This window comes from Alosa sapidissima, chromosome 11, assembly GCF_018492685.1.
Source record: "Alosa sapidissima isolate fAloSap1 chromosome 11, fAloSap1.pri, whole genome shotgun sequence".
NCBI lineage: Eukaryota > Metazoa > Chordata > Actinopteri > Clupeiformes > Clupeidae > Alosa > Alosa sapidissima.
Window position 1 is genome coordinate 17,702,013 of NC_055967.1, and position 60,948 is coordinate 17,762,960.

Here is a 60,948-nt window from a genome sequence, read left to right on the forward strand (position 1 = left end):
TGGTCCAGAACAGCACGCAAAATACCATTCTCCATCAGAACTGTACCGTTAGCCTAAAACCAAACAGAGATTGAGCCTGTGTGTGTGTGTGTGTGCATATGTGTGTGTGTGTGTGACTGACAGTTTTTGTTTTATTTTGTTTTTGTTAACCGTTTTCAGGATGCTTACCTGTGCTGTAACCGTTACTGGACAACTAGGCTTGGCAAACTCCTGAACTGCAGCCAAGCCCACACTGGGCACTTTAACTAGAGCTGTAGAGAGAAGAATAAGCCAAAGATGTGAAGAGGCAGAATTCATTCATGTTGAGCAAATTTGAGCGAAATGCATTTCCTTATAAAGCAATATATACTTAATTTACATAATAAAATATGTTCAATAATATTTATGAAGAGGCCTGATAGCACTCATGAATCATGAAATCTATATTTTACACAGCACCTAGCTTTGATGGCGTGGTGTTTTCTGTCAGGGGCACAACCTCAGTGCGCTCCCAAGCCAACGTGTTCAACACTGCGGTACGGGCACCTGCCCGGTCACCCGAAATCAGGGCCCCACAGGCCTCCTGCAGCAGCCTGGAACCAGTAGAGTGGACCTCTGAAGAAAACACAATTCCCCAAAGCACATAAAATCACATTATGAACACACACACACAAATAAGACAAAAACAAATGTCTGCTGACCACTATTGTTCAATATGCTTCAAATATCACAGCATTAATGTCATATTGATGTTTTAAACAGTTAATTAATAATGCTTGTGTGTTGCTCTACACATGTTCTACATAATTTATGGGAAGGAAAAGCTCTCCCACAGAAATTAAAGGGAATACTTCTCTGAATAGTAGTTTGTTAAAACTAAATACTGGTAATACACACAGGAAGACTCTGCCGGGTCAACAAAGATGCAATCTTACCCTTGTAATATTCAAGAGCATCATCTACCACCATCTCTGTGCAACTGCCAGGAAGCACGTCATGGAACTGGTTGAGAAGGAGCAACCTATGTGGTCATCAAAAGAGAAATCGTTGCTTAAGGGACCTAAATGTATCTATGGTTATGGTTAAGGTTCTTAGTTATGGTTATGGTTAGAGTTATGGTTATAGTATTTGGCAGACACTTTTGTCCAAATAACAAAAATACTAGTCATAATAATTTTAACAGAATAATAAAAGTCATTTGTGCCATTTAGTAGATTCAGTAGAGTATGTATTCTCTAAGGCAGTGTTTCTCAAAGTGTGGTCCGGGGACCACTGGTGGTCCGCAAGCTATCCCAAGTGGTCCGCGAGCAGACGTGGTAAAAAACAATATAGATGAGTTGTTTGCAATATTGAACCAACTTCCAAACAGTTCTGCAACACTGCCTATGTAAGCTATGCCAATTTAAATCATATGAATCCTCTAAAACAATAAGCAAGGTGCAAAGACAATTAGCAAGGTGGTTCAGTGAGTAGGCCTATTGTGTCTATTATTAGCTAGGTGTCCATGAGTTATTTTTTACTGGTTAAGTGGTCCTTGGTCTGAAAAAGTTTGAGAAACACTGCTCTAAGGGCACATTCACACTAGACAGTTTGCCAGGACCCAAGTTCGTTTGGACTGATGGTTTGGTGATTTTTGCTAATGTGAACGCAGTCTACCGAAGTCTACTCCGCTGGAGAACAGTGGTCTGGGGGACGGTTTGTTAGAACTCTGTTGCAGTTCGAATGCTATCTGTTCCAAAATCAGGAAATATAGGAAATATAGAAAATTATGATGTTGCCAAGCGATAATGGCAAATAGACGGTAGTGTTTATGACATAAACAGGCTCAGGACCGCAAACAAAAATGTAATGTGAACAGAGACCAGCTGGGTCAGGGCTAGGGGGGAATAATCACACTCAGGTACGGTCCAGTTAAACCCCAGGACCCCAGTGTGAAGGCAACTTAAGTGTATATGTAAATGTAAATCAGGTTTATAGGCCAAGTATACTTGCGTATACAAGGAATTTGGTCTCTACATTTATCCCATCCGTGAATTAGTGAACACACAGAGCACACAGTGAATACACAATGAGGTGAAGCACACACTAACCCGGGGCAGTGAGCTGCCTTGCTACAGTGGCGCTCAGGGAGCAGTAAGGTAAGTTAGGTGCCTTGCTCAAGGCCGTGGATGTGGACATGGGAGAGCAGTGATCAATCACTTCCCCCGCCCACATTTTTCCTACTGGTCATGGATCGAACCGGCAATCCTTCGGTTACAAGCCTGAAGCCCTATACAGTGCTACAGTGGCTCAGGAGGTAGAGGAGTCGTCCAACAACTGAAAGGTTGCCGGTTTGAGCCCTATCGAAGTGTCCTTGAGTAAGACACTTAACCCCAGTGCTCCCGATAAGCAGGTGGCTCCATCACGCCATCGGTGTGTGTGTGTGTGAATGGGTGAATGTGAGGCATGACACTGTAAAGCGCTTTGGGTGCTCGAAGGAGTCGATAAGAGCGCTATATAAATGTAGTCCATTTACCATTGACCATATGCTGGACAAACCTCTACACCAGGGCTCTCCAACCTTTTTGGGAATGAGGGCTACCTGAAGGACCCAATTCATATGGAGGGCTACTCATTTGAAACAAACAGACTCACCCCTTTTTGTGAGGTTAATCCTCCAAAATAATATGTGATTTTTATATTTAAATGATCAATATTACCGGTATGTACAGTATAGGACGAACACGGAATGGCCACAGAACTTTGCTTCCATTGGATACACCAGAAGAGCGAGCTTTTTTTTCTTTTACTGTCTATGAATGAATGGGAAAAGGATTTGGAGCCAAAGGCTAAAATTTAATCCAGCTACAATTTTTAAGGTATCACCAATATCAAGGTAATGTTATAGATGTTTGGCTACATACATTCTTAAAATGGTTCTGGTCTACAATAAAATATCTATCAAAAACTTGGAGGAGGTTTTTGAAAGTGCGTTGCGTTGTAGGCGCCTCAAAGGACATGCTCTACACAATGGACAAGGTCACGGAAATAGAAAGGCAATAACACTGGGCACTGTACAATTGAAGAGGTCCCATAACAGACAAACTGAGGTCCTATAACTGCCACAGGAAACTGCCTTTATAAATAGACACAGAGTTTGTCCCAGTGCGAGGTTACCTCCAGATCTCCTGTAGTTTGGCTGTGGGGTAGGAGAAGGCCTTATTGTGACACATGGCCAGAGAGCTGGCCACCTCAACATCATGGAGCAGAGCCTCACTCTGGCGGTTACCCTGCTTGATCTGCCAACACAAATCACAACACACAATCACATCTGTAATCCACAAGTGCAGGCAGAACACACTATCACACATATAATAATAAAAGCATGTATAATACAGACACAAAATCACAGATACACATAAAATGGCAAACTCAGACATAACACAACGTTGCAATAAAAATCTACAATTGCAGATGAAGACAGTGTACAGGAGCTTTCTTTGGTGACCCTGTGGTCCTTCTCCGACGCACCCGTCCCAAGGAGGTGTGCAAAAGCACTCAACTTTCTCAGTTTACTGGAAGTTAACTGAGAACATTTGCATGCACAAACGGTCTGGGGTGGTAGTTCTCTGTAAACAATCAAAAGTAAACAAAAGAAAACACAAGGAAGTAAAAGGACTCTGGTGATGCAGTGGGACTACCTCACTCTACTTAAAACTAAAAAAGGCGCTTGGGTCGATACTGTTACTTTGGATAAACGCTTCCGCTAAATTAATAATTATCAATAATGTTGGGATAATGCTAAATTAATAATTATCAATAGTGTTGGGATAATGGCCAGTGGATAGTGAGGATATTACCTCACTCTCAAAGTTACTTCCATGAAAGGCTATTCTGTTGTTTAACTGGAACAGAGAAAAACTTTGATGACAATAGAAATGCTTAGATTACGCATGTCAAACAATCACTTCCGATTCTGAGTCAAAGCTCACATCACTTCCACAGCTTGATTCAGAGTGAGCCATACTGGGAACTGCGGGAAGTGGGCCCCACCTTTGCCTGGGTGGTGTAGGTGCCGTTGTGCAGTTCCAGGAAGAGCTCTCCGGTCCATGTACATAGGAGTCCTGAGTCAGACCGTAGTGCTGAGAAGAGGCCGTCTGGGCTAGACATCTGAACCCTGGTAAAGGAGAGCCCGAGAGGGACAGCTGGGGATGACAGGTTCATGTGGGCTCACTAAAGCCCACCCACTATATACACCTACTTTACATCAAAGCATCATCTTTTTTTAGAGAGAGTGAGACGAAGCGTGAGGCGAGCGGGGGAGATGGCGCGGTACCAGGAAATGACCTTGGTCAGACTCATAGGCACGCAGACCCAAAATATGGTACGGATGCTGTAACCAGTTGCGCCACAGCGCAAGTTGAAGAACGCATACTGTTGCTCCATACTCTTCCTAGCTTTTATAAGTACATCTGTAAGACATACAGTATGTTGTTCAAATTAATTTCATAAAAACAAAGCGGCAACAGTTACTTGAGAGTTCATACTACTGTACACTTTTGAGCATGCAACCTTCTCTATGCTGCCATCCTCACGTCATTGTCCTTAGCTTCCACATTAAAACAGATAAATCAGAAGGTGACCTAGCATTTGGATTTCCTGAGCCTTCCACTGCCCCCTCTTCACATACACACTCACACATGCATGCACACACACACTCTCTCACACACACATTCTATCAAAAAATTGCCAAAACAAAACAACTGAGCAATTAAACTCATGATAACATTTATGATAACAGTAATCTGTACAACTCTGGCAATGTACATGCTGTCAGGGCAGGACACATAAAACGCTCTGAATGAGGCCCAAACCCAGCAGCATGTGGTCAGTGTGTGTGTCAGTGTGGTCAACTCAGCTGTGTAAACCATGGGCAGTGTGTACGAAATAAAGGGGATTTTGCTCAGATCCTGTCCCCTGCTGCCATTCTCCCAGCCTAGCTTATACAGTCCTGTCCGGTTCCAGCAAACACCTCTGGAGGAGTCTTTCGTCACGTCCCGTCAAGCCGCAGTAGTGACTGGACTGAGCAAACAATACAGTGTGGTTCTGGCCAAACAATGTTCCCTCTCTTTTACAGCCTCCTGTCTAGACTGGGTTGAGAAAGCTGTGGGTACTAAATGAGCTTTAGGAGGGGTGTGTGTGACTGTGTGGATCTGTCCATAGCAGTGTCTATATGTGTGATAGAGGACATTCTAAAACGCTTAACATGAAAAAGTTTAAACGTGGCTTAATGTCCCCAAACACTGACTGACCAATCATTACCAAATTTATCTCAGAGATGACTTGTCATAAACACTTTAACCTGTCAAAAAGTCAGAAAATATGTCGGGAATGAAGAAGAAGGTAGGCTACACTTTTGGGGCGAGGAAGAAAGAACAGTGATCAATGATCCCCAAATTTCTCTCACACCTGTCAAAAAATCAAAACCAAACTCCTATGAGTATGAATTTAACATTTAACTTATTTAACATTTACTGTTTCCTATGGGTGCCTATAATTAGTACATTTTTAACAGCAACTTGGTCTTTATGGTTTTGATTTTTTCACAGTGGTGAATGTCTATGACAAGAGATGTCTGATAGAAATGTGGGGATATTTGATTGTTGTTTTGGGATATTAAATCACAACATTAGATAACGTTATAATGGAGCGGTGGTAGTGTACTGGTTAAGCAGATGGGCTATCATGCAGTGGCCTGAAAAGCTGTGGGTTGGAGAGGTCCGAGAGAAATTTGATGATGAGTGGTCACTGCTTGGGATCATTAAGCCATTCCGTGTGTGTTTTTATATGCATTTGTCTGAGTGTGTGCCTGAGTGCATGCATTATGTGTGTGGCTGGCAGAGAACTGACTTGGGCAGTCCATCTGTGTCTCGTACACGTTCCAATCTGTCCAGCATAAGTTGGGTTGGACCGCCCCCTCCGTCTCCAAAACCAAACAGCGCTGCACTGTGATTGGCTCTCCCTTTGTCCTTGTTGTTCTTCAACGTGTTCACCAGCTAGGAAACAGAGGAGGGACACAGAATGAGTGCAGTGGGTGCAATGACCACAGTGCCCAATAGATGGCGATGTAAGACAGCATAAGTGAATTGGTAGCAGACTCACATCCTCCACCTTGCCCTTCATCTCATAGGAGTTCCCAGGTGGGAAGTGAGTGAGAACCTGTGAGCCATCTATACCCTCCCAGAAGAAGGTGTTGTGCTGGAGGCAAAAATGAGAAAAGAAGAGCAAAAAAGAAAAGAAAGAAAGAAAGAAAGAAAGATGAGTACAGGCATAAAGAAGAAACAGGGGTAAATATGCACAGGAAAAGAAACAAGAGTAAATATGCACAGGAAGAGAGAGATAATTGCAGAATATTAATACCTCAATGATGGGCCAAATTTATTACGATTAGAACAAATGAAATATCATCCCTGATCTCTGCCACCACTTCAGTATGTTTGCTCCCCTGCTCTTGTAAAATGTCTGACATCACTCCTACATTTCATTACAATATACACATAGTTTCCAAATGTAATGGTAGCTAGCCAGTACTGTGCATTGAGTACATCTCACAAACCGACGTGCAAGCAACAGTATCTATGGGTTTAAGTCTCACAATAGTATAATACACAACGCAGGTAACCAGGGTAGGAATTTCACGGCGGCCACGTCGTAGCCCCTTGCGTTGGCCGTGAGGCCCCTTTGAAAATCAGGTTTACAGGCCACGGTGGCCTTGGTGCCCCCTTCTTTCAATATTCTGCTTTGCGTCCTACTAATAGCGATTTTTATTTAGCCTGTGGCCTGTCAAAATAATCTTAGCATTCACAGCGCAAATTAATTTAGTCATTTACGCAGTGGAGAAAGTGGCAGCGCAAGAAAGTGCGTCCAAATTCACCCATTCTCAGTTGAACTACTCGCGAAGTAGCCTATTCATCACACAGACATCACACGTATCACATGAAAGAGCTTTTTCTCAGCTTTTAAACGATGTTTAGTTCCCAGCCGATAATTGCTGTGTTGAACGGTTCGCGAGAAAAGTAAATAATATAATTCAATTTAATCATACATTCTACTGAAGGTTTTGCGTCCCATGATCTCCATACCCATTCATCTAGGTGTAATAGGCTACTTTACGAACCCTTCTTTTAACACATGACAACCCATATATCAGAATAAACAGGAGACCTTACCTAACACAAAGGTGTAAAGCAGTCCCCTGTACAGTTAGCCGTTCCAGAGTAATCCAGTTTTGAATTTGCAGTAAAGTTCGACATACATGGATGTCTCCAAATTTGGGCTTTTAGTTTTACAATGTGTTTAAATTGTTCCACATGATTTCATAACGGGCCAAAAACAAAATAAATGTTACAAATATCGCCTATATATTGATAAATCAGAGGACAGCTGACTAAGAGTTTGTAAAAGTAGCCTTAATGATCACAAAATGCTAAGCATGCATCTAGGCTATTTGAGTTTCTTAAAGCTGAGCTGTGCTTAAATTGTTCAATACATGATTTCATAACAGGCCAAATATAAAATAAATGTTATATATAGCCTAGATATCTGTAAATATTAGATAGTCAGATGATTTACAGTTTAGCAGTTACATATGTAATATGTCATGTTTTCATTTCATGTTTTTGTAATGTTTCATACAGTGATGCAGGTCTACTGCAGTGAATAGGCTAAATACAACTTTGATAATTTTTATAGCCTACTACTAATAGTTAACTTTGGCCTTGGTGCCCTGACATGTGGCCTTTGTGCCCCCCACCAAATATGCCCAACTGAAGGCCAAGTGACCTTGCCCCCAGAATGGTGAAATTCCAAGCCTGCAGGTAACATTTGCAACAGAATGACTGTAAAACAGTGAGAAGCATCAAGGGCAATGCACCAGGCTGTCCACCCACCAGCCAACTCTCTATCTCAGCAAGTGGAGGTGAATCTTACAGGAAAGGTGTTGACCAGGTTCCAGCTGAGCTTCTGCGTCAGGAAACGGGTGATCCCAGAGCCCTGCATCATCTGGGGCAGCTGGGCGGAGTAGCCAAACGTGTCCGGTAACCAGAACTGCAGTTATAAACACATGCAGCCACACACACAGACCAGAGATCAGTCACTATTCAAGACATGACACACCAGCCTTTAAACAACAATAACCAGAAAGCGTCGGCAGGAGCTCTTTTTATCCCCATCTATAAATGTTTCTTGGTTGCGTTAACAAGAGCTTGCGGGTGGAAATCCCCATACCTCTTTGCAGTAGTTTCCAAATTCTGCCTTAAAGAAGTTCTGGCCTTCCAGAAACTGTCTGACCATGGATTCACCAGATGGCAAGTTCCCATCCTGACACACAATAAAAGGGAAAACAATCACACTACTCTTTATACATTGTGACTATTCAAAACCACACACACAATTACACATTTGAGATACTCCAGAGTAGAGGGTGCATTATATATATGTATGAAAAAGGAAGCTAAAGCGCCTCGTAAAACTCCACTCTCTCTGTGTATATCTGTATGTGTTCTCCAGGATCTCATAAAGCAGCTCTTACCATCTCGACCCACGTTCCGCCCACTGGGATAAACTGGCCCTTTTGAACAAAGCTCTTGATCTGGGAGTACAGGCCTGGATACCACTCCTTCACCCAATGAAACTGCTGAGCCTGGAAACAGACATAAACACACACACAAATGAATTTGCATTAATTGGCATTAATACAAATGTAATTTAATTTAAACTGTTTACCCTCTTCCGCCATACACACACACACACACATAATTTGCATTAATTGACTAATTGACAATGATGCACTTGAACTCCCTCTTCAACAATCCACACACACACACACACACACGTCACACAGACAATAGTTTAGGTTTGTTTAAGGTATTGTGGTCTCATTAGATTTCAGCCATGTCTGTGGATCACATGCATTGTAGGAGAACTAGTGTTCTCTCTACCTGGGAACAGGTGAAGGTAAAGTCAGGGTTCTTCTCCATCAGGCGAATCACAGTGACCCAGCTGCGACCACACTTCCTGATGGTCTCCTCATAGGGCCATAGCCAAGCTGAAGGAACAAGCAGAGGTCTCTAATGCAACTGCCATGCAGCTTTTACATACAACAGAACAACAGCACTACTGCACTGTCACCCATTATTTTAAATGGCTTGCACCGTACAGTAACATTAGGTAAAGCGCAGCGCAAGCACATAGCTTAGCCACGAGCAGGCTAGGGCTTTTGCACACTCCGTTGAACTTTGACCACATTGCATGGTGGCTACTACTATTTCGGACTAAACCCAGTGGTCATCAGAGGCCAATACTGCTTTGCATCTGGAAGGGCCTTCAGAATAATCATTTATCAACAGTGCACCAGAGGGGGCAAGCAGTGAGATCTGCTGTAAACGGATCACAGTGATCATGTATCTACCAACAGCATCTACCGGCATCAACCTTCCCAAATACCAGGAGACACCTTAAGCGCATGTCACTCTGAAGTATGACTACGTTTCACTCTGAAGTATGACTACGTTTGCTGCCTCTTACTCCTCAGGGCCTCTGGAATGATGTTGCGATGATGAATAGTGATAGAAAACCTAAGCAAATTACTTGAATGTATCATGCCGCAGTTTCCTCTGGGCCTGCATATGTGTGCATGGTGTGTACATGTGTGTGTGTGTGTGTGTGTGTGTGTGTGTGTGTGTGTGTTTGTTTGTGTGTGTGTGTGTGCCCTGGGCTTTGTCACCTGAATCGATGTGGCAGTGGCCCATGGCATGGACGATGTGCTGACTCTCCCCGTTTCTCTGCTTAAAGAATTTCTGGGCCAGGTTCCGGGATGCAGAAAAAGTGCTGGGATTGGCTGGATCGCAGAGATTGACCATCTCATTGGCTGTGAACAAAGCCTGGAACCCTCGCTGATCCCCCTCACCAAGCAACTAAGTGAGACAAATTAGGACCAATGAGAACCTTCCCATAAGACCTCTGAAATCGAACACGCTTCCTGTGGCCTCATTTGCTCCTCACAGCCCTACCTTAACAATGTCCACCAGCATCTCAAAGTCTGTCAGGAGCTCCCTGACATCGCGGTTGAACACAACTAGCTCTGCCTTCTGCAAAGAGAACTTCCTGTTGGGGTCTGGAGCAGCGATCATGGACCCCTGACCAGCCCCAAAGAGACCATTGCAGGCCAGCTCCACGTAGAGAGTGATGCTGTAGAAACAGACAAAGGTGTAAGACTACAGTATAAAAACCACAAAACTCTTCTGTTACAGCTTGCCATTGAGCAATGCATCTGTACAGGATGTTTGCTGTAGTCTACTACATTTGAACACTCAGAATCAACTCAGAATCCATTTATGTTTAATGGCCTCTTATTAGTATTGCTTGTAACAGTAACATGTGTATGGTATAGCTTGTGAATACAGACACATTATTGATGATGCAGCAAACCTGTGGGACTCATTGTCCTGGAGACACTCGGACAGTATGTAGGATGTCTTCTCCCCCTCTTTTGTCAGTCCCTGCAAGAACAAAACCAGAACGCTTCTGCGATTTGAAAGTGCATCAGTCAAACTACAACAGGTCGCCCAGTGGTGTAGTCTACATGATACGCAGGACTACGCAGTTCAGCCACTTCAAAAGCATCACCATCTCAGTATACCAACTTAAAATAGGCAAGGATAGGTATTAAGTAACATTTGGGATTGATCACAGTAGCCTATACCCACTACAGCTAACTAGACTACCAGTACATCACAGTAGGCCCTATACCCACTACAGCTAACTAGACTACACCACTGGGATAGCCTACTTTACAAACAAATTCTCTGATTTCTACTATGGACAGAACTATGCTATGCGACTGCAGAAAAGGACAGAGAAAGTTATCAGCTGTGCATTAGTTGTGTATCCATCCTTTCCTGTCTGATCTCACCTGAACTGGCTCTCCATCCCTCCAGACCATCGCCTCTCCATCGCTCTCCCACCTGAGGTGCACTTCCTTCCCTCTCCATGAGTCGGGGATCTTCAGAGACACCTTGAACCAGCATGTCCACCACCTGTCAAAAAGGGATGTCTTATCTAAAGGAACGTAGGCCTACAATCTATAGGAAATAGGAATACATTCCAAGAACGCTAGTTAAGCTACTATCGCTACAGTCTACTTACGTGGGTCCAAAGCTGTCTCCAACAGTATGTGCTTGGAAGGTTTGTTTGATAGCCTCTGAGAAGGGAATGCGCTTTGAAGACAGGAAGGCAGAGAGAGACTCTAGCGGATAGGTGTCTCCGTAAAGCCTATCAAAAACAAAAGAGCAGCCAATGCAACGAAAATCCTGATATCAGAGTGCAGTAGTAGACTACTACAAATCAGTTATAACCTAGGCTAAAGAACTCTCCACCATTAGTGAAATCATATAGGCTAAGTAAGTTAGAATATCACACACAACACACCGAATTTAAATCACAATTTGTATCATGTAGGCCTACTTGCACAAGGCTGTGGCTTAACCACTTCATAACGTTGAAGTTACTATGATTGACATGATACCTTCCTCTAAGATTGCAGTCCGTGAAATAAATGTCAGATATGAACTTTTCTGCGCGCTCAAGGAGCGTCCTCCGATTCTTTAGCACGGGTTGATGATACATGGTAAGTGAATTCCTGCAAAGCTAAATATTCGATCAGTTCATGAAGCAAAACAACATGAATGGACCCAATTAAAGTCCAAAAGACACTCCATTCACGTGCACCCGGAAGTACAATACACAATGATTTTCTGCTTGTCAGGTCTACAGATGTCGCTGTTGTACAGTACAAGTCAGAGCCGTATATCTCGGCTCTGGTACAAGTTGTAAACTACTTGTTTTATTAGGTGACTGTTTTCTATTATGTTTCATGTTATTGGAAACTTGTTGTATTTTCCCAGTTACGTTGTTCTAGAAATCAAAATGTGTATTTTTACAGACACACGATGGACAAATAATTGTGACTTAGCCTATAGGCTACCTCCTGGAATGACTGTCCAGACCAGAACTCATCAAAATTTACAGAGATAGCAAACTGTGCATCTGACTGTGCAAAGTATAGCTTTCCCTGCAGTCAACAGGGCTCAACCCTATTTTCATTCATCGTTCAAATTACATCCTATAGGATTCCTGTGTGTTATAGGACCTATGACAACCAGTGTTATATTTTAGGTCCTTATAGCCATTAACATGTAGGCCTAAACGATGTTAGACAACACAAACAGACTACATGCCATTCTGTGGCTTAGTCAGTTTTAGATCTCACACAGGCTCCATCTGTGACTGATATGCATTAGTGTTTGGCAGTACAGAAAATATCGCTTCTCTCCAGCTCAAAGTTCATGTCACCAATTATCTTTGAAAATGTCATAAAAACGTTTTATTGTATTATGAAATTGATGTGTCAATGTGTTTCGTGTGACACAAAAACTTTCCCAAGTACCCACCCACCTATCAAGACATTAGACGTGTGCAAAGCACATTGGTGTAATATAATCTTTTGTCATTAGTACCTCTACACAAAATATTCTTTGTCCTTTCCACGCCAAAATGAGAACTGTTTGTAGGCCCAACTGTTTGTAGTCCCATTCACTCTAATTATTATTGTGCACAGGTGCTATATGCTCAGGGTCAGCCAATCAGAGAGGTTCTGGAACATGTTGGGTCAGTGTAGATTTTGAGATATAGGCAACTAGAGATTGAAATTTTTGTGTCTGTACTAGTTGATCACATTTTAATGAATGCCACAAAGGTCGTCAAGGGAGCTGAGTTTAATCAAGCAGAAGAAAATTGGCTTGAGGTGTATGTGTGTGTGGGTGGGTGTAACCCTATGTGTATATGTCTGTGTATGAGTGTGGTATGTTTGTTGTTTTAAGCCCCCTCGTCTTCCAGGCATGCGCTGCATGGAAGGCATTAGGGTTAGGGTTAAGGTTAGGGTTAGGTGCCTTGAAGTCGACGGTCGCAGCGCTGCCTTGAAGTCAAAACCTTAAAACCAGTGGCGGAGCTAGACTTTTACCCTTGGGGTGGCCAGAGGGTGGCCAAAGCTATTTCAGGGGGTCCACAGACTACAACAATGAATGTTCAAGAAACACAATCAATTGCAATCAAAATCTGTAAATGTTGAAATGTTTTCATGAAGTACATCTTAAGCACACAGGAGATTTGTGTATAAAATCTACAGTTTATTAACAATGTTAATACAAAACGTACAATATGTAAATAAATAATAATAAAAAACAAATTCAAAACAATTTGACCTCATTTTGACATGAACTGATATGACATGATTTTTTAACCATGACCAGAGGAACAGTCTGATTACCAAACTAAACTTGTAGAACAGTGTAGGCCCTAGTCATGACAGTAATTAAGTCCCAGATGTGATTCTTTTCAGGATTCTGTCACATAGTGTTTGCTTCTTAAATTGTGCACTTCAACTTAGAAAGACAGACACACACACACACACACACACACACAAAGCTGGGCATACTAGGAAGAATCACTAAATGAACCATACTCTCACACCTAGGAGAAAGCCATGGGCCCCAACTCAAGATGCAGTGTGAAAAAAAGACACCCACATAGCACCCCAAAACTAACACAGAAACACACACAGACAGACAGACAGACACTCACACAGCACCCCAAAACTAACAAAGACACAAGTGATTACTTTCTCCTCACTGAGTCAGAAGTGTAGACCACTTGTCAGTCCAACGGCAATCTAAGCAGAGAAAGAGACAAAGAAATCAGAGCATTGTTCAAGGTACTTTCCAAATTCCAGCAAAGCCAAAATAGCTTAAGTACAAGTGTGAGAACTTCACAATTTCCAAATATTAGGTCCAATGAAAGCTGATATGGTTGCCTGTCAGATCTGGTTGGAATTTAGAACTTGGTTTGGGAGGAAAACACCCCTGTTCTCTGCTGTACTATTTTATGCACGGATATAAGTTTAATGACATATTAAATGCTTTCATTTTTGAGATACTTCATCAGTTACAGTTTTGTAAATGTATGTATGTAAATAAATAATAATAATAATAAAAAAAACATAATTTCTAAACAATCTGACCCCATTTTGACATGAACTGACATGACATGAAGTAGTGCAGTTTGTTTTAACCATGACCAGAGGAACAATCTGATTACCAAACTAAACTTGTAGAACAGTGTGTAGGGCCTAGTCATGGCAGTAATTAAGTGACAAACTATCACAAGTTCAGAAGAGGTTGGCTGCAAAGATTATGCAGACTGTTATGATTAAATGACACAAGCGCACGCATTATCAGAATCATATGCCAGACGCTTTAGGCCAGCGATCCTCACTATTTTTTTCACAACAGCCACATTGGCAGTGCAAGATCAAAAGGAGAGCCACTTTTATGACAACATACTAAGTCACCTTTGCAAATGTGCATTTCTACATATAAATTGGACATCCCACAAAAAAGAAATAACACAGCCATACATTTTCATTTAAGACCAGATTTACTTTAACACTGGGATGAGAGGAAGCTGACATGCATGTCCTTGACTTTCTTCATGTTGTATTTGTAGTATTAGTAGTAGCAGGTTTAACAATACCCCCTTTAGGAAACACCATTAAGGCTTAATAACTTCCTTTCACCTTCATTATTCAGGTGAAGGGAGAAGTATAATTCAGATCTTTGCGTTTTTGTAGTGCAGTATTGTATGTTTATGAAGCACATTTGAAAAAATGCATTGGCTGTGTTGCCACATAGCCTACAGTGGGTCCCATTTAGAAGTGGCCACTTCATCCGCACTTTCAGTGATTAACGCAGCTGCGTTAAATGTATTAGGCTACTACTTATCGCCACGAAGTGGCAGTTTAAGTCCGCTGTAGCATTGCCAGTAAACGGCAGCGGATTGCATTCAAAGGCGTTGCAAGTGGCAGTAAGATACTGTAAGCAGAACGAAACTAAAGATCACCTCGTTGAAGTCATACAGTAGACTAGTCTGTCTGTTCTTTGGTCTTGGATTTTGAGAAAGAAGTTTCTAAATAGATGCGACTCATACTCCTTATAGTCCGGAAAACACGGTATGTATATGACTATGCTACATAACAATCTGATGTGAAATGCATGTTGGCTGATACTAACAGTTAGCTGCTACAGGCGACATGAGATGTAGCTAGGCTACTAACGTAATGTTAACGTTACCTTGATAGGCTACTCGTGGCTTGTAGGGGAACATATCACAGAAAAATTAAACTACAGAAAACGTTCTCCTAACTTAACATAAAAGTGACTTGAAACAATGATTATTTACAAAAGAAAACTTACCTTAGAACGTGTATTTCACTGTCCGTCAAGTAGGCTGCTGCTGTCCTGTGCAAAACATCCTCCCTGTCGCAATATTCTCTGTAAGCGTTTGACTCTCTTCTTCTCCTTCTCTGTATAATGCTTGCTGGTGGACAGTGTGAATGACAACTCTTTGTAATACATAGCGCCAGCTACTGCACAGGAGGGATATAGCAGTCAACCGATTACAAAATGCAACAGGCTCTTTTCAACAAGACGTGCGGTGCCGGTGCCGTGATATGTCAATCATCTGGGGTGGCACCTGGGGGGTCCAATCAGATTTCAGAGGGGTCCAGTGCCCCCCCGGCCACCCCTTTGGCTCCGCCCCTGCTTAAAACACCATCGAGTGTGTTTGTATTGTGCTGATATTGTGTGTGTGTGTGTGTGTGTGCGTATAGCAGCTGAGAACTATGTGGAAATCAGTTGGAAATAACACATTTGTTGTGCTTGGATGTCCGCAGTGTTGCCTGGAGGTCTGATATCACACCACAGAGAGAGCCGCGCTGGCAAATCCCCACAGACAGGATGGCCCGGGATTTGTGTCATCTTTGCTAACTCCCATGAAAGCAGCACAGGATGGATGTGACACATTCCTCTCCACATCGTTTGAGGGGGAAAAGCGAGTAGGCTCTTAGTTTAGGAATCGCAAAGTTTGTAGAAGCATACACAGGCCACTGACTGTTTTTTATGTAAAAATTCTATGTAATCTGGATGTACATGATTCCTTCTGGGTTTTGAAAGGCCACGGTAGACTTCATGGAAACTAAGTTTGTGAGATACATAGCCTACTGCTTTCTTAAGGGTGATGGAAATAAGTCATGACAACTTTGCTCCCAGTCACCACAAAATCAACGATGTGTGTGAAATTGCATACCCATTCAATGTAGATATGATGTGTTTTTTAAAGGAGAGTCTGCACGACAACTGGTGTTCATGAAATATCTTTACTATCTGATAGTCAATTGTAACACAGTGAATCACTACTTAAGAAATAAACAAACACATAAACAAATAAACAAACAAAAAACACAAAACATCAGTTCACATTCACATTGTACTGTATTCATAGTCTTCATCTCACAAACATCACTCTTTCATATCGATAACTAGCCACTGAAAACAATGATGCCGTGACACAATGTACAACATTTAACACCGAGTATCACTAATTTATTGAGCTGTTCTGCTATGTTAATAGGTGAAGTTTTATTAAATGAAGTGGAATGTCTCCTTGCTTGATATGATAGCCAAATAAATGTCTTTTATGTTGATGAACACAATATCATGAATGCAGTCAGAATTCCTCTTCAATGCACACTAAATGCATAGAATGTCAGGCCACAGAGACACATGTGACCACAGAGGGGGGGGGGGGTGTCAGAGGGGAGAGAAGGGAGGGGAGGTGCGGCGACATGAAAAGCATGCCAGCATAGCCCATAGCATGCGTGAGGCTTGTCTGAATAACATGCTAGAGAAGCAGCGGCAGGGGAGACCTAACCAACGACATACCAGAAGAGTCGTCTCCTTTGAGTCGGCTTCAGGGCTAGCTTCAGTGGTCCTTGTGTTATGGCCTAGACAGAATATTAAATGTATACCACTAAAAGAAGTTCATCTTATTCCAAGCATTCCAGCTTTTCATTAAACTCTGGGGGAATGGATGTACATGTGTACACTGGTCAATTCATCATCCTCATCAAAATATATTTTTCATAACTAAAATAAATAATAGCTATGGATAAAAAATAGTGCTCATCAGAAGTGTGTTTAGAGGCCCCTGATCTAGCATCAGAATCGTATCACATATATTTACCCGTAGGTGCACACTCAGGTCAGAGATCAATGGAAGCACTTGGGCGTAGTGTCTCGTGATTGGTCAGGCTCGGAAGGGGTAAGGGGTCAACCCACGCCTAGCTCGTGGGAAACAAAGCACTCCTTCTGTGAATGTGAAACGCTCTGCGCGGTTTCACACGGTTCCGTCGTCTGTATGAAAGCACCGCTCTCTTTCATTACAGAGATCGCAGCACACCGCATGCAGCACAATGGTAAAGTACAGGGTTGACTTCAATACTCCCCAAAACCTCTGACCGTCCCATGCCAGAGCCGGACACTGTAGCAGCAGCAGCAGCAGGGGCCATGGCCACGGGTCCTTGAGCTCATCCCCGGTCTCCCTCAGTGCTTCGGCGCTCGGCCGCCCTGGTGTTTGGACAGTGGTTGCGTTTTCCCCACCACGTCTGGCTGGCTGGCCCGGGTGTGGGCAGACGCAGACCGGGGCAGACTGGGGATGCAGCTTCACTGGGCAGATGTCATGGGCTGGGCAGACGCAGGCCACAGAGAGCCAGAGTATCCCAGTGCAGGGCCCAGACAGGCCTCCGTGGTCAGCTGGACGACTGGCCCCTGTCTGCTTCTGCACGCTGCCACCCCTTCGGCTCCTGTCAGTTGCGTGCTTGAAAGGCTCTGGCTCCTCCGACACGCAACAGCCAGGGGTAGAGCACGACAGTGCTCACCATGCAGGAGGGGGTGCAGGGAGCGGAAGGGAGCTGGGTAACATGAGGTTGGTGGTGGGGGACTGGGCTTGTTGGGAGAGGAGACGAGAGGGGGGTTGTCTTGTGTGGTTGGCACTGTGGTGAGGATGATGGCATCTCTCTCAATCCCCACCCCCAGGGACTTGAACGCAGTGTGAAAACAACCCACCCCCTTCCCAGCTCTGAACCACACACACAACCCGACCCCCCCCCCACACACACACACATACTATGCCCCCAACCCACCCCCCACACACACATACTGTACTATGCCCCCAACCCACCCCCTACATACACTAACTATGCCCCCAACCCGCCCTTCACACACACATACTATACCCCCAACCCACTGAGCAGTGATGGGTCTCATATCTCCTCCTCCTGTTAACAACAAATCAAAAAAGGAAGTCCGAGTGGTTTGAACACAGAGCGTTATCCCCATGACGTCCAAACCTCAGGAAGATTGGTGCACATTTTGTCCTCTCAAGACTAAATATATACATGCACATACACACATCTTCTAACACACACACACAAACACACACACGGGTCCCACAAGTCATGAAACACAAAGATGACTGATTTAAAGTGTGCCTCTGAGCTTGAGCTTCACTGTGTGACGATTGGAGGTTTATTTTTGAAGCCCGTTTTTATCGCTCAGGTTTCTGCAGCCCAGAGAAACTGAAGGACTAAAGATGAGCTATACTTTCGAGATCTTCTCCTCCCCTGACTTCTTAGAGTCACTTGTGTTTTTCTCAGACTCCATCTCTGACCTGTGGGGATCAAGCAAAAGAGGAAACTCACAAAACTGTAGTAGAGCATCAGATTATTATATTGGTTTAAACCCTTTCAAATGTCACTTGTTTATCCTTTTGCGTTATTCACCCACACTTAAGTATCATTAATTCAGCTCAATATACTTCTTATCATTGAAAATGTAGTGACATAGTCATTCGTTAGTGTCAAGTTTAAAGTTAGGCGTTATAGAATGTAATACTATACATACTTATGAAGAACTGAATATATGTTATAAATATAATAATACAGGTTGTGACCAGGACAAGTAGAACAGTATCAAGTGTGACCAGTGATTACGCTGCGTCTGCAGAGGTCTTGAGGAGCATATAAGAGCCTCTTGTCCCCGGGGGCGGTCATAACTGATTACTGAGTAAAGTGCTCAACACTGGTGGTCAGAAGTTGCAGAGGCTCATTTGAGTGCTTGAGGCTTGGGTTGTTTGTACACTCATTAGTTTGACATGTTCTTGACAAACCGCATGAGAGCCAACGTCAGTCACAATTATGCTGAGGTATGCAATGCAGTACTGCAGAGCACAGCAGCGGAGTCCGATACAGCCAGTTAGTTAATCATTCGTCAGGGCCCACCTCTGTCCTCCACACACATGCTCACGTCACGCCCATGATGGACGGACGGCTTTTACTGAAGCCTCTGTGTTTCTCTTCCTCCATCACTCCTGATCCGTCACATCTGATTTGGTATGATTTTTTAATCATCTATTCTTTAGTCACTTGCTATTGAGTATAACAGGATATCCAGTGGTTAAAGTGGGATTTGGCAGGTGGGGGGGAACCCTGAAATCCAGTGTTGGTGCAATGAGGAAAAATGACTCGACGTTGGACAACATATTGAGTATCGTGGTGTAGCAATACTTTTTTTAGACAGGAATGGCTAGCTTGTTGGTCACCGCTGTCATTAAAAATAGCCCCCATATTGATTTGTGCTTAGGGGTGTCACCCCTAAGCAGACCTAGGACTGCACTGGGGCACCCTAGGGGGGTCCGGGGGCATGCTCCCCCGTAAGAAAAGTGTGTATATTTTAAAATTGAAATGCATCAATCTGGTGCACTGTGAAAAGAAATTTAGAGATTAGATTTGCTTATTTTTTTATCTATGGATGGAAATATTTGTGCTGTAGCCAAAACTGTTTTGCACACACAGGTGGAATAGCTATGATGAGCCTACAACAATAAGTTCACAACTACAAAGCATATTTGCTAAGTTTCACAGTTCAGAGACAGTTCATGAAATTATGCAGAAGTGGTCACCTGTTGTATAGCTAGTTAATCTAAAATAAGATAGTTATCTTGGTCATTGTAATGGCCATCTATAGGTTACATGCTATAGCTTCCTTTTTCATTCTGAGCTACCCATCTGGGAAAGTATGATTTGTTTTCCCTTCATAATTTTTTGCATCAATGTCACTAGGAAGCATGCCAGTAGAATATATATATATTCATATCTGTTTAGGTGGGATTATCTGTAATCTGGCAATATAAGAACTATGATGGGGGGTGATATTTTGATATTTTGAAGCTGAGGCAGGCTGCAATTTGATGATGCACGCAAAAAAATAGCTCACCATTTAATTTAAACAATATCATCGCGCTATGTCAATGGCATGAAAGAATATATTTATTTATTAATTTATTTGAGGCGTTCCCCCCCCCACTTTAACCCCTGAGGATATCACATGTAAATTGTGTACTGCTATGAATATGAATGCAAATGTAAGGCTGTGTAAGGGACACTGCAGGTAAGTCTCGCCAGTCAAACTTAGAACAAACTAAAACCAAAGAAACACTTGTTTAATAAGAACAACAAATTAGGGCTGAATGGGATTTCAAAATGTGCAATCTGTTATGACACTGCTTTCTCTACCCCCTTCTCTTCCATGGCAAACTGGACAAATCACCTCTGATAAAGCAACTCGAACAGAATGGAGCTCTGAGAAAGGATGCTCTCAAAAACAGACCATTAGATTAGGTCAATGCCTCCTCTCTTGATTGAGTCAGAGAACACAAACCCTCATAAACAATGGCTGACTGAGAGCAAGACACTGGATTTATATAACACACCAGGATGAATCAGAGATTGTCGCTCTAGCCCTGTCAGAACGATTTTTAGAAGTTGTCTCTTTTTATAAAATGCAAAATGGATACTTTCAGGGCAAAAGTCAGACAGCACTTGCACTAAGTTATTCTGGGGGTGGATAAAAAGTAAACTGGTTTAAATCACAGGACCAAATGAGAGCTGGCAGCGATGAATATTCGGTGAATGCATATAAACCATAATCTCTTCAACCACGCGGATGCAACCATATCTTATTTTACAAGACAGCCACCACAAATGGAGCCTGACAGGATGGTACTAGTTCCATATTCCCTTTCTGTCTGAGACTATACACTCCTAGCACCCACTGTTATTTGTGTGTGTTTTTGAAGAGAAAGGGTGTGTGTGTGTGTGTAGAGTGTAGACGTACCCTTTTCTTCTCAGAAAGCAACAGAAGAGTGTTATGATAATTATGATGCCGAGCACTGATGCCACTATTATGGAAATCAACACACCTGCAGAGAAAAAAAAAAACACACTGCACAGTGAACCTGCAAATCTGTAGTGCTGTAGCGTGTGTGTGTGTGTGTGTGTGTGTGTCTGTGTGAGAGTGTGTGTGTGTGTGTATGTGTGTAAGAGTGGGGATGTATGTTTATGGGTGACACAGGGGGACAAATATTTAAATTTGTTACGCATGACTATGGGAGTTTGTATGTGTGTCTTTACTTTATAATACAGAATATTCATTAAGCACTTGCTGTAATTTCAATGGAATTCAAACACATTGAACTGGTATGAACTGTTGCAGTGATGTTAATTGTGGTTGGCATGCTGTCTACAACTGTCACTTCGGAGATGACATTCATAAATCCTCCTTTTGGTGACTTCACCTGTTATTTTCAATGAAAACAGATTGGAACTAGCTAGAACCTACTTATTTTCAACAGAAGGTCTTAAAGCCTACAGTTTATTAGCAACATAATGCAATATTAAAACAGTCCCATACAACAGTGTATATACAGTACTTATAAGATAAAATTGAGAGGGGAATGATGACATTATTAGCCATACTCTGAAACTGCTTAAAGTGTGACGGCAAAAATCAGCCCACCTGTTCTAGAAAAAGCCTATGCCTGCCAAACCCTGGACGGTACACACACACACAAACAAACAAACACAACCCACAAGCAGCCCTGAAACAAATAGGCCCGTGGTTAGTCATCTCTTCATCAGAGGGTTGAACATGTTTGATGCATAGGCATGCATTAGAGAGAGAGCAGTGGTTAAGCAGTGTGGTGTGGTGAGGGGCAGACAGACCACAGTGACGTAGCGGAGAGTGTGTACGTCACGCGTTAGCCTCTGACTCAGGCCTGCCTATATACTGTATGAATGAGGCTATGATGATGGGGGTGTGAGTTTGTTGAGTTAGATGGAGAGAGAAGCTGACTGACAATGACATGCAAGAATACAGACACAATGCATGTGTATGCGTGCACACGCACACACACACACACAAAAAGAGATGCATATCAACTAATCTTTCAAATGCACACACACTCAAATAGGCATACAAACACAAACATGCACATGCACACACACACACACACACACACACACAGTCTAATGTTGCTGAGTGAAACATACCCAAGCTCATTGAAGGAAAGATACCTTAGTGAGAAAAGAGAGGAGAGAGCAGTATCAGCATCCCACTAGGAGAGAAGAGTCAGCACACACACAGAGATACACAGAGGAGGTAGTGTGTGTGTGTGTGTGTGTGTGTGTGTGTAAAAAGAGTCAGCATACAGATAGAGATACACAGAGGAGGTAGAGAGAGTGTGTGTGTTTGCATGTGTTTCTGTATGTGAGGGCACATTGTTAGTTTCCAGATCTCTTCAATATAACACTCACTCACTCAGTCATATAACTCAAACAGTCTCCTCACATCGTACATACAAACAGTTAAGTGCTGCTACGGTTAAACAAATCACATAATCACGATTTAATGGGTTTATTATGTAATAGCTTTATTTTTACCAATTAAAACAAGCACATTGAAACAAAATATATGTCAATCCCAATTTGGTTTGTCTTAAATAAGGAAATCAAACCCAAACCGGCAGAAAACAATGCTTTAAATACAGGAATGTAGAAGCACTTATGGACTGTCTTTTTTAGGGTTAGCTGCCAGCTGCCATCGTCCACTTTGCACCACCCTTCAACCACTTCAATATATAATTACCACGACACAGAGCTCAACTTTTCCCATTAAACTTAGACAGAATTTCCTTGCCAGTAAATGTGTTCATCACGACATATTTAAACGCATGCTACCCACGCAAGGTCCAGTGATGTTTTGAACAGACCTCTGCTCTACTGGAATGCCTTGGTCAAGAAAAGCTCCCATATGCTGAAAAGTGACCGTTATGTAATGTTGCCCTCAATTAGCTGTTGAAAAAAGAGAATTGTCCAACACATTCTGCACCACCCCAATGCAAGCTAGAGGAAATACGTTTAGAAATATAGGCATTAAGCATTAACTAGATCTTTAGCTATTGGGCTGTGTGACATAACCTCTTTGCTGCTCATGCATGTCTTTCTGTGCTTTAAATGTGACAGGAGCGTCCTCCATGCCAAAGAGCATTTCTGAACGCTCACAGTAGCTTTTCAGTTCCTGTGGCATCTTAGTGCTCTAATCTTCCCATTCCAAGGGCTGGATTCGGTTGTGTCTATGGGCATTGATGTAGGCATTGCTATAGGCGTTGTTGTTGGCGTTGTTCTTGCCAAATGTTGACTGGGAGTTCCGCATTGGTTTCTTGGTCGTTGCTCTGGACGATGCACGATACGACATGGCCGGCTTCTTCTTGCGACCCATGGTTGCCACGGTAAGTGAGTGGTCGAGCTCGTTGGCCTCGTCGCTGGGCCGCCCGCGGAGCAGGAGCCGGACGGTCTCCAGGTCCAACTCAGACCTGCAGGCCAGGTAGCTGCGGAGGTTGAGCTCGGGGAAGACGGACTTGTGGAGCGCCTGCGTCAGCTGGGCCTGGCCATGGACGCCCCTCAGCTGCCGCTCCGTCCTCTCTGCCAGCGAGCCGTAGCACAGTGCTGCCTCGTTTACGCTGTACTTACCCACGGACTGCCAACCGTGCGTGCCCTTCTGCCATGCTGTGGTGGGCGTGTAGGCGTTATTACCGCCCCGGCTGCCAGTGGTGTCACTGGGCAGGTTGTTTTGCTGCCAGCGCTGTTTGTTTATGCCCGGAGCATGGGTGCGCTGGCTCTTCCTGGTGTTTTTCCACTTGCCGGTGGTCCGGGGCTTGGGGCTGGCGGCAGGCAGCAGCTGGTACAGGCCCTCGTCTGCCAGGTCTGCCAGGTCACCCACCAGCAGCTTCTGGATGACCTGTCTTCGCTGCAGGGCAGTGGCCGCTTTCAGGATGCCATGCAGCGCCCGTCCTACATTACACCACATGGAGGGGTCAGACACTCACCAGGCAAACAAAGGGACAAAACATCCCCGCGCTGAGAAGGGACAGAATGTCCCCACGCTGAGAAGCTTAAGCAAAGGAGCCACAGAGTGGAGCTTGAAACCCGGGCAAGAGGCATGGCTTAGTCTGCCAGTTTGGAAATGTTTTGAAAAGCCATTCAGCTCAAGTCAAGTGCAAATGTAATACCATGCAGAAGAAAAAGTTGAGAGAGAGAGAGAGAGAGACAGAGAGATTTTCCCCAGCACAAGTGCAAGAGCAGACAGGTTGGTGAAAGAGTGAGTGATGAGTGGGATGCAAATCTCAGTCATCCTGAAGGAGACCAAGTTCCTGTGGTGAACCACTGTGGGCATAACCCAGGAGTCTGGAGACAGATTTATCAAGTGCCGAGCTTCTAATTTCGACCCAAAGTCTGCCCTGTATTGTTTTCAGTGGGAGAATCACATTTGTTGTGATGTCTCGGAGGGAGGATTCCTCCCTCAGACCCCAGAAAAGGAACTGTCCACTGGAGGAACGTGTCACAGATGAGGAAAAGGACAGAAAAGGGAGAAAGTACCCATTCAGCCAGAAACCGCTAGCACCGCTAGCAGGCGGCAATGCAGAAGCGCCTTGCCAACTGTCCTCGTCCTGAGAAAGCCCCGATCCTCATCACAATACTGCACACCAGAGCCCTCTTTTAATAACAACACGCTTCCTGCCCCCAACCAGCTAGGTCAATACTATACTATATAAGTGCTTTGCAGTTGCTTTGTAGTGCGAAAGTTTGCCTGTAAGCCAGCTTGTATACATCATGCTTGCTAAGTCCAATGTTCCCATGATGCATGCCAAACCCCAACTCACCATCCTGGAAGGACACCAGGACAACTCTGTTGTCCGTGAGCTGCGGCTTCCGGTAGTTCCCATTCAGAGGCACTGGGGCAGACTCCTGTATGCTGGAGGAGTACATGGCGGACGCCAGGGCCTGGAACTGGTGATGCAGAACAATAACAGATGCTTAAAAAACAATGGCGGTCGCCATTGGCAATGCATATTAAACTTCTGTGGTTCTAATTACATCTAAGAATATATGATGCTTGTTTGATTATTATACTGGCTGTCTGACATGGTTTAGAATGCCCCACATTGAAATGACTGTATTATGGGAACAGCTTGAGATCCTTTTTAAACAATAGGATGTAACAATATCACAATAGATTGCTAGACTCAACAATAAAGCAACTGAAGTTTATGTGTATCAAATTATTACAATTCAATTTCATTCATTGTTATTTATACACTGAATTACACTGAAGTTATTTAGCACACTCACATTTAGATGATAGGAGAAGGTTTACATTTATTGGAAGTTGTATTACACACATCCCTTGGGGAAACAGCCTTTGTATTCATTCATTAATTTGTATTCCTTTGTGCCATTCTGTACCAGTAGAGCAGTAGGACACTATACTAGGTGACACACCTGTTGGATTGAGAAGGTGACAGGGTTCCGGAACACAGTCCAAAGTACGCTGGGATAGCACGGGGGTGTGGTCAGAGAGCCGTCATAGCGATAGTACTGATCCAGACGAGATGGGAGAAGGTCTCTGATGTTGAAGGCTGGGACCTGAATCTTTTGATCTATAACAATCAATACACACAATTCACAGGCATGAAAAGGGCACATTCCAGGGCTTCCGTAGACAATGAAACCAAATGTGTGCAATGGGTCACTAAGCAAAATTCCAACCTTTGTATTTAATGCCATTGATGTATTTCAGAAAGTGTTCAAAGGCTGGGTTGAATTCACCAACCTGGGAAAAAAGACCAATAAGTCAGGGAAAGAGAGAGAGAGAGCGGTGCCAATACTATAAAAGATCCCAAACTTCTTTCCGCCTGCTGAACAAATACAGAAAACAGCACCGACCTCAATCAGAACCCCCAGGACAGCCAGGCCATCTGACTTATCCACAGCCATGGACACGTTGGGGTACTTGTCGGAATTGAAGTGCACAATGTGCAGCTAGACAAAAGGCAAGGCAAGGCAAGTTTATTTATATAGCACATTTCATACACAGGGGACATTCAAACGGTCCATTAACTGTGAGAGGACAGAAGGGGTACACAGGGGTACACAAGGGTCATTCAAACGCTTCATTAAGTGTGAGAGGACAGCAACGCCCTCTTTACTCCAATAGTGCTCCATTTTTTCGTATTCCCTCAAGGCTTTAAGGACACCGTTTCTGTTTATTTATTTATTTTTTATTTTTTAAAGGGATATTGCAAGAAATAAACATAGACTATATCAGATATTTTTTTACAGAGTCTGAGGACAGTCCTCTTAAACTAAAATTATAATTAGTCATGCCTATTTCACAGTATAATATGCTCTTCCATGACATGAGCTGAATACACATGAGCAATGTAATAATAGAGGGATCAAATTAAACATCTCTAGCCATGCAATAATTTGTTCCTATTGTGAAGTTGCTCTCTGATTTATATGTGTATTGTTCAAGTAGCCTACAGTCCTGTCTAGACTGTATGATGTAGGCCAACATCCCTGATCTTTCATTTTAAGTCTGATCTGGAGACAGCACTTACTGTCTGCATACAGCATTATGGGTAACAGATCTAGAAGAAGTCTCTCACAGAAGCAGACTGTGAAACACAGTTGGCGCTGAGCTGGTGCATGTCTGCCAGATGTGGTCCACATTAATCCTGGACTTATTCCACACCATTAGCAGGCTCACATCAAACAAAGACTGGGTCCACATCCGATCAGGACAAAATCCACGCCAGTGGTGTGTTCAAAAATAGCAAAGGCAAGCCTTCACTAACAGTTTCTCATTTGCTTTGAGTCCACTGTGAATGTTTGTGAACAAATGGTTTAAGAGGGTACTTCACAGTATAATAATAAAAAGCTTTATTTGTATAGCACCTTTTATACAGAGAATGCAGCTCAAAGTGACCATGACAAACGCAGCCTTTCCACAGAAATAAGAAAGGGAAAAGATTGTAAATCAGACAAAGTTACTATGCAAAATGTGTTTGCCTTGAACGCTTGCCTCTATTTGGCAAATTTGACTGCACCTCCAACAAACGACCAGATCGTTGTCTTCAGAGAGAGGGTAGACTGGTCAGTGATTAGTCACTTTCATCCCGCTAGTACTAATGCCCTCCATCAAACACCTCATTTTCACACACTGCTGCAGGCCTTACCCTGAATCCAACCCCTGTGCAGGATGGCATGCTGCTATGTGACTGCCAAAACAGTGACCCACTGGAGACAGAGTGTGTGTGTGTGTGTGTGTGTGTGTGTGTGTGAGCATCAGGGCAGGCATGATGCAGACACGAACTGCAGCAGTATTTATAGGCAGGGCGCGGCTTCGCCATGGGAAAAAGAGGGGGGCAATTCCTGTATTTCAGGGAGGTGCTCATTTGAACAGGACTCCATCCCTCATTTGGTAGTCCTTAAGGAACAAAAGGAAGACTAGGAAGTGAGCCGGGAGTCAAACAGAGGAAGACAGCCCTCTGCTCAAAGTGTCCACTGAAGGACTTGGGTCAAGCCACAGACGCCCAGCCAGACTCTGGTCAGGACGATTGATGGCATCATACGCGTAGATTACGGGGGGGATGGGGGGGGATATGTCCCTACCACTATTTATAATTTGAATTTTGTCTCCACCACTTCTAAAAATGTGCAAACCAATTGCGACCGAAAAAATCCCCACATACTGAAATCATCGCGTCTAAACCATGCGATAGGCGCACACAATGACATCCTCACAGCATGCACACCTGCCTGGATATGTGTGGATCGAGTGTTGCGCAGTTAAGGTTTTTTAACATCCGCACCCACCCGACCCTCCAGTCATTTAATGCCTGAGTTGACTGTAGCTCGGAATGCAATCGGTTGCCATAGTAGGCTATCCTAAAATCCAGCGATAAAACAAAGCATGAATTTATGAGCGTCGGTCTGCCCTATATGTATATCCTCTGATTGTAATGTTTGCAGATAGGCTATCTAGGCGATATTTGTAACATTTATTTTGTATTTGGCCTGTTATAAAATCATGTAGGGCTATTGAACAATTTAAACACATTGTGAACCCCAAAGTTGGAGACATGCATATAGACATTGCTGCAAATTTAAAACCGGATTACTCTGGAATGGCTAACTGTACAGGGGAGTGCTTCAAACTTTAATTAAAACTTTAAACTATAATTACACCTTTGTGTTTGGTAAGGTCTGCTGTTTATTCTGATATATGGTTTGTCATGTGTTGAGGGAAAGTTTGCGAAGCCAAGATGAATGGGTAGGGAGACGGGCGCAGAAAATATGATTAAATTATAAAGTTAGGCTACTTTTCTCGCGAACCGTTTACCACAACAACCACCAACATCGTTTAAAAGCTGAGAAAAAGCTCTTTCGTGTGATACATGTGATGTCTGTGATGAATAGGCTACTTCGCAAGTAGTTCAGCAAATTTGGGTGGGACAGAAATACCTTTACAGAGCAGCAGATCAGGGCTGGCCATATCGGCTCTGATGAACATTGATTTAAATGCATCGCTTCACTACCCAACACGCGAACAAGAAAGAAAAGAAAAAAGAAACCAATGAGCTTATGTCACGATTTCTGATAGGCCTAGGCCTAGAGAAAAGACAGCTATTGGTAACCTAACAAGTAGGATTTGCTTTGCCTACTCTGCTGTTTGGTTGTCCCAAACTTTGAGACGACCCATACTCGCATTAACTGAATCTTATCAACCCGAACTGCGATGTTCCAAACAGAGTGACAGGATACAATGCCTAATAATCTCACTGCTAATGTATCCTTATGTTGAGATGTCCATTCTCTTTGCCATAGGCTATCATTTGTGTGTGAAGCATGTTTCAATTAAGACAGTACACAAGCTATTTTTATTGTTGTATTGAATGATTTCATGAATGGATTGTACACACATAGGCTACAGGATTACGGCGCCTGTGAACCTCTGATTTTCAAAGGGGAATCACGGCCAACGCAGGGGGCAACTCTTCTCTTCAATTTCCCTTCCGAATTACTTTTTATTGTCTGAAGACATCTATCGCAAGAATCTAACATTCTAAGCAACAGCAAAGCAAATGCAAGCTAACCAAAGTGCAGTCGGTTCTCCCGCCATGGTTTTGGAAATCACACACCTGCTGCATCTGAAGGCCCACGCATAATAAGGCCTACGCCCATCACTCTACACGCCCCCTGTTGCACGTCACATTAATAGCTGATGCTGCCTCCTGGCTCCCCAAAATGCCGCATCATGTGAACAGATCAGCGGGCCTGCAAATTTTCACCTCGTTTTCAGACACACATTGCGGCAAAAAGACGTCTCATTGGTTCACAGGTTCGAGTAGTTAATCAGTGCATATTGAGGGTCGAGTGGGTGCAGATTGACTCTCCTGACGGGTTGGGTGGGTGCGGATGTACGGTTAAAAAACCTTAACCGGCGCAACACTACTGTTGAGCATATTGTAATGCAGTGTTGAATGGATGAATAGCTTACATAAGGGTACCCCGCACTTTTCAAACCACACTCAAGCTTATGGTTATTGTCCCCACCACTTCTAAAAACAAACTGACGCCCTTGGATGGCATTGTAATAAAAGGTGGTGAGCCCAAGTAGCAGGTTTCATCATTTTTCGTTCCTTATTCCAGGAACCCTCTGAGCTACCAACAACCGTCATCACGTTTACAGAAGCTGGCGGTGTTCTGAAACATAATAGCTACTAGTGCACTTCAGTTTTTTTTTTAATCAGAATGCCTCTTACAACTGAAACATATGACTGGGCCAGAGAGTGAGCTATATTAAGCCACTCCGGTCTTTTCAAAGGAGGATTCCTCGCCCACGCTTCTCTGCATGCTCAGAAAAGGACAGCAAGGGCTTTTTCGCAAAATTAGGGCAACACAGAAACTCTCATAATGTCAAGGACCAGTGACAAAACAAACATTCTGACCACAAACTGAATGGCAGCCACCCAGTTATGTGAAAACGTTTACTGGGGACAGAGGTATTTAAATGAGCTCGGACTGGCACCGCACTCAAACAGGTCGCCACATAAGGGGTGATAATGGCTGGCATTTCACTAGAACAATGTTTAGGAGCTTCAGCGTAATTGCGCCGACTGTCCTTCATACTTTGCAACATGCAAATGCTGACACTTTTGATGTGGGACTATAAAGTGCATGTCTGCACAGAACAAAGATAGAGCACAGACACAAACGTTAGAGAAAAAGTTAGAGCACGGAGCACGTATAAGCCTGAGTAGCGAGAGAGAAACTAGGGCGACATCAGGACTCTGCATTCCGATATATCATTAACTATACCACCATAAAGTTACATAACTACAGTATATGATAAAGCTGCTTTCTGCTCATAAGGGCAATAGTATGATTCTTTTAGGGGAAAGTTCTGTGACAGAAGGGTATCAAACACTTACAGGTTAGCATTTATTGACTCTGTACCATAGTCTTAAAAGGCAATCAAGTGCCTGTTTCGTTAAACTGCAAATGTTTTTGGAATCTAAAATGGGACTGTTCCATTTTCTCAGCGGAATATAGGGATGGGTAGCAAAGTGGGCCAAACCGCAAGACCAGACACCAAACGAGAGTTCAATTACCAAGTCAAATTGCACAATAAGACGTTTCGTTATGGGTGTATACTAGAACATGCTCGCCAACTTCCTAGTGCTCAGAAAGAGAGACAGACAGAGAGAGGGGAGAGAGATTCAAATTCTTTCAAATTGTTAAGGTTTAAAAATGAGCACATTCTGCACTTAATCTAAAACAAGCAACAAATGCAGAGAGACATGCATTGAGGCATGCATTGTATGTGAGTGTGTGTTCAATGTCAAGCACTTTAGTCACATTATAATGAATAAATCTTATGGCTCCTGCCCTCAGTGGTGATGCTTAACTATGTACTGCATGCTGTCCTTCAGTGTAACGTGGCATGTCAGAAGATCAGTCATAATTTGTGTCATACATTTCTGTCCCTCGCCCTGGGGGAAGATCGGCAAAATTTCCACTTTGTTTGAGGGCTGGTGGAATATTCTTGTCACAAAAATGTCTCACCACCACACCCATTAAAGTCTAGCTGATAGCTCATAATGGCAGACAGCAGAGAAATGTTAAAACAGAAGACTAGTTAGATGGCATTTTAAATTCTGACGTCATCATCCATCTTTTCCTTCACGTTTCAAGTGAAACTGACATAAAATAGACAACATAGAAAATGCCTAAAGAATATACCGGTACAGTTTATGTCTCATATGTAATTTGCAAGATGGCCTCTTTAATTCTGCATGTAATGAATGATTTGGTTTGCATGAAAACAAAGAGCTTGGTTCACTGTCTGCAGACATCTGGCTGCATCTAAACCTGAGCAGGATAATAAAATGGCTCTCTCGTAAAACAGCAATGAGAATACACCCTAATAGAATTATGTATATGCATTTCATCATGTAAATATCTATGAAGGATGAAACACCTGTTTGATATACTCAGCTTCCACGATTTATAGTCTGTGGATTGTATGGACCCTTTCAAGAGAGTTCCATTATCAGCATCATAGTTGGCCCCACAAGACTTCCGTTTTAACATTCCATATGTTATCTTAATGCAGAGGAAGTAGATTGGGGCCCAAATAGAACGTTCAAGCATTGTTTTTGTTTACCTTTTACCGAGTAAAATAAGTGTTTCCCATGTGGGGTCATCTTTTGTGTGGGTACTCCTGAGAGTAATATGGCCTGCGACCCTGCAGAGTGCCTCACCTCTGCAGCGAACTGCTTGCCATTGATGGTGTGCTCAGAGCCGGGCAGCAGGCTGGGGGCGCCCCAGTGGAGGTGCATCTGGGCGGCCGAATAGCGGTTGGGCAGGCTGGTGACGTACATCCTGGAGGGCAGGGACAGCTGCACTGTGGTAAAAAAATGACACGCCATGCTTGATACACACTCTGCAGATGGATCAGGACATGCCACAGAGATAAGGACACAACCATCTAAAACGATCTCAATTCAAAGAGAAACCGTCAGATCAATAGATCGCTTAAGTTCAATTCAGTCAATACAACTGAATAGTGTTAATCCTTAAAGGCTATAATTAAAGCATCGTTCATTTGGCAGGAAATGCCCCGGAATGATATTTCCACACATTGTCAGCACTTTACATCAACATAATTAAATGTTTCTCAGCAGGGAATCTTAATTGGTGTTCCAATCAGAAAGACGAAATAGAGTAAAAATACTGCATGCATCTCCTGTGTGTAAATAGTTTCAGCATATGAGAAGCATCCACAAATACTTCATCCAGTGTTCTCACTCTCAGTCAGGGCAAGCTGAAAGCTCATCGCCCTGTCGGGAATTATGACAAGATTTTCGCACAGCTTTTAAAACCTGTCAGATTACAGGACAGGAATACCTGGGGAAAAAATATAAGCTTCAGGATGCAGGCATACGGTTCTGAAAATAATGTGCAAGAAGAGGTTTATATGTAGTCTGCTGCTGCTGGTACAGGCATGCTGTTCGGCCAACCATGAACCACTGAAGACGGTGTGAAAGGTCTCTATGTAGTCCTGTCCACTACTGTCTGAACAGGTATGTGCTTCTGTCAGACTGCGTACCAACTGACAAATTAGTACAAGAAGAGGTGTGCATGTAGTCTGATGCTGTTGGTATGTAGCCTGGAAAATCCAGACCCTGGTAATCTAGAAAGATTAAGGGTCTGGCCACGAACAATGTAATGGCCCAACTCGAGGGGCGGCACCAAGCATGCATTTGAAAATCTCACTACACGCAATTGGATAGACCAATGTTTACTCTGAATGATTCCGGACTTCGACGCAATTGGATAACACTACGATCAATGTTCCCAACATTGCAGCACTGTCGTCATCAGTTTAGCTCGCCTCTGGCCCGCCTATATCAGATACGATTTGATTGGTTCCACGGGATGCAAGGGGTAAAAGTAACGTGCATCATTGCTCATTGCCAGAGTGTCTCACAGAAACAATTCCATTGTGCTCTTGCGAGAACTCTGGATTTCCAGGGTAGTTGGTATGTGCTTCTGTCAGACTTGGTGAGGATACTGTGAGAGGATGGTCTGCAGTCCACTGTGGGCACTGGTACTGTATGTGGTTCTGTGTACCTGCTGAAGAGAGGGACAGGTGAGAGGTCTGTCTGTAGTCCACTGGACAGAGGTACAATATGCAGCTCTGTTAGACTGTGGACTCAATGAGACAGACTCTTCACGTGCATCCATTCAACAGTTAGAGTTAGCGCTAGTGCCAGCCCCAGCACCACAACAAGCCCAGTGGCAGCCACTGACCTGCCTCTGACAACCCACCAGTAGCATGCAACCCTGAGGAGATTTACTGCATTTACTGAAGTTGAGGTATCCAAGGCACAATTACATAACGCTAATCAGCTCAGATTAAAATCTAGCGCTCTAGAGTAGGCTACACACACACAACCAAGAATAGCCATCAAACGCTTCGTTCCCCACAATGTGCCTGAGAACATGTTAATAGCCTCTAACAAAATCAGCAGATGAAAAGACGTCAGTCACTGTAAAAAAGATAAAGTGTAATTAAATAATTACCACAGGAATGTTCCTGAGTGGGAAGGAATCAATCGTTCAAAGACCACACGCAACTACACTATGCACCTCAACATGGTCTATGGTTACACATGCTGCATGCTTGAGGTCTAGATGCCTCAAGGCTGAAGGGATCAGGTGCTGGCTGGCTGCCCCCTCTCAGCCTTCGTCACTCCTAACAAGGGACCCATCCAACAGGACACGCACGGCCCATCCTATCATTATGATACGCAGCACTACACCAAGGCCAGGGCACAGACTGGATGTTGGCCCTGTAATGAGATACACATAAATCAGGCAACGGCAACATTTTCTCAGAGATCCTCCACATACGTGTGCACTGACACACACCATGTTTATGTCTGTGTTAGGGTAATAGGCCCTAATTATACACTTCTCACCAAACACCAGCGCTAAGAATACAGCGAGGAGTGACCACAGTCTCATGATGAGGAGCTTGGTTGTCAAGTGCGCTACGTGACGCTACCTGGGGAACAGCTGATGACTGCAGCAGCCTGGATGCTTCCAAGACCAAACATGCACAGCGCTTGCGTTGTTTGCGTACATGGGCAGCTATCATAATAAGAGGGTGAGTGCAGAAAATTGCTGTGGTTAAGGAGAGCAGGGGGATGAAAAAGAGCCTCCTGTCATTTTCTTCGTGTTGACCCAGAAATTAAAAGATCACCCTAATTCTAGATTGTCTTCGATTTTCATCAAATATGAAATATTTGTTCTTCAGGAGGATTATTTTCAATGCACGGGGTTGTGATTACAATAAACTATATCCAGACTTCAAAAAGGATTACAAAGGGATTGTGCCCATACTTTGGATCATAAACTCCAGAATTACAGGGTGAAACTGAAATAGTCAGTCGTTTGGTAATGTCTTCCTTTAGACTTTAACAGGTGCCAGTGTTCCATTGTCTGTAGGTGGGATGAAATGAGTCTCAAAAGAGCACCTTGCATAAATCTTAATAAATCTTTCTCTTGAGCAGCCATAGATGGTTCTCTTTCATGTCTGTCCTGAGACAGACAACATACGTAAGCTACAAGCGTGATATCCTATGCTCTCTTCATTTTACGCTGGGATTACTGCTCCAAACGGGACACATGGTGGATATGCCACTGGGAGAACAGCTGTGAAAGTAAAGTGACACGAACATCAAAACCTTCAAAGAGTCGCAGAAAAAGTGAGTCACTTGATTAGTGAGGCATCTTACACTTGCACTTGTGCACATATACACACACACACACACACACACACTAGTGTACTGACAGTCGGTCAGCCCCAGTTAAATTTCCAAACCAGCCATTTCCAGTTGCTTTAGATAAAGCATCTGCAACATATCAGTCACCCTTTAATTTCACTGTTACATAATACGTAGTATGCCATGTGCCGTGCAGCTTACCTGAGTGTCCGTTGTTGCTGAGGGTAAGCTGTTCATTCCGGGAGAGGTTGTAATTCCGTAGCTCAATTGGTGCCAGGTTAGGTTCGTACCTCAGGAGAGGAGTCTGGAAATCGATGGGGGACTGGAACGCCCCTCCACAGAAGGGGTAGTGTTTGGCCCAGTGATGCTCCCCATCCGGACCTGCACAAGATGGAGAAAGTATGTACACTTTACGTACACGGTCTGCCTACAGACTTTATAGATGGTTTGCTGAAATTCATCAACAAACCCAGCCTTCAACCCCAAAAATGAATTGTTGTTAAGACAGTTTGTACATAATCTGAGCACCCCCCCCACCCCCACCCCCACCCCCCCTACTCTCTACAGAGCCTCCAGAGCAGCCGAAGTTACTGATAGCCCTTCCTGTAGGGTCCGTATTGTGGCCCTGCCAACGGCTTTACTTCTGGACAACCAACCTGAACCTTTGTCTTTCTGAAACACTCTGAACTCTCCCTGAACTTGAGTGATGCTGTGGCCCTGTCTGCTACAGATGTACCCTTTAGTAAAGAAAGGCTTCGAGATGTTTAATTACTCTATTATACGGCTGGTTACGAGAAAGGGCGCACCCACCAATCATGAGCTGTAGTTTTCTAGAGCAGCACACTCTGGGGAGAGAGAGAGAGGCAGCGCCTACGGAGACGTTCACCTTAGGAGCAGCACATGAGCATACAATGCTGTCTGCACACACACAGCGTCACAGCTGAGAGTGTGTGTGTGTGTGTGTGTGTGTGTGTGTGTGTGTGCGGCTAGAGAAGCGCCAAGTGAGCTGCAAGGGGGCTACCACACGTTGCCTGTTCAGCGGTCGCGTCACTAGGCCTCAAGCGTTTGAAGAAGAACAGCCTGCTATTTGCAGAGCAAGTCCAAGGCAGACCGGGACCGTGCCGGGCCCCTTTCTAAATTAGAGGTTTGCACAACAACGTGTGGAACCTAAAAAAAGAGTGCTGGTATGTGCAGGGTGACCTATTTCTCTGTCGCACTCCAAGAGGTGGTCTTCCGCTGAGAGCAGGCAAGGATCCGCTCACTACACCAGATGCTTGTCAACGCCCACCATCATTGCCTTGGCAACACGTGATTGACAGGCCGCTCTGGTGCTGAAAGGCACTGGAACACACACACATCCAGAGGCACACACATCCAGAGCAAAATGTCTGGACTTCCTGCAGTCCTCTGTAGCGGAGCTGGGCACTGCAGTTGGGGGAGGCAGAGAAGGATGTAAATAGGCTTTTCAGAGATTTCACTAATCCTATGAATTTCATGACTGTTCTTAGAGTGCAGACCGCTGAGAAACCTCACAAGGCAAACACAGCCAAATCCAAACAAATCTCTTTATTGTGAGAGCACATAAAAAGGGCAGTAGAGGTCTTCTTTTACACTACTGACAAGCTTGTTGGTTGGTTTTTACATGCAAACAGATGATCCAAAGACCAATTTAATGAGCATGTGATTAATTTGGAGCTGTGTGAAAATGACTGTCATGCCTCTGTTTACAGAGTATAATTAAACATAACATGACAAAAAAACAACGGTTTGAAATAACCCCAAACAGTATGTTTATTTTCTACTGCATTTATCCCACTCTAATTCAAATGTAAAATTCCATGACTTTTCCCTGACTTTCCGTGACAAAAAAAATATTTCCATGACCTACTATATAATGAATGGTACAATACATCGACCAAAGATTTGAGAGCAGCTATGTAGCGTTGAAAAATCTTTGACTTTTTTAGGGAGGTCAGGAGATGAATAAATAGGCATCGAATAAACAAAGTTGGGCTAACCACAACTACACTAATCCTGTGTGGAAATATATGCTATTGGTATTCATGTATTTTGGCAAGTGAATTTTAAACTGCTAAAATTCCATGATATTCCATGACTTTTCCACAAAAATTATAAAATTCCCTGACTTTCCATGTCTGGAATAGACTTTCCAAAATTTCATGACATTCCAGAAATTCCATGACCCGTGGGAACCCTGAAAGGGACACTTCTTCCACAAATATAAATTATTCCCATCAGCTACTCAGCCTCATACTAGAGGTCATCAATTCAATGTTTGACTCTTCGAATTAAATGCTGAATCTATTCAGTTATCTTGAAAAGAGTCAGTGACCAAAGACAACTGACCACCAGTCACAGGAAAAACAAACACTGCCCTAATTCACACTGCCACCAAAAACACCACCAAATTAAAATACCTACATTATGGAGGTTTGTACATAAGCTGTATTTTCATGAGGAAATTGCTTTTATGACATCATATTCTAATTCCTTTTTGCCGTTGAAACCTTTAGTACTTCACAGAGAAATTAGCCTCGCATGTTTTAACATGTGAGGATAAACAACTGATGACAGGGTTCAGAGTTATGCATGAACTATAGCTTTAAAGGAGAATTCCGGTGTGATATTGACCTAAAGTGTATTGAAACATGATACCGAGTGTGAACGTATGTCTCATAGCCCATCTCGGCTTGTCCCCTGCACTCCAAAATCTGGCACTAGTTAGCCGATGCTACCAACAGCTTTTTCAATAGAGGTGCTTCGGCATTGGGCTAGCCATGCAAATAAATCACTGTTTTACACCCATTTACGAGGCTCAATGTATCTCCACACTTCATTGGTAGACTTCCGAGGGCCCTGACATTTAAAACGAGACATTGAGAACTTTGATAAAGCACTGGTAGTTTACTTACAAGACGATTTATACAGACAGTATCTTCACGAAGTTTAGCGTTTGCAGCCATCTTGAATTTAGTCACGATAAGTCGAGCAACGAGTAAGAATAAACAGGTATGATAAGGGATCAGATTCCAAAAATAATTCAGTGGAAATGCATGGATTCCAGAATTATTTTTGGAATCTGATCCCTTATCATACCTGAAGTCTACCAATGAAGTATGGAGCTACTTTGAGCCTCGTAAGCGGTGTAAAACAGTGATTAATTTGCATGGCTATGCCGATGCTCAAGGCACCCTCATCGAAAAACATCGGTTAACTAGTGCCAGATTTCTGAGTGCAGGGGACAAGCCGAGATGAGCTATGAGACATACGTTCACACTCGGTATCATGTTTCAACACACTTTAGGTCAATATCACACCGGAATTCTCCTTTAAGTCGAGGGGATAGATAGGGGAAAGGTCTTGGCCATAAGAGGGCCGGCTCTGGCATCATGTCGCTCTCTCTCTCATTTCTCTGGCCTGCTCTGATGGGAGAGCTCGTTGGGAGCTGCCTTGACTCGCTGCCCTTCTGGGGATCTCGCCTCCTTCTGTGTCTCCGTCGCATTATCTTTAGTGTATTCATCTACCCCTAAACACACATTGCACAACATTTTACTTTTGTACCTAAACTGACGTTCTCTACTTTTATGTTAATAAATATCCTTTAAAACGCTACGCTAAAGTGTGGTCACCCCTATGTTGAGTCTGCCTTGAGCCAAGCGGTCTTAACAATACGTATTTAATTACTTTAGCGTATTTTGTCATTTGTATTTTGCAGGATTGGAAAAACTCAAATGTAGTTTGTAACAAAATACTTTGAGGGATTGTATTTGAGTATTTCAACTACTTAAATACTTCTCAAATAAGCCAAAATGTCATCACTCAATTAAATATACTACCCGCTATAACCATGACAATAGGCAATGTTTATCATAAAGCCAAAGGCCAGAATCTTGGTGAATCTGGTTTTAAGAATAGGCTGGGTGCCTGGAGATATCCCTTGGGCAATTCCCTATATTCAACTGTAAAGTTGACCTAAACATTTCATTACCTTTTTGGAAGAAAAGCATGAAATGTTTACCCATTTTTCTTGCTGTGGTATGCCACATTGTGACCAACTTGTTAGATCCAACTTTCTTCTATTACGATCCCCTCTGAACATTTGTAAAGTTGAAACAAATGAAAAGAAAAGTAAATTGTGGGAGCCAAAATGGTCAACTTTATCACCCTTCTGTAAGGACAACATGGGGTGTAAACCCAATTTGTTTATGTCAATTTTTGTCACCCTGTAGACAACTTAAAGCCCCTTAGAACCCCTTAGAACATGTCGATAGAAATTAAAAAAGTAACTAGGAGCTTGAAAACGATACAGATAAGATACTGAGGGAGAATATTAGGACCACGGCATTTGACCCCATGACCTTGAGTACCTAATAGCCAGTGTTGCCACAGTTACCTTGAAAAAGTAATCTGATTACTGATTACTCCTTAAAAAAGTAACTTAGTTACTTTACTGATTACTTGATTTTAAAAGTAACTAAGTTAGATTACAAGTTACTTTATTAGTTACTTTCAGCAGCTGCCGACAACACCCCCACCGCCTCAACATAAAAATGATAATCGGTTTTGCCAATACTCACTATACTGGAAGTGCATTTTAACAGTAATGCCAACAATGTAGCCTATAGCAGACATCCCAACCTAACCTACTTAGATACTGAAATTCAGATGTTTGTTCAATAATGTCTAGTCAGTACACCAAATAAGGATGGCCTATTGATAGAAATTGTGATAGTAAAATATGTAGATATTGGTAGTTTGGCCTTTTTATCAGGGGCGTAGCCAGAATTATTTTATAGGGGGGGCCAGCTGGGTCCAGACTTTTTATTGGGGTGGCACTTGGAAAATCAAACTATATGAAAACTACTCAAAACGTTTTGGAGATTAGGATAGCCTGTTTTAATAATGTCAATAAATTGTGCAAGTCCCGCCCCTTCCGTTTGCCTCCATGGGACCTATCTTTCAAAAAAAATTGAACGGCAGTCTATGGTGAAAAAGAAATTATTTTCTGGTCCCTGTTGACTTGTGCCTTGAATTACCCATATGATGTTTGTCAATTTTATGTTGATTGTTCATGTAAAGACATTTGCAGTTTGTTTCGTAACTATTGAATTACAACATTGAAAGATCGACTACAAACCCATCAGTCGCGCTAGTGACATTAGCTCATTCACAGCCATACTAGATTAGGGTGACCAGATTTCTCGGACCTAAAACCGGGACACTTTGTGCGTGACTGCGTTTAATTAATGTGAACATGCTACAGACACAGCATTTTTTCGTTAAGCCCAAAATGTATTAAATATTGTTGTGTAAATGCACAGTTCTGTGCACTTTCAGTCAGAGAATAGGGCCTGTCCTGCACTTTACCTCAAACACGCGTGCAAAGTCTGTTGTCTCCTAAACATATTCCTCCCCCGTTTTCCAGACATATGAAAACATTTTACTCACAGCCAGGGGTTATTTTGAGAATGATGGCATTCTCTTCAGCACTGTCGTAGTTCTAGCTATAGCGTATAGCCTAACCGTTTAAATGAGGCAGATATGAAGAGGCATTGCAACAATGTTTACAGAGATACACACACACATTATCGAAATCATACGCCGAACGCTTTAGGCTATAGTCTTTCTAAATGGGTTTAGTTAATGATTGGGTTATAATAAGACGACGTCGGCTATGTAATCACTGAAAACCGGGACACTTTAATAGTGGTTGGTGTAAACCGGGACATTTTAGCGTCCCGACAGGCTTTTGTCGGGACTCGGGACACGCAACTCAAAATCGGGACTGTCCCGGTTAAACCGGGACGTCTGGTCACCCTAGATTGTACAAGCATACCAGCAACAGGTCTTAATTGGGCTTTCCTTGCCGAAGAAAATACCATGAGTCAGAGGATTTAACACATCAGGTAAGTTGTATTCGTCCATAGACTGTACATTACATACTGTTAAGTGACATAGCAGGCAGCAAGATGCAACCGTTAACTAGCATAACAGCTCTTATCGTTTCATTACGTTGGTGACGTAGCTTCTACATCGTTCGAGACGAGAGATGTAGTCCACTGAGTGGATTCGCACAATACCAACATAACTTTTGAAGTCTATCGAACAACAGTACTTTCTTGACGTGAAAAATTATCAAAATTGGCACAATTCAAACTGGACCAAAATTTTTTGAAAGATAGGTCCCATGGACCGGAAGTAGAAGGGGCGGGACTTCGCCACTCTATTGCGAGTTATGGATTATGATTTTTGTGCCGCGATCACCCAATTAAAGTTAACACAGCAACTTGAAATATCACTGTTGGACCAATTGCTTCAGACATGTAAGAAATAAGCAGTTTATCAACTATATTTACTGGTTTTATCAAGTGGATATGGCCAAAATAAGCATATTTAAAGGTTATTGTGAGCTAGCATAACACCGTAACATATGGTCTGCAATGGCTAATCAACAATGCAATAAATTATCTGTAACAGTCATACATTTGGACTTTTTTGTTGATTTTATATGAAAACAGATGCTCTTTGTTTAACCCATATTTTTGTGTTAAAATATGTTATAGGATTCACGATTTTAGCACTGTTAGACAGGGGCGTACAGAGACCTTTGAAGGGGCAGGGGCTCGAATTTAAAAAAAGAGCACATGGAACAAAATTTTCTTGAATACACAGAGATCATAGGCTATAAGGCTACATCTTATTGATTAAATTCAAAGCTAATTTTAATAGCCTAGAAATCTAGACGCACCCTAGCGGCAGCAAATATGTTATTGCCTAGTCTGGCTTGTCAGGCTATAATTTTAATGTTTATCACAGTGAACTACCACCATTAGCAAGCTGGTGTCTTGCAGATTCACGTGCTGTGCATGTGGCCACTGAGTTAAATGACGCGTAATAGCCTACTGCAGGGGTCGGCAACCTTTGTAACATGGAGTGCCAGTTTGAAATTTTCTTCTCATCTAGTGTGCCATTATCAACGATAACGCAAAGTTAAATTATGACACAAAATACAAAAACATTTCCAATATACCTGGAATTTTATTCTCAACAATAACAGTATCTGTATTCTTAACAAAATAGCCACATCAACATTTCAAAGACTGAAAAACAGCTAGCCTACACATTTAAACTAAAACTAGTGTAGGCTGAGGCAACATCAAATTATCAGTTGCCTACCAGACAGTCAGTGTGATCCCTGGCCCTGCTTTGCTTGACTTAGCTCTGTGATCTGGGGCTTGTAGTTAGTTACTTTGAGTTGCAAACAGGCCTCAGAGTGCTCCGTTGTTAACCGACTGCGGGTGGGGCTGAGCACATGTTTCATGTGTGAGAACACCTGCTCACAGAGATATGTTGACCCGAAGACTGACAGCAGCGCCAGTGCAATGCCCCTGAGACAGCTGAATTTCTCAGGTGTAGATGCCCAGCAGGTGAGTATGTGGGCTCCGTGATCTTTCACTGGTGTGGCTTCCAACTGTTTTCTGAGCTCTGCAAACTTGGTCACCCACAGTGTTGAGCTCTTCAGCTCAATCAGCTGCATTTCCATGTCCTCTGTATCCATCCAGTCGATCAGAGTGGCATCCAAATCAAGTCTATCAAAGCTGTCGGGCTTGATCAAGATAGAGAACATTGGTCCGTACATTTTAAAATCCACAAATCGCGTGGTGAACTCCGCCTCCAGCACACGCATGTACGTGGTTATTTCAGCGGTGCTGATGTTGCGCAGGGAGGACAGCTCTCTCAGGTGTCGGAAGTAGCGGAACGTGGAGGTGGAAATGTCATCTGAGAATACTGCCAGCTTACCGACAAAAGCCGTCCATGTCTCATACATGTCCAAAACAGTTTGTCCTGCACCTTGCAGTCTGAGATTGAGCACGTTCAGATGTCCCGTAATGTCCGCCAGAAACATAAATTTCACAATCCACTTCTCGTCCTCCAGTTCTGGATATTTTTGGCCCTTTTCATTCAGAAAGGCCTTGATAGCATCAAAGCAGCTGACAAATCGCTCCAGAACTTTTCCGCAACTCAGCCATCTCACTGCTGAGTGGAGAGGCAGATCTGTATATTCGCTGTCCAGCTCCTCGAGCAGGGACTGAAACTGCCGGTGCGTCAGTGCAGATCGCTTCACTATGAAGTTAATAATCTTTGTCACCAAGGCCATAACTTCATTGAGATCCGAATTTGACATTTTTGCGCACAGATTTTCCTGATGTATTATGCAGTGGAGTTTCATGATGGGGTGGCCGACTTTTTCTTCAATCAGTTTGACAGCTCCCTTGTGTCTCCCAACCATAGCGGGGGCGCCGTCTGTGGTCACTGCAAACACTTTTCTGATGTTAATCCCTCGTTCTTCAAAATGTTCAATTAATGCCTTGGCCACGTCTTCACCTTTTGTAGTGTCAGGCATTGGCTTCACGCAGCATAGTTCCTCTCTGACAGTTGAATCACAGTACCTTGCCATGACTGCCAAACGCGGGATGTCATTCACATCCACGCTTTCATCAAGTGCAATGCTAAATACCGCAGCATCTTTTAATCCAGCTGTTTGCTGAGCTCTGACATTTTCAGCCATTTCATCAATACGTCGCTGAACACTTCTAGCTGACGTGGGAATGTCCTTTATTCGTGACTTGATGGTTTCTTTATTTGGCAAGCTTTCAAAAAGAACATCTGAGCAACTGAGAAAAGCCTCCTTAATAAATTCGCCATCCGTAAACGGCTTCCCATGCTTTGCAATGCAATGCGCAATGCGATAGCTTGCTTCTGTCCCGTGATTTTTAGCAGTGGTAAAAACCTTGAAGGAGCTAGCTTGTTTTCCATATCTGGACACAGCACGTTTAATTGACTCTACTTTGTCTGTGTCAGACACCAAACAGGACGAGGACCACAATTGCGTCACGTTCAAAAGTTTATTTAAGGGTTGGGGGTTTCAGGGGTTCCGGGGGGGGTACAGGAGTTCCAAGAGTCTGCGTGTGTGTGTTCCCCCAGTAGCCGAACAGCGAAGGCAGGAGCTGGATGATCCGGGAAGTCCTGGGGGAAACACACACACAACAGCAATTGAAACGAAGCAGCAGTACAGTCAAGGACTAGGCGGTATTCGTAGAAGAGGGACGGAAGGCAGGTCAAGATTACCGGGGCTGGAGAACACAGAAGTAGTCGAGCGGGTCCGGGATCACAGGCAAAGAGTCAGAGGCGTTTTCAATAAACAGGCAGGAAACTGGTGCTGGTTGCAGACGATCTGACAAGTGTGGACTGAAAAGCAAGGCTTTATATAGAGGGCATGATGAGTGGTGAATGCAGTGCAGCTGGTAGGTAACGAGGGTGAGGCAGAGCAGAGCAGGAACAGGTGGAGGTCATCAGACTTCAATCAGCACGTGTTACCAGGCAGAGAGAGAGCTCATGACAGAACCCCCCCCCTAAGGGACGGCCCCAGAAGTCCCCAAGAGTGACACCACGTCGGGAGGGCGGAGGGGAGCCGGTGGAGGGCTAGAATTCCTCCGAGCGGTCCGAGTGAACATCCTCATCCTCGGAGGGAGCTGGAGGGTCGTGGACAGAAGACGGGACAGGTACCGAGACAGGGTCAGGGTCAGGCACATGACAGGAAGCCGGGCGGGCAGGACGGTTAGGGACCCCTCTGGGGCGGCCCCTACGGATTGCAGGTTGATCAGGATGCAGACGGTGGAAGTCGGCGATGAGTGTCCGGTCCACAATCCGACTGGCTGGCACCCAGGTTCTCTCCTCAGGTCCATAGCCCTCCCAGTCGACGAGATACTGGAGGCCCCTACCTCGCCGTCTGGACCGAAGCAGGCGTCGAACGGTGTACACCAGCCCACCGTCAACGAGGCGAGGAGGAGGAGGAGGAAGCGGCACGGGGACCAGCGGGCTTTCATGCGTCGGCTTGACTTTCGAAACATGGAAAGTAGGGTGCACCCTCATGGAGGTTGGCAACTGGAGCCGGACTGCGGTTGGGCTGATGACCCTCTGGATAGGGAACGGGCCGAGGAATCGAGGTGCCAGTTTACGCGATTCCACCCGCAGTGGGAGATCCTTGGCTGACAGCCACACCTTCTGGCCAACACGGTAGGCGGGTGCCGGCGATCTTCGGCGGTTAGCCCCAGTGGCATAGCTGACAGCTGACTTGAGTAGCGTGGCACGAGCTTGTGACCAGGTACGACGGCAACGGCGGGCATAGGCGAGGGCAGACGGGCAGGACACATCTCCTTCCTGGCTGGGGAACAGGGGGGGCTGGTAGCCATACACACACTGGAAAGGTGACATACCAGTGGCAGAGCAGGTGAGGGAGTTGTGAGCATACTCTATCCACATCAGTTGTTGTGCCCAAGCCTGGGGTTTGCGAGAAACCATGCACCGCAGCGCCTTCTCCAGCTCCTGGTTTGCCCGCTCGGATTGACCATTGGACTGGGGGTGGAACCCAGAGGTGAGACTCACTGTGGCCCCTAGAAGACGGCAGAACTCCTTCCAGAATGTAGAGGTAAATTGCGGGCCTCGGTCAGAGACAACATCCCTGGGCAGCCCGTGTAGACGGAAGACATGATCAAGAACAGCCTGGGCAGTCTCTCTGGCAGATGGCAGTTTAGGGAGGGGAATGAAGTGTGCCATCTTGCTAAACCGGTCAACCACAGTGAGAATGACAGTCATCCCACCTGATGGTGGGAGGCCAGTTACAAAGTCCAAGGAGACGTGGGACCAGGGTCGTGTGGGCACAGGCAAGGGCTGGAGTAAACCAGCGGGGGGCCGAGTGGAGGACTTGTTCTGATTGCAGGTGGGGCAGGCACGGACGAATTCTCGGACATCCCTTCTCAAAGACGACCACCAAAAGCGCTGGGCAAGGAGATGGCAGGTGCGGGCGGAGCCCGGGTGGCAGGCAAGGCGGGAGTTGTGTCCCCACTGTATGACCCGGGACCTCAAATTATCTGGGACGAAGAGACGACCGTCTGGGCATGCACTGGGACTGGGATGGTCACGGAGGGCCTCTTGAATTTCCTCCTCGATATCCCAGGTCAGGGCAGCTACGACGCAGGGATCGGGCAGAATTGATGCAGGTTCCTGGGAAGGGGCGTCATCCTTATGAAACTGACGGGAGAGAGCGTCCGGCTTGGTGTTCCGAGAACCTGGGCGGTATGACAGGGTGAAGTTGAATCTGGTGAAAAACAAGGCCCAGCGGGACTGTCTGGGGTTAAGACGTTTGGCATTGCGGATGTATTCGAGGTTTTTGTGATCGGTCCAGACCAGGAACGGAACTGTGGACCCCTCCAGCCAGTGACGCCACTCCTCCAGGGCAAGCTTGACAGCCAACAGCTCACGGTTTCCAACATCATAATTGCGCTCTGCAGGTGAAAGCCGGCGAGAGAAAAATGCACAGGGGTGCAACTTGTTGTCCTCCTCTGCCCGTTGAGAGAGTATGGCCCCGACTCCCACGTCTGAGGCATCCACCTCGACAACGAACTGCCGGTCTGAATCCGGCATCTGGAGGATGGGGGCAGTGGTGAACCGGGCCTTGAGGGTATGAAAGGCTGTGTTGGCCTCTGGGGTCCAGGAAAAGGGGTGTTTGATGCTGGTCAGAGCTGTGAGGGGAGCGGCGACGGAGCTGTAGTTCCGGATGAATTTCCGGTAGAAATTGGCAAAACCGAGGAATTGCTGCAGCTTCTTCCTATTCCCCGGAACTGGCCAGGAGGTAACTGCCGAGACCTTTGCGGGGTCCATCTGGATATTGCCTTCAGCGACGATGTATCCCAGGAATGACACAGTCTGAGCATGGAACTCGCATTTCTCCGCCTTGACATAGAGAGAGTTCTCCAGGAGCCGTCGAAGAACCAGCTGGACATGACGGGTGTGTTCGGACAGAGTTCTGGAGAAAATTAAGATGTCGTCCAGGTACACGAAGACGAATTTATTCAGCATGTCCCGCAGCACATCATTCACCAGCGCCTGGAATACCGCTGGGGCGTTGGTGAGGCCAAATGGCATTACCAGGTACTCATAATGGCCGGTGTGGGTGTTGAATGCTGTCTTCCACTCGTCACCCTCCCTTACTCGCACTAGGTGGTAAGCATTTCTAAGGTCCAGTTTGGTGAAAATAGTGGATCCCTGGAGCAATTCAAAAGCAGAGGTGAGTAAAGGCAGAGGGTACCGGTTCTTCACTGTGACATCATTCAGACCTCGATAATCAATGCAGGGGCGAAGAGAACCATCTTTCTTTCCCACAAAGAAGAACCCGGCACCAGCAGGAGAGGAAGACGGGCGGATGAGTCCAGCTGCCAGGGAGTCCCTGATGTAATCCTCCATAGTTTTTCTTTCAGGAGGGGATAGTGAGTAGAGGTGACCTTTGGGTGGAGCAGTCCCAGGGAGGAGATCAATGGCACAGTCGTACGGACGGTGTGGGGGCAGAGATGTGGCTTTGGTCTTGTTGAACACCTCTCGGAGGCCATGGTAACATTCAGGGACATTAGAAATGTCGTGGGCAATGCTGGGGGGTACTGAGCCGGGGGGCAGCGAGGCAGCACGCAAACAGGTCAGGTGGCAGGCATTTCCCCACTCTTTCACAGTTCCGGAGGCCCAATCGAGGTGAGGATTGTGGAGACGGAGCCAAGGGTAGCCCAGGATTAGGGGTTGGCCTGGAGAGCTGAGCAGGTGGAAGCGGATGGTCTCTCGGTGGTTTCCTGACACCATCATTGAGATGGGGGCTGTGATGCTGGTAACTGTGCCAATTGCGTGACCGTCCAGGGCCCGGGCTGGAACAGGAGTGGACAAGCGATGGCTTTCCAAGCCCAGCTGACGAGCAAGTCCTGTGTCAATAATGTTTGCTTCTGCGCCAGAGTCCACCAGGGCTGCCAGGGTGTGGGTGGAATCAGACAGGTGAAGACAGACTTGGATGAGGGGTTTACGGCTGATGGAGGGCTGAATGTTCATTGAGCTCATCCGGATTCCTCCTACATCTGGTGAGCTCCGGCTTTTGCTGGACAGGTGGCGACTCGATGACCATCACCACCACAGTACAGGCACAAGTTGGAGGTGATGCGTCGCTGGCGCTCTGCAGGGGTTAGGGAGGTGCGGCCGATCTCCATCGGTTCAGACTGGTCCGGCTGGCTAGATGGTGTGGCAGGTGCGGACAGAAGGGCAGTTGGGACACTCCGTGTGCTGGTGGATGGACTCTGGCGCCCTCTCTCATGACGGCGGGCCTGGATCCTGCGGTCGATGCGGACAGCCAGAGCAATGGCTTCATCAAGAGTGGGGGGTTGATCATGGGAAACCAGCTCGTCCTTTATGTAGTCCGCCAGGCTGTGGAGGAAAGCATCCACCAATGCTTCCATGTTCCAGGAGCTCCGACTTGCCACGGTTCGAAAGTCGATGGAGTAATCCGCAACAGTCCTTCTGCCTTGGCGAATACTCATCAGGATCCGAGATGCCTCGGCTATTGTGGATTCCAAATCGAATACCTTGAGCATCTCCTCTGCGAATAGGTTGAAGGTTGCACATGCTGGGGTCTGGCGCTCGAACTCCGCCGTTCCCCAGAGTCGAGCTCGGCCCGTCAGGTGAGTGATCACGTAACCGACCCTCGCCCCTTCAGTGGCAAAAGTCCTGGGTTGCAGGGTAAACTGGACACGGCAGCTCGTCAGGAACGCCCGTACCTGGGTTGGGTCGCCGCTGAACCGCTCTGGATTGCCGATCCTGGGTTCTGGGACTCCGGCAGCCACGGTAGCAGTGGACTGGGCAGGAGACTCGGGTGCTGGGCCGGTGAGCAGGCTGGCTGGGGCTGGGCCGGTGGGAGCAGGCAGAGAAGAAAGGTTGGTGAGAAGTTGAATGATCATTGCAAGTTGTTGCTGTTGCTGCTGGAACTGCTGACGCTGGCTCAAGCCGGCTTGAAGTAGGGAGGCAATGTCAGCAGTGTTGCGGTTTACCTCTCTCTCTGTCTCTTCCAGGCGTTGCATGGCGGTGGGTGGTTCTGGTTCGTCGGTTTCCATGCTGGTTCGACCGTGCGCTGGGTCCATGTTTGGTCAGATCGTACTGTCAGACACCAAACAGGACGAGGACCACAATTGCGTCACGTTCAAAAGTTTATTTAAGGGTTGGGGGTTTCAGGGGTTCCGGGGGGGGTACAGGAGTTCCAAGAGTCTGCGTGTGTGTGTTCCCCCAGTAGCCGAACAGCGAAGGCAGGAGCTGGATGATCCGGGAAGTCCTGGGGGAAACACACACACAACAGCAATTGAAACGAAGCAGCAGTACAGTCAAGGACTAGGCGGTATTCGTAGAAGAGGGACGGAAGGCAGGTCAAGATTACCGGGGCTGGAGAACACAGAAGTAGTCGAGCGGGTCCGGGATCACAGGCAAAGAGTCAGAGGCGTTTTCAATAAACAGGCAGGAAACTGGTGCTGGTTGCAGACGATCTGACAAGTGTGGACTGAAAAGCAAGGCTTTATATAGAGGGCATGATGAGTGGTGAATGCAGTGCAGCTGGTAGGTAACGAGGGTGAGGCAGAGCAGAGCAGGAACAGGTGGAGGTCATCAGACTTCAATCAGCACGTGTTACCAGGCAGAGAGAGAGCTCATGACAGTCTGCTTGATCTTTGAAGGTCTTCTCGTGCTTCGTCTCAAAATTACGCTTAACACTTGAAGTTCTGCACACAACATTCTCACAGCATAAAGTGCACACAGCACGGTCCTTCACAAATACAAAACCAAACTCTTGTGTCCAGCAGGACTGGAATGGCCTAGTTTTAGCCTTTTCAGCAGCCGGCGTTGCCATTGTTCACAATATCATGCTCTGTCATTCAGTCAGCACGAAGACAGCGGACAGGGCGCTTAGGTCACGTCACACACTTTGATCTGAAATTCGCGCGCCTGCAATTTAACGCAAATCCACGCAGTGGTGTCCTCCGGGTCCTAGTGCCGGCAGTCAAACGCTCACAGACAAAGAGGCAGATGCTTTTATTTTTTAAACGGGACAGATAAAGTGAGTATCGTAATAATACTAAGGTGCCAGCGTGTCAGTGTTTATTCCGCGGCGTGCCACCCGTGGCACGCGTGCCATAGGTTGCCGACCCCTGGCCTACTGTAAACAACGACGTGTGGAATTGGGTTAGTTAAACAACTACAGTAGCCTATGTCGTCGGCTTATGACGATTTAGAAAAGGTTGGTCTACGCTGTTTTATGAACTAGGTCTACTAACCTAAGCTACTATAACATAGTAACCTAAACAAAATATGTTATGAACGTTCAGCCTTAGATTTTCGAAGCTGCCAAGTTATTGAAATGGATGGCCCACATGGTTAAAACGGGTTTGATAGCCTAGTTCATTAAACATGAAACAACTTTTATTCTCTATCTCTAAGCTGAATACTATTGCATGTTCAGATAGGCTAACTGCCAAGTGACCTTACCGTGCTCCTAAACGTCTCCTGCAGCACTGTGCCTGCGTGCAGTGCACCTTCTGAGAGTTCACTGAATGTATGACGTCACGGATTGGTGGCCGCAAGGCATTTCAATTAACACAGAAAATTTTTATTTTTGTAAATTTCTAATTTCACAAACTATTACTGAGACATTTTAGCGAAAAAGTAAAAAACGGGTCTTGTCAAAAGGGCACTTGGACATCAAAGGGGCAAAAGGGCAGGTGCTAGAGCCCCTGTAGCCCCCCCTTCTCTGCACGTGCCTGCTGTTAGATTCATTACGCTATACTGATACTGTACCGCACTTTTTTATGGCTGCGTCAAGGTTGTAACAAAGGTAGCCTACATGTCGCTGTTAAGTTAAATTATTGACAAACTATAACATATATTTTTTAAATTCTGTTTCAACTTTCATGGAGTAGACATGTATACGGTGTTCATTTTAGGTCAGACTCAGGTGTCAGACTCTGTCAGACTTGGTCATCTTCAGACAAAACTGCCTCAGCGTCATAAAAACCACACACAGATGTCAGACTCAGAAAAACATCTGTCATCTTCAGACAAAACTGCCTCAGCTTCAGAAAAACTTCTGTCATCTTCAGACAAAACTGCCTCAGCGTAAGAAAAACCTCTGTCATCCTCAGATAAAACTGCTTCAAACCAAACTGCCTCAGAAAAACATCTCTAAGGAGTCAGGTCTCAGAAAAAATGCTGTCAGAAAAAGTGGAGTCAGATCTCAGAAAAAACGCTGTCAGAAAAAGTGGAGTCAGGTCTCAGAAAAAACGCTGTCAGAAAAAGTGGAGTCAGGTCTCAGAAAATCAGGTCTCAGAAAAAACGCTGTCAGAAAAAACAGAGTCAGACGAAAAAGTCTCAAATGAAAAGTTATTGTGGGGAAAGAAGAAGACGACGGATACAGAAAGGTGAGTTTAAAGGGACACCAGGCAACGTTTTCGTGTTAATTAATCATCTTCGTAAGTCGGTATATGGTTAAATGACTCATTACGGGGCGAATGAAGGCTCTCTCGTCCGCCCCAACTGCCTGTAGGAAGAATATCCCACTTGCAAGTTCGGTGTATCCTACCCGCCGACCGAAGCAGGATCAGTTTACAGCACAGAGGCAGGCTAACGAAACGCTAGAGATTGTTGCAAACGTGTGTATAATGGCAGAGCCGGCGAAGAAGCAGCGAAAACCCTTGACGGAAGACGCAAAGAAGAGGAAAACAGCTTCAGACTGAGCGAGGGGGGGTTTCGTAGAGAAAAAGCATCAGGCTTGCCTGGTGTCCCTTTAATATTATGCTTAATACATTTATGCTGTCACTGGCATGTTATATTTGGTGCTTGGTTAGATGTAGAAATTATAAGTAAAGGTAGAAAGTGATCCAATGGTATACACATTGTAGGAAATCTATGTATGTAACTTAGCTAACCTCACTTCGCTAGTAACATTAGCAGCTGCTGTAAGGCACATACCGGAGTAAGCTACGTACTACATACAGAAAAATAATTTGTTTTTCGTAGGACTACGGTACATTCAATGAGCTAGGGAAAAGTGGGTTAAACATTTTTCCACCACGAAAGTCCAGAATGACACCTGGACCATTATTTCTTACTTTTGCTAACCGTTTCCCAGTTGTACACTACCTACCAGTAAGAAACCTGCATCATTATCATCACATTATTATTCCCAAACCCCCATAAATACCATATGGTATTACATGCCATGATGTAATACCATATAATACCATTATAAAACGTTAGCAGTTGTCATTGTCATTGCACAACAATAATAGACAGACATAAAGATAGACAGGTACTTGAAATGTAATCCCAAGGGGACAATAACTGCAGCATTGTTGAATTAATTTGATATGAGATGTTATCTTAACTTATTTAGAGAAATGTGCCTTGTTGTTGGTACCTGCTATTTCATGTAATGGTATTATCATAATGGTATTATATGGTATTACATCATGGCATAGCACATTTGTCTTTATGGGGGTTTGGGAATAATGATGTGATGATAATGATGCAGGTTTTTTTGTCTTACTACAGGACAGTATTAAAACTTGGATTTGACATGAGGGTTTATGTGAGGAGTAACATCCGCTGTGGTGTCCTGAAATAATGGAGGAGACGGAGACAAAGACCTCCCGGAGTGGAATTCTCTCCCAAGTTAATTAATTCCATATATTGGGACACCTTATAGGTTGTTATTCTGTTTATCCCCCATGTTGCCAGTAGGCATGCATTTATAGCACAACAAGGGAAATGTAGTTCAGTTTAAAAAGAGGCTGACCTGTTCAATTTGTTGTACTACTTCCATTGGTTACGGAAAATGATGGTGGGTAGTTTGCTTTGTTACAGTTGATTCCACTTTTGCGAAGCCTGCTTGTCAGTTCAATCATTGTTTACATTGATATAGGTGATTACATTTTTTACCAGATCTACTTCATAGGTGCCCCAATGTACAGAATTAATAGCCCCCTGCCAGCTAATCAAAAATAGTATTTCTTGTCTCTTGGGGATACATTTTTAATAATATGCCTTGTTAGTATACCATGATTATTGTGTGGGTATTTTTGTATTTCCAAATTACTAATTACTTGTATTTTAATTAAATAAATTTTTCACATCAGTATTTTGTATTTTTATTTTGTTACATTTCATGAGCCAGTATTTGTAATTTGTAACAAAATAGTTTTTGATGTATTTGTGCCCACCTCTGTGCGTGCGTGTATGCGTGTGTGTGTGTGTGTGTGTGTGCATGCGTGTGCAGGGGCGGTTCTAGGGGCGGGGCCACAGGGGCCCTGGTCCCACCTGAAATCTCATTGGCCCCTGAATGGCCCCTGTACCGTTAATCATCAATAAGTGTCAAACTTGTTGAGAACGATGATCAGAGATGCAACTCCATTCCCAAACAACTAGTGGCAGTAATGCACCTTTTGAAGCTTGAAAGCTAAAGCACACAGCGAACTGCTTAGGTCTGTGCACGAAAGAAAGAATACATTTGGCTGACCAGAAAAGTATCAGCAGAGCCTAGACATTCTCTGGTATCAGCTAACGTGAAGACGTTTATTTGTTGCTGTTAGGTTTGTCAATTATGAAGCAGCAGCAAGCTGCTAACGTTAACTTAGTCAGTGAACTGTTACTTAACGTTAGGTTACTTGAGTTCAGGTTTGAATTCATTGTTAGTATGCTGATAGATTTTATGCATGGAAAGGTAATGTATGAAGTGTTTGAAATGGTGTTATTTGAAATGTCACTGCAGAGAAATGGACATCCTGTTTGTTTGGGGTCCAACATTAATAGTATTACATGCGCCAGTGCGCTTTACCAAATGTAAGTAAAGTTCAATTTTCAACTTGAGGAACAAGTTTAGCAGCTGCTAACATTAACCTTAAATCTCATGAGAATGCAGGCCTAATTGAGGTGTAACTTTAGCTAACACTACGTTTTTGTAGAGTTAATGTGAGCTATCACTGCAAAGTTATTAACCACTATTCTGAGTTTATTTGATTCATGGGCTTCGCATGAATTCTGTCTGAAAGTGTTAGGACAAGGAGAGTTTCATTCAGATAAATTGGTTACATTTTCTACCCTATTCACTCAAGCTTTATATTATTTTTTTTTATAATAATAACTGGTTTTACAGTTGCTAGACAACATGCTGAATACAAGTATTCATTTTGTGACACGCATTTGTGTTTCACCTACAGACTGGGATGGCGCAGGCTGAGATTGGAGCTGGTGACTTCAACCCACAATCTTCAGAACCACCAGTCACCAAGCAAAGGCCCCTAGACTTACGCACCACTAATATAATGTAATCATGACATTAAAGGTAGGTGTTAAAAGGTAAAAAGTTGACAGTGGGTTATGAAAGTTAATAACAATTAAGTTACTCGTTAACTTGTTTCATGTTCTTCTCTCCAGACATTTCCCATTATAGAGCAGATGGTTCTGTGCAACCTCTCTTAAAGGTATCCTGCAAGATACAACATGGAAATAGGAAGAGGCCACTCAATGAATTCTGATACAAAGACTTGTCCAGACCAAATGGTAGGAGTATTCCATCTTAAGTGTTTTGCTACCCCTTCCGTAATTTTTTCGCTTCCAAATGCCCCATCGTCTGTCTTCAAATTTAGAATCAGGCTTTTCTAACTGGAAGCAAGACGGTGGCATCAAAGACCATTCCAAATCAGACCATTGTAAAAATATTTGTTGAAAAAAAAAGGGTAAGGCTATTTGTACCCCTGGTGCACACAGCAATGTGTCCTGTTAGTACCCCGTCTGGTACAAATATCAATGTATGCTATTCGTACCCCGGTGCACACAGCAATGTGTTCTATTAATACCCCGTCTGGTACAAATATCAGTGTATGCAATCTAAAACTTAATCTGAACAGATATTAGTGCCGAAACCTTTCAGAATTCTTCACTTTCTGCTGACGAAAAAACGAATGTCCACATTGTTTTTTGTGTACGTGAGCAACGTCTTTTTGTTGTTATGTCACAGGGTGTGAATAGCTCAGCTGTGTGGCCAAGGCTATTCGTACCAGGAGTGTAAATAGATACTCCGAAAAGAAAAAAAAACATTTGTGTAAATATGATGTAATTGTTGCTCACATGCTATGTGTGTTTGTTTGTTTAAATGTATGCAAACTGGCAGTGAAAGTGGTTTCTCTTATCAACAAAAGGGGAAAGAGTTGAAGTAAAACTCCAATTGAACAAAAATGAATGTGATTGAACAAATATGATGTATGATTTCTGTTTAAAATATCAATGCATTTCCGCTGAAGTGTCTATTATATTTTAGTTTTATATATTGTGTTTTCAATGCACATTATAAATAAATGAGACATTTGTTAAGATTTATATCGGCTTTTTAGTTTTTTAGCAAAAGTATTTGAACAAGGTGAGACTGGTGAAATATATGCACCTTACTGCTGTGGGGTAGTCTAGTTAGCTGTAGTGGGTATACTCGCCTATTTTAAGTGGGTATACTGAGATGGTGATGCTTTTTAAGTGGGTATACTGCATAGTCCTGCATATCACGTAGACTACTCCACTGCCATACTGAACAAGGGATTTTCTGTGCATGGATGTTGACCGGTTCTTGGCCCCTCAGTGTATGATGTGGCCCCTTTGTGGCCCCTGTCAGAAAAATCCTAGAATCGCCACTGTGTGTGTGTGTGTGCATGCGTGTTTATGTGTGATGTAGCTGACAGTAAAATCCAACAACCCCCAAGTATGTTCAAGACTAAGCCTGAGGATAGTGACAGTTACGACCAAACCCGCAGAAAGCATACATAGCATTTCATAGCTATAAGAAAAGATGCACTGCGGCTGACAGGGTTGTTAGGAGACTCAGAGTGTGACACACAGGCTCCAGCTGTCGCGCTCGTAAATAGCAGCCTACCAAAAATGTTTCAGTGGAGTCCCAAAAAGAGTGTAGGAAGTGTGGAACTCAGGACAGACTGACCGCATCAAGGCATAAACCAACTGACACTAGATCTGTTTGAGAGGACACTAGGAGAGGAAGGTTGACCATAAGGACAGCAGCATCCCTTAACAACAACAACAAAAAAAGAAAAAAAACACTCCAAGTCTGTCTGCACATAATTATTCACACCACACTTCATTTTCCATTTTAATTGGAGCAACACACACACACACACACACACACACACACACACACACACAGCTCGCCTCTAGTAATCCCCTAGTCTGTGTTGCTTGGCCCGAGTTGGGCGCTTGGAACTGCTGGTGCTCAGTCATGAAGTTGTGACAGGAATTTTAGTCTTGGACTCTGGGGAGTGGATGAACACCAAAGCTGTCCAGCTGGAGGGGGTAAACCGCTTTGACGTCATGAAAAATGTAAGCATGACGTGGTTGGCCAGAAAAACGAGAGAAGTTCTTACTCAAAGACGTTTCAACCATCAAGACACGTTTACATCAGATTAGGATGACTTGTGCAAGTTTGTCTAGTGGTCTTTTGAAAGTGACCTTGCAACTGAGCAAAGTCAGGGTTCAAACTCATCGAATCATTCGCTTCAGCATAACGCTAGCTACCTGGGGAAAAGAGCAAGTGACATTTGAGGTTTAGTTTATCCGCAGTACTTGCAAGCAGCGGACATCATCTTTGTGGACATCGAGTTCTCTTGCGTGAGACCGAATCCGGGAAAACAGACATGAAGGAGCTTGACTCAGCTCTAGTCAGCCCAAGTGAAAATGCCAGAGGGCCCAAGGGTCAGAGTTCACCAACAACAGCCCCAGGCCTCTTCCTGGTTTGATGAGCGAGAAGATGATGCGACTGGTGCTACTTTAGGTTCTTGCCAGGGCAAGAGCATCATCAGACCACTACCCTGATCCCTTTCTTCCAGGATTGTCACTTTTTTCAGTTCCCTGTTTTTGCATAGCCTGGCATAACAACATTTTGATGGACAATACTGATTCTTATGACAAGGAGAGTCAGCTAGCCTAGTCTAGCCTGAACAGCTTTCAGAGTCTACTGAGCTTCACTATTATAGAATAGTCATATTCATTCAATTCACCTGACCGTGCAGCATACTGGGTCCTGATCCAACTATGATCTCATCTGACGTGTATTCATTCCACTGTCATCTCCTACTTGTTCACATAAAATGACACGCATTGTATTTGTCATGTATAAACCTACAGGAGTATGAAGATATAGGATGTTTGTTTTTACGGCACCCCCACTAGTCAAGCACCCAGTTCAGTAGTCATGTCTTTGTTTGAAGAAAGAGTTCCTGTAACAATACTGACAGAAGTCCAAACAAAAAGAAGTCACCATGCAGTAGCAAATACTGTCCATGTAAACAACTCGTATTTGACTTCAAACTGAGCAGCATATACATACCTAGGGTACTGTAAATATTGACTATACACTCTGCCCTCTGACAAAATAAGCCTTTGGTTTGTCCTGATCTTATCACGCAATTCATCTGGCTTGCAGAGGGGTGCTACACTCAGTAACTTTATGTAAGAGTGGGTAATGACCTGAGTAGCCTCTTCAAATAGATCTGGAGTGGAGTGTCAGGAGGGGGTGTCTGTGGAGCAACATGTGAACTGCTGTAATTGCTGCTGCTTTTCAAACGGAGCCTGGCATTTGGCACATGCAGACGATTAACACAGTAGATCGGTTTCAGTCGAGGTCAGGACGAGGTTGCTTTCTAGAGGACGAGGTTGCTTTCTAGAGGACGAGGTCACTTTCTATCCAACAGCAGCCGCCTCACCCCCACCAACACACACATACACTTCGCAGCCAGGGGGAATTTGTTGTTCTGGATACCCTGCTAGTGCATACTACATGATGCAAGTGGTTGCACTGGTGCCAGAGACAACAGGGTACAAGATGGAGTCCATAAATAGCTATGACTATCAGAAGGGCCAAACTAAGGGTTGTGATTGGTTACAGTGACTGAAGGCGAGCCTTTGACTGTGATTACAGTTTTGTTTGTGATGATCTGCATCTTGAAGCTGAGAGATACAGCACTGATCTTGAAAGCTTTGTCTGCTCAGAGAAGAATTAAGATTCAACACTGACTCTTTTCTAAATGGAGGGCTGTCCACTACAGTTACAGTACAAGAAAATGGAGTTCTACTGTGTGTAATACATCCATCCTAGATATCATTTTATGGGGATGAGCATGTCCATGCTTACATGTACAGTATGGGGGCAAGTCTGTGAGCACATGCAAGAGTGAATGTGTGTGTGTGAGTTTATAACTGAGTCAGTTTGCATGTACAGTTTGTCTGTCTGTCTATGTATAATTACATTATGAGCTTTAAATAGTTTGTTGAGAGCACCATAGTTTGTCTTTCTCATAATATGGTTTGTCTAAGATGTAACACTGAATGCTTGAGACTTGAGAAACATTGAAAATAAGAGAGAGAGAAAGAGATAAAGAGAGATAGAGAGAGAGAGATAAAGAGAGAGAGAGAGAAAGTGCTGCAAAATCATCTATCTGTACCACCATAGCAGGCTAAGAAAAAACACCCGATTATAAACATTGCTCTAGGAATGGCATCCTGAAACAACACTCACCAGTATATGTCCACTTGGCTCCTGCAACACAAGAGAGAGAGAAAACAAGCAGGTCATTATAAAACCCCAACCATACCGAAGTTAGTGTCTGGTTAAAGACTTCAGCCAACAGACATCATTTTAAAGGAATTTTAAAGGTGTGTTCCTTGCATCAATGATGCAGGCTGGCCCCTGCCCTATACTGGACGGTACCAGCTGGTTCCAGTCAGTGTGTGTGTGTGTGGGGGGGGGGGGGGGTCCTGCAACTGCACCAAACAGTAGCAGGGTGGGTAGTAATAAAACTGTCCCCACAGAGGCTAAATAAGTAGTTTTAATAAAGTAACCACATGTTAGACAGGGAATAAAATGAGTGGGATGTCTACTGGAACCACTGTGCAGGCAGACAATCGTTTTAAAGTGCTATATTCAGTAGATAGACTACAGAAAGCAGGCATATAATTCTCAATGTAAAATACTGTACTGTACTCAGTAGATGCCTTTTCCTCCTGAGCAACTCTGTCGTCGTCACAGAGGACAAAAATAAACTGTATAGCAGCTAAATTCTTCTACGTGATTCTTAAATCAGCTGTCTTTTGTTCGAAGGACATGCTGAACAAATTCCTGTGGGGTCAATACCCCCATTAACAGCAAGGACTCACACTAGGTCACCTTTTCTTCCCTTCTTTCCCCCATTTAACAAGTTTACAGTCTCCCTCCATCCCTTTGTCTTTCTCCAGGATAGATTCTCAAGTATGAGACCCCTCACTCAAACATTTATACGAGTACACTGGTACACACCAGAAAGACTCATCTAGCCTTGTGTGGGCTGAACATTATCTCACTATTTTTGCATCCAAACAAGAGGCATTTGTGGGGTGCCAATTTTTTACAACATACCTGACTCCCCTAGAGTGTCTGTAGGCGTCGTCTGTAGGCCCAGACACTCTAAAGCCTCTGGTTATCTAAATCTAAGGTGCCACTTCACACCTTGCTTCTGTTTCCATGGTTACTACATCTGAGCTTGTACCAGAGGATGTCTAAAATTGCTGACAATCTGTTATGTGTGGTTGTAACAGTGCAAGAGAGTGCAAACACAGAATTTCACATTTTCAACAGGATAAAAAACATAAATCATATTTTGTTGTTTTTAGTTTTAAATTATTTGCTAATCATTTAAATAAGTTAAGGTTATACATGAGCACATTCTGCACTTAATCTAAAACAAGCAACAAATGCATGTATTTCCAGAGAGAGAGAGATTGCAAGTGGGAAAATGTCAACTGATTAAAAAAAAAATGTAAAAAAAAAAAATCTATAGTGTGATGACTGGCAATTTTTATATACAAATGTACAAATCTGTTACTCAAGAGAGAAGCCTACGCCATTTTTACAACACAAACTTGTAGCAATAACAACAGAATACTTACCATAAGAGACCAGAATATTAATAGTGAGGAGAATTATCACAGGAACAGATAAAGAATGGTGCGGCGGCAGCATATTCACTCACTCAAGGTGCTGGCAATTATTACTTTGAACACTAGATCGTCCTCTCGACATTGGATCCGAACCCGGCTTTTATACCAAGCTTGTCAGGTTCATTCAGAAGCGTGACGTCAGAGCCATGACACAACCAGCCTGTCGAATCTTCCTTGAAAAAAAACTCAGGGCAACTGACCAAAGACGAAGAAGTGGAAAAAACGGTACTCGCCCATCATTTGTATTTTGTTACAGTAGATCTAGGTGTTTGGTTCCATTGAGGAAAGTTCCACGTCCGTTTAGGCACTAGTTCGCCCACGCAAGTTGATTGACCAGAGAGAAACAGCGTCCTGCATCCTCAGCAGTTTGCCCGAAACAATATATGCTACTATATTTTGGTCCGAGGACACGTGTACCCGGCACTGCTGGCACTGCCAAGCTCCAGCTTGCCACCATAACGCTCTTCTGAGTGCATTTTTGTAACGCCCACAGCCTGCCGTCACTTTTCACTCATTTGTGGGCGACACTGGTGCAGTGTTCAATTACACAACAAAAGTTTGCAGTGGCTGTTTACTAAAACATTACTTTTAAACATGTTTGGCTACTCAGATTAGGCTAGTGTCCTCTACATTTTAAATATGTTTTTCCTACACGCCACTAAACATCACGTTTTTGTACTCTTCTCGTCTGATCTCATCTCACAAGACTGAGATCTCTGATAACGTGGAAAAACTCCCTTAAGATGCTTTGTGGGTTGACCCCTGCCAAGCCTTACCCATGGGAGACCACAGAAGAGGCATGAAAACCATAGACGGTATATATAGATATACAGTCTATGATGAAAACAGGTGAACAAGTGTCAGCACCTGTCCCAGTTACGCTGGCTGACATTATTTGGGGAGCACATTAGCACTGTTGACTGTCCGCAGATCAGGAAGGCAGTGGTTAAGTCTGGTCAGGCCCAGGGGATAAGCAGAAACACCCTGTCAGAC

At 44.2% G+C, this 60,948-nt stretch overlaps 2 protein-coding genes across 3 annotated transcripts in view; both read right to left on the reverse strand.

The window, feature by feature from the left end:
* man2c1 (mannosidase, alpha, class 2C, member 1) overlaps window positions 1-11,759 on the reverse strand; it is an 18,021-nt gene extending 6,262 nt beyond the window's left edge. The window contains exons 1-18 of the mRNA XM_042110221.1: window positions 11,543-11,759; window positions 11,164-11,289; window positions 10,931-11,054; window positions 10,447-10,517; window positions 10,029-10,206; window positions 9,743-9,932; window positions 8,958-9,064; window positions 8,549-8,659; window positions 8,245-8,337; window positions 7,948-8,064; window positions 6,121-6,216; window positions 5,869-6,014; window positions 4,012-4,135; window positions 3,136-3,257; window positions 915-1,000; window positions 439-594; window positions 169-251; window positions 1-53 (exon numbers count right to left, since the gene is read on the reverse strand). The exon at window positions 1-53 is cut by the window's left edge and continues 42 nt beyond it. Coding sequence (XP_041966155.1) covers window positions 1-53; window positions 169-251; window positions 439-594; window positions 915-1,000; window positions 3,136-3,257; window positions 4,012-4,135; window positions 5,869-6,014; window positions 6,121-6,216; window positions 7,948-8,064; window positions 8,245-8,337; window positions 8,549-8,659; window positions 8,958-9,064; window positions 9,743-9,932; window positions 10,029-10,206; window positions 10,447-10,517; window positions 10,931-11,054; window positions 11,164-11,289; window positions 11,543-11,643 — 2,084 coding nt within the window. The 5' untranslated portion in view covers window positions 11,644-11,759. The remainder of the gene's footprint in view (window positions 54-168; window positions 252-438; window positions 595-914; window positions 1,001-3,135; window positions 3,258-4,011; window positions 4,136-5,868; window positions 6,015-6,120; window positions 6,217-7,947; window positions 8,065-8,244; window positions 8,338-8,548; window positions 8,660-8,957; window positions 9,065-9,742; window positions 9,933-10,028; window positions 10,207-10,446; window positions 10,518-10,930; window positions 11,055-11,163; window positions 11,290-11,542) is intronic.
* A 10,763-nt stretch (window positions 11,760-22,522) lies between these two features.
* Window positions 22,523-60,391, reverse strand: ca12 (carbonic anhydrase XII). Of its 2 annotated transcripts, XM_042110265.1 has the most exons (9): window positions 59,905-60,391; window positions 58,499-58,519; window positions 35,203-35,382; window positions 31,972-32,114; window positions 26,087-26,182; window positions 25,910-25,973; window positions 25,643-25,800; window positions 25,024-25,150; window positions 22,523-24,154 (listed from the first exon to the last, which is right to left on the reverse strand). In XM_042110265.1, the coding sequence occupies exons 1-9, from the start codon at window positions 59,975-59,977 to the stop codon at window positions 23,400-23,402; spliced, it is 1,617 nt and encodes a 538-aa protein (XP_041966199.1). In that variant the 5' UTR covers window positions 59,978-60,391; the 3' UTR covers window positions 22,523-23,399. The 2 variants fall into 2 exon arrangements, with proteins under 2 accessions (XP_041966199.1, XP_041966200.1); XM_042110266.1 differs by lacking the exons at window positions 58,499-58,519; window positions 59,905-60,391 and adding an exon at window positions 50,419-50,464 and having other exon boundaries at window positions 22,524-24,154.
* Window positions 60,392-60,948: the final 557 nt, after the last annotated feature.

What these genes read in the sequence shown, in the direction of transcription:
- ca12 (XM_042110265.1), bottom strand. Translation starts at nt 59,977, where the DNA reads ATGCTGCCGCCGCACCATTCTTTATCTGTTCCTGTGATAATTCTCCTC. An exon ending in GCAAGCAGTTCGCTGCAGAG is followed by an intron (nt 26,183 to 31,971) that starts GTGAGGCACTCT and finishes CCTTTTGTCTAG; the next exon opens with CTGCACATTGTGCACTTCAA. An exon ending in CCTGGTGTCCTTCCAGGATG is followed by an intron (nt 24,155 to 25,023) that starts GTGAGTTGGGGT and finishes GGTGTAATGTAG; the next exon opens with GACGGGCGCTGCATGGCATC.